Here is a 72,089-nt window from a genome sequence, read left to right as displayed (position 1 = left end):
AGCAGCCGGTTCCTTTTAGCAAGCCACAGAATGAAAGACATCTTAAGGGGGATTGCTGGGTTCCATATAACAGAACACCAACTAACAGTAGGCTTGACACCTCTAATGTATTCATAGACTTTGCCAACAAGCAATTGTTCATTGGTGCTCCAAGATTGAATCCTCTTTTTGGCCTCTTCCGTACTTAGCTCTTTGGAGATAATAAAGTCCCTTATTTGAATGATTTTCTTTATCAAAACTGAATCTGATGAAGAAGTATTGTAATTCCACACATCGCTCCCTTTGAAATAGTAATGGTGAACCCACCGAACCCATAAAGAATCTTTCTTACAATGAAAGTCCCACAGGATACGGGAAAGAAGCGCAAGGTTCCAGTCCTTGAGATTAAAAAGGCCTAAGCCCCCTTCTTTTTTCAGAGAACAAACTACTGACTAAGTAACCAAGGGCTTGTTTTTGCCAATATCCACTTTGCCCCACAGAAAATTACGGCACGAAGCATTGATTCGATCCATAACAGATTGCGGCAAAGGAAAAATCCCCATCCAGAAATTCACAATTCCTTGAATAACTGCTCTGATCAACTCTAACTTACCTGCATAAGATAAAGACTTCTTGCTCCATCCCTGAATCAGGCCAGTAATCTTGGAAAGCAAGGGAGCATAATGACATACATTTAATCTAGATGATAAAAGGGGAACACCCAAGTAAGCTGTTGAATATGAGAAAGCTCATGAGGCCTAATACCGGCTGAGTATATGGAAGATTTATCAGAGCTGATGGAAAGCCCTGAAACCCTACAGAAGTGCTGAAGCTTGGCAAACATAGTTGACACGGAAGGGATATCTCCTCTAGATAGAAGCATAACATCATATGCAAAAGCCAAATGAGATAGTTGAATACCTGCACAGTTGGGATGAAATTTAAAATTGGCATCATCCTTGAGGCTGCTCATATCTCTGGAAAAGTGCTCCAAACAGAGCACAAACAGATAAGGGGAGAGAGGATTCCCTTGTCTAAGACCCCGCTATCCTTTGAAGTGACCATAAATGAATCCATTGACTGCCACACTAAAGGAAGTGGAAGAAACACATTCCATGATCAAAGTACAGAACTGGGCTGGGAAGCCAATGGACTTAAGCATCCAATCCAAGAATTCCCAGGAAATGGAATCATAAGCTTTATGCAAGTCAATTTTCAGGAGGCATCTCGGAGAGGATCTTTTCCGGGCATATTTGCGCAAAATCTCTTGAACTAGGAAGATGTTGTCCATCATCTTTCTGTTCTTAATGAAAGCAGTTTGAGTTTCCCCAATAATAGTCTCAAGCACTGGGGCTATGCAGTTGGCCAGAATTTTAGACACAATCTTGTATAACAAATTACAGCAAGATATGGGTCTAAAATGGTTAACCTGGGAGGCCTGATCATGCTTAGGAATAAGCGCAATAATAGCATGGTTGAGCTACTTTAGAAGTTTTCCAGTTGTAAAGAATTCATTAACCGCTGCAAAGATATCATCATCAATGATATTCCAAGCCTTCTTGAAGAATAAAACATTGAAACCATCTGGCCCAGGAGCTTTATTGTTATCCATCACAAAAATAACGTTCCAAACCTCTTGCTTAGAAGTAGGACAAAGTAAGGCCGCAAAGCAATCGGTGGGAACCTTAGGACCCCTGTTGCAGATCGAAATGGAAGGAATTTGGGTCAGCTCATGAGCACTAAACAAATTCCTAAAGTGATTCACAAAAGCAAGGGCAATTTCATCTTGGGAGGAAGTGTTATGCCCATCCTCTAGCTTTATGGCAGTAATAAACTGGTTGTGTCTGTTGCGCTTGATTAAAGCATGAAAGAATTTGGAGCATTTATCAGCCTGCAGGAGATATTTATTTTTGATGAGCTGAGCAAATTTCATAGACTCCGCTTTTCTAAGCATAATGGTCTGCCCTCTAGTGCGGTTTGCCAGAGCAAGAAGGGAAGGATCCTGAGGATTTTGCTTTAGAGAATTAAGCACACTGTTATATTCAGCCTCAGCTACCTCCACTCGGTTGGAGATGTTGCTGAACTCCTGCTTAAAAAGATTCTTCAAGGGAGCTTTAAGAGCTTTCAATTTCTTACAGACCTTGAACATGCTACAGCCATGAATATTTTGCTTCCAGCCATCTGCAACAATTCTTAAGAAATTTGGATGATCCACAATAGCATTATTGAATTTAAATGGAGAATTACCTCTAGGCACTACCAACTCAGTGGTGACAACTAGAGGAGTATGGTCTGAAATAGAAATAAACTCCATAACTTCACAAGCAGAATTTCCAAAGGAATTGAACCAGGCCTGGTTACATAAAGCTCTGTCCAGTTTGCTCCACACCCTGCCATTAGTCCATGTGTACAAGGGGCCATGAGTGTTGATGCTCCCCAACCCCAGGTCAGAATAGCAATCAACAAAATCTTGCAACTCATAAGCATTGGGCTCAACTCCATTGAAACGGTCGGTGGGAGACATAATGGAGTTGAAGTCACCAAGGAGGAGCCAAGGACAACTCATATTAGCATTGATACTATTCAGATTTATCCAAAGAGATCTTCTTGCCATAATGGAGTGAAGACCATAGATGAATGAAACATGAAAGCGCTTGGCAGTGGTTTTACAATCAATAGCACAGTGAATCAATTGGGCATTTGACTCCAAAACAGAAAGATGAATCTTATCCTGCTTCCAGAGGATAAGAATTCTGCCAGCATTATGAGAAGCAAAGTTATGGGTGAAGTGCCAGTCACCAAACTTTCTTCTCATGATTTACTCAACTGAAGCCTTATTCAACTTAGTTTCCAACACAACCATGACGTTAATTTCCTTGCAGCGAAGGAAGCTCTGCATCGCATGATGCTTCAGAGGCAAATTAAAGCCTCTGATATTCCAAGAGGCAATGATCATGGATTCGGACGGGAGGAAGCCTCCTCGACCCTAGTTACAACTTTATGATTTCTTCCTCTTTGGACATCAGCTTGCATATCCTCAATACGGTTTGTCTTTATAAGTTGCACTTTTTTACCTTTTTCTGGTGTTTAGTTTTCACCTGAACAAACCCCTCTTCTATAGGATCATCCAACTCAGTGTTCCCTGTTTCTTTGAGGTCAGAAGAATTCTGAAGGACAGGAACATGATTTGCAACCAGAACATATTTTCTGTGAGGAGGGACAGACAGATTAGTCTAGACATTCTTTGGATTATCAGAGGGGCCTACTGTATTGGTATGTGGGGGCATTGTTGAATCACCCACTTGTGGTTGATCCAAGATGGGGCAGGCTGTGATGAGAACATGCTTATTTGCAGTGACAGTTTTACAATTAGTGAGGCGGTGCCCAATCATCTTGCAGTGAGTGCAAAAAGAAGGTCTATTTTCATACTCAATCTTTTGCGCAAAAGTCTTCCCTGTAGGAAGTCTAAATCGCACTTCATCGATGAGCTCCAAAGAAGCATCAACCTCAACTAAAGCTCTAGCAAAAGAAATAGACCCCTTAGAAGTAGTAAGATGGTCAGATCGAATGGGCGAACCAATCTTGGACAGGATTTTCCCTACGGCTTGAGGATTCCAAAGCTCTAGAGGTAGATTTCTGAGTTTAACCCAGACAAGGATCTTGCTGAGCTCCTCATTGCCAAAGTCAAAGAATGTTGGCATAACCTTCAGCAGTAGGGGTCTTTGAAATATGAAGTAAGGGCTTGCAGAGAGGACTTGGTTCAGATCATCCTCAGACTCAAATTTAAACACCAGCCAACCACTTTCATGAGCTGAGTATGAAAACTTGACTCCCCATTTTTGGCAACAATCCAGTAGAGCTTTCTTTCCTGGGAATCGACCAGCCACATAGCCAATAAGGCTATGTCCCCAAGCCTCTTCCAGGGGTTGCAAATCAGTTTCTTCCAACAGCACTTCATCATCAGAGGGTGGAGGGGAGAACTTCATTCCAAAACCTTTGGAAGGGCTTCTGTTATCTTTGAAAAGATTAACCCAAGGAGTGGGAGCCTTATTGTCGTCTAGCTGCGGTGATGACTTAGAGCCACAGGAGTGAGATGAATCATCATCAGTGGTTGAATCATTGTCCCCTAAGGTGCAAGAAACCTATGGGGAAGATTCAGATTCAGCATTGCATTCTGACAAATTATCAAACACTTGGTGTGCGACATCATCAGTTTTTGCAGAACTTGTCCCTGCCTTTTTTACAAGCACCTTGCCTACAAGATTATCCTGTGAAGCAGTATAAGCATTCTGATTTGCTTGGACAACATCCAAGCAACCAGCCAGACCAGAAGTAGCAGATGTTTGGGATTTACGTGAACCTGAGGTAGTACCCTTCACCATAATTTGCTTTGTAGCTAAGTGCGATTGACGACCCTTGTTCTTCCCCATCAACAGCAGTTCCAACTGGCAACTATTTCATAGCCCAAGATGAGAAAAAGTGATACGGCACGCGATTGGGAAAAACAAGGAAAAAATTTAGAGACCGAGGTAGTTAGAACTCCCTAGGATCGAAGAAGGAACCCCAGCGTTTGTAGAGAGCAAAGATCCACTCCGTCGGTGGCCAAGCCACTGGGCAACACCCAAGGACGGAAGGAACCTAGATTATGCTTTCTTTTCCACAGAGAAAAGTTTTTTTGCACCAAGCAAATATCTTTTTTATAATGTTGATTTTGTCCTCTCAAACTTTCTTCCATTTAATCAATGCTTCAATCCATTGACCCATGGTTTGATCTTTTACTTTCGTTACTCTGCATGAATTACACATGTTTTTTATTGCTTATTTTCATGTCTTGGATTCAACTTCTTAGGTGTTATATTATATGCATCTTCTCTTATGTTATTTTGATTATCCTAATTTAGAACTCTTAAATCCAATTACTACTACATTGCAGCAACACCCCAATTTAGGGCTGCAGACAATTAAATTGGTCAATATACATGTTTTTTAAATGCTAACTCCACTTTTTTTTTCATTGCACTGCAGTTGAGATTCCCTGCTATCAGACAGCCATTAATATTGCAATTTAAAGCTACGTTCCATTGTGACAAAGTAAAATCAAATGCTTCCTTTCCATACTTTTTCCTTTCCTGCTTTTCATATTGTCTTTCCTTTTTAAAACAGTTTTATTTTTTCCTTGCAGGACGCCATAGAAATACCAGGTTTTTATCAACAGCAATGAGAACCAAATTTTCCAGAAATCGTTGAGTTTAAATATGATGGGGCCACCTATGAAATTCAGGCAACACAAGGGCAAACTTTTCTTTGCTGATGGCCTAACAACATTGAGGACAGAATTGCAGATTTATGAATAAGTAATCATAAATTTCCTAGCCTGTGACCACCACTCAAAATTTGACCTCCACTTCACTCCACCATCACACCAGCAGACATGCAAAAGATGCCACGCGTCAAGGAAACATATCTGGACCTTTGAAATCACTCAATCAATGCTAGGGGCACCATATCCACTGGTAAAATATTCATATCCATTTATATCTTCTAGACAAATATTAATTTCAATGCCTAACTCTTTTTTTCCCTATAGCAACTTCCACCCTCTGTCACACAATGTCTAATCCACTGTGGTGACCACATGACAATCCTGAGAAGATTCGGACCTCCACTACAATGGAATGTAATCGTGCTTGACAAGGGGATTGGTGATATGTATATCACTCAGCCTTGGTATAAATTCCTTCAAGAAGGTGATTTTAGCCATGGAGATGAACTGTCATTCTACTATAGGCGTGCCGAAAAAATCTGGGAAGTTGTTATTAGACGCGCAATAGATTGGGACGACAACGACATAGATTAGGTTTTACAATTGTTATTCAACCTATTTTGTTATTTTGGAAAAAAATGTTAGTTATCTTTGTTTCCAACATCTTTATGTTTATCTTCTATCAATTTGCCAATCAATCTACTCTACTATATAGAACTCTTTAATATGAATGTTAGTCCCTTTGTCTTTTTACAATATCTTTCTTTTTATTTTTCCATCGAAAATCATTTAGCGAAAGACCCGTGCGTATGCACTGGTTACCGACTAGTCTATATATAAAAGGAAATCACTGGCATAAACTTCTCGCCACTCTCTCATTTTCTCCGTTCTCACCTTCCCTCAATCCATAGTAAGTTTCTGGTGCTTTTCTCCTTCTCCTTCTTTTTCAATCTTTCTTCCTTCTATTTTTTCTTTTTCACTGATTTTCTTTTCTCCATCCATAGTAAGTTTCTGTGTTTGTTGTAGGTGCTGATAAAAAAGAAAATCATTTTTCTTTTCTCCGTCCATAGTAAGATTTTATATTGCTTTTAATGTGGTTGTTTTGTTTGTTTTCTTTCTGCAAGTTGCGTTTTATACTCTCTCTCCCTCTTTTTTTTTTTTTTTTGCAAAATGGGTTGTAAGTTATGTGTTTGGTGAAATGCCTAAATGAAGTTTTAGTTTGTAATCTTAAAAATCCATGTGTGTGCTGGTTTTGGGATATGATACCAATTTGCACCATAATGATTATGACCACAGGCCCAAGGGTATGGGAAGGAAGCCTCAAGGGTGGGAGGACTATGTCCATTAGGTTGTTAGGATCAGAATCCTTTGTAATGATGAGATCGTGTATTCTGTTAGAATGGAATTACAATTTCTGTTGAGGGAATATGTCAGTAGTACAGGTGTCCAATAGTGTGGTGTTGTTAGGAGCACTGTGTCATTTGTGTCTAAGGCTGAGGTCTATATTGCCTAAATAAGCTTGAACGATTTTGAAATGAGGACACGAAAATTTGCCTTGAGAATTTTGTTTTCTCCCTTTGTTTCTGGAGGTTCCCTTCCTGACCTCATATTACAGGAAGTACCCTTTGTCCTTTACTGAGCACCCTATCAGGATACCTCTCTATTCATGATTTCTAATTTATCTATATTCACAGTATTAGAGAAATTTCGATGAAGGAGAAAAAAAACAAAGAGAGTAATTAGGTCAAACCAAAGTCAGCCAATAAAATCATTTTTCTTTTAGGAATTGTTAAATGTCATGCGGTTACATTGTTGAAAATAACTTTTGTAGAACCAAATGATGCAAAAAATTAAGTGATGAGATTTTATATTACTTTTAATGCGGTTGTTTTGTTTGTTTTCTTTTCGCAAGTTGCATTTTCTACTCTCTCTTTTTTTTTTTGCAAAATGGGTTGTAAGTTGTGTTTGGTGAAATGCATAAATGAAGTTTTAGTTTGTGATCTTAAAAATCCATGTGTGTGCTGGTTTTGGGATACCTCTCTGTTCATGATTTCTAATTTATCTATATTCACTTTATTAGAGAAATTTTGATGAAAAACAAAGAAAGTAATTAGGCCAAACCAAAGTCAGCCAAGAAAATCATTTTTCTTTTAGGAAGCATTAAATGTCATGCGGTTACATTGTTAAAAATAATTTTTGTAGAACCAAATGCCAGGACTCACAGCACCCTCTGATTACTCCCACGACCCCCCACGCCACCCTTCGGCAAATTTACTTTACAGGGTTTCTTTTAGAAACTATTTACGGAATGGGGTCTCATTTATAACAAATTACAGAGGGGGTTTGTTTCTTACGTGGGTGCCGCCATTGACACTAGCGGGAAACTTGAACCGCTAGTGCCAATAGCGGGATAGTGGGTACCGCCAGTCGCAGCAGCGGGACAGGCAAGGGGTACCGCCATTCCTTCTGGCGGGATAGGGTGAGAAAACGTGTACGTAGTGTACCGCCATTTCTCTTGGCGGGACATGCCTACGTGGGCAGTCCCGCCTTTGGAGCTGGCGGGATAGGGGCATATGATTCTCTCTCCTATTACGTTATTATGTTTGCAAATTGGAAAATCAACCACCAAAGTTAAGCTAATTTATTAGTTCTTGTTAGTCTTTGTTTTCCCAAAATGTGGAAGCAGGAAAAGGCAAATGACGAAAAAGGTGAGGCTCATTATCTTTTTTCATGGTTTAGCTTTTTATTTAGAAGACTGAAAACATTTTTGTGGGAATCAAACTAAAAAATTATTCTGTTCAAACATAGAAGATGGAAAACAGAAAAAATGTACTCTTTCATGCACAAATTAAACAATTTTTTTCTCAATTTTTTTATCTTTTTTGTTTTAAATTGTTTTATAATTTTAAACACATTTTTTATTCTTCTTTCTATACAACTATACAAGAAGAGAATAATACTAATTTTCTTATCTTTTATTTCTTTCTTATCATACAATTTGAAAAAAAAATCATTTATATATTTTCTATTCCTTTTCCTTCCTTATTTTTCTCTTCTTACACTTTTTTTCCATAAATCAAACATACAGTTTTCTATATAATAATAATAATTTTAAACCACTCCACGACAGGTTTGATGGGACTGAAGCTTGGAGAGTGATGCTGAATGATGAGACTCAAGCCTGATCTGATGCAGTTAGGGTTCACATGCACTGAAATTTTTTTTATGCAGGGCTAGGGAGGAGAATAGGGCACTGTTTGCATAGGGAAATCAGAAATCACATGCATGCATGGCAGCTTAGAGAGCTAGGCATCTAGGAGGTGACCATACAGAGTTACTTTAATAATGGTGTATAAATTTGCGTACGTAGCTTTTTGCTAAAAAATTTCTTTAAATAGAGCAAACTTCAATCATACTTTGCACTTACATAAATTTGAGACTGAAGAGAGTATTGTGAAAGAGGAAGAAAGAGTTTTGAAGTTTGATTCTATAGTAAGGATGTTTTATATTTATTTAATTAAAGTTTTCTTTCATTTTGTTTATTTATGATGTACAAATTTTTTATTTTGAAGTAACAAATATTATGGTTTGAATGAAATTTGAAGCTCAAATTTAAGTGTATTAATTTTGTAAATTACATTTTAAATTTAAAAAATATTAGTAGTAATTATTTGTAAGCCTTTTTGTTAATGGTTTTTGCGTCTAAAGTATTGTTTGACATATAATTTAATTTAAGATAAAAAATAATTACATGCTATTTCTTATGTATTTTGTGGTGTGTTCTGAGTACGAAGTTTTATTTTACTTGTAATAAAATTTAGTATAAGTTAACAAAAAGAAATTGTAATTTTAATTATAAAAACAATAAGGAAAATATTACCAATTTTAAAAGTCCCGTCATTTAAATTTACTAACATGGGAATAACAATTTTTCGTTACTATATTTATTAGTAATTTATTGATTTTTAATAATCTTAAAAGAAGTTTACATGGATTTTTAGATTATTTTATACTAGATCAGTTCTAATACTTGTCAAGTTTTCGAAAAATAATAGGTGAATATTTTATCTCTCCAAGCAATCACTAGTGCAGAAAATTAAAAAATATAGTTGAATTAATTCTTTAACAGTCACTAATTTTGTATCTCTTTGTTTTTATCACATATATCATATTAGTTATTATACTTGAATTGTATATATTTCTTTTATCTCCTTGTCTCACTAAGTTTCAATTTAGTTGTTCACCAAGTATTTTTTGCCTTACATATACGTGCATGTAATTTAATTAATTAACCATTGAGACTATTAAGTGGAGATGGAGGAAAAATTACGCCCTTATTTGTCTGTCTCCTCCACTCCTATATATAGACAATATACTTTCCTACTAATTTTCTCATATGTATATATATGATATATCCTTCATTACCGAATATATGTCATTTGAGTTAAGTAAAGTAAGTTGTTCTCGTTAATTAGTACTGAAAAACAACTTCAAAGATACAAATATTGGGGCGCCTAGGCGTGTTGGCCATGTGCCGTCTTAAATTTTTTTAAGTGTAATCCTTTCATTTATAACCCTTCCATTTTGTGTCTGTCTGGAATTTTTTTGAAGTTGAGGAATTTTCCATAAATTATTTAATTAGAGTACTTTTTTTTAGAATAAAGTATGAATGTGTAGTTTAAGTTTAATAGAGGAAGCAAATAAATATTTTATATTTAATTGAAGTAATGATTTTATTTGTTAGACTAATATTTGAAGCTAAAGTTTAAGTGAATTAATTTTTTTAATTAGAATTTTTATTATAAAATTAGTATGAGTAATTATTTATTTTAAAACTACTATTGTTATGATTAATTATTTTTAATTTTGATGATGTAGGTATATCATGAATTCAATTATTACAGTGTTGTATTTCAACGGAAGAGTATATGAAGATAATGATGGTGTAATATTTGAAGGCAGTAAAAAGGCCATTCAGATTAAACGCGGAATTAGTTTCAATGCTTTGAAAAAAAAAATTGGAGATAAGGTAAAGTTAGAAAATAATGAAATTATTTCTACTATAAGTTGTAGATTTTTAGTTTCAGGAAAATGTGTTGCGTTGCAAATTTGTGATGACGAAGATGTTGAAACTATGATCGAAAGTTTTCAACAACAACAACAAATGTCAGTTCTGGAATTGTACGTAGAAAAGGATGTTGCATGTGGTTCGATGTTTCATGCTGCAAATTCTGTTATGTCATGTGGACGTAATGTATCTCATCATGAGTCGGAACTACCAAGAAATATAAGCAATTTACATGATGATGAAGATGATGATGATGATGATTACCTTGCATCTAACTCATACGTTGAAGAGTCTTTCGATGAAGATGATAGTGATGATGGAATATCTGATACAGACGATGAAGTCACTGACATCGTTGAACCAGTTTCAATTGTTCACCCAAGCGAAGGTAAATGTTTGTGAAATACAAAATTAGTTGAATACATCTATCTTTTTATGAGAACTGTATTTAATGGTAACTAAATAGGAGTAGTTTGTTGACATGATTTTTTTTTTAATTATTAGGTGTACCACAAATTCAAAATCCATTTTGGAATGATGCTATGCATTATAATAATATCAATTGGAGTCATCCGGACGAGGAGGACATTTGTGGTCTGGACATGCTAACGACTTTTAATGTTGGACAAGAATTATATGTTGGCATGGATTTTGACAATAAAGATGCGGTCAAAAATGCACTGAAACAATATGTGATGAAGGTGCATCAAACTTTTAAGGTTGTTGAAACGAAATCACACAAATATATCGTTTGTTGCCCCAACAACACCGAAGAGTCTCCTTGCCCTTTTTATATGAGGGCAATTTTATCCAAAAAAACTGATGCATGGAAAGTGACACAATGGGGTGGACCGCACACATGTCTAAATATGACTATGACACAAGACCATGAGAAGCTTGATTCAAATTTAATTGCGACTTGCGTAGTAGGTACGTTTTTTATGTTCATATTATCCTACTTTTGTGTTATTTGTTATTTTAATTTGTAATTTGATTTTATTATTTGAATTACAGGCATGATCAGAGAAGATCCATCAATAAAAATTTCTTTGATTCAAGAAAGGATAAATAGTGAATTTTCCTATAAGGTTTCATACAGAAAAGCATGGATGGCCAAACAAAAGGCGATTGCAATTGAATATGGCGATTGGGAAGAGTCGTATGCGAAAATCTCGTCATGGCTAACACACATGCAAAATCATTCTCCTGGCTCTTACTTTCAAATACTACATGACGATTTTATTGTTGGTAATAGGGTAAGTCAATCATACAAGTTGACGAGTATTTTGGACATTTGGTCAATGCAAAGAGGCTTTTAAGTACTGTAAGCCAATCATACAAGTTGACGGCACACATTTATACGGCAAATACCGTGGGACCCTGTTAATGGCCACATCGCAAGATGGAAATGGTGGTGTTCTTCCTCTAGCATTCGTCGGGCGAGACGCTAACAGCATGGTCATGGTTTTTGGCCCACTTGCGTGAACACGTCACAGATAAGAATGGAATTTGTCTAATATCTGATCGTCACGCGAGTATAAAGTCTGCTGTCGCTAACGAACATCTTGGTTGGCAACCTCCCCACGGTTATCATGTGTACTGCGTGCGACACATAGCCAGCAATTTCAATCGCAAATTCAGCAACGCGAAACAAAAAGAGATGTTCAAGAAATTGGGTAAGGTTTATTTTATACATTAATTTAATTTGAGTTTGATGTCTACGTACAACTTTTGATGATAACAAATTTGATGCAGCGTACACTCCTTGCAAGCATGTGTGTGATCAAAACTTAGAAAAATTTCGTCAACTGAGTCCAGCCATAGCAAGATGGATTGATCGCATTTCAAAGGAAAAATGGAGCATGGCTTACGATACATCTGGACGACGATATGGTCACATGACAACCAACCTATCAGAATGTGTGAATAAGGTGTTGAAAGATTGTCGCAACATTCCAATAACAGCGTTGGTCAAGTCAACATATAGTAGGTGCCGAAAGTACTTTGTTGATCGTGGTCGCCAAGCCCAAAGACAATTAAGAGAAGGCCAAGTTTATTGTTCTAAGCTTGTTACAGAACTTAGGAAAAATCAAGAACAAGCTTGTTCGCACATCGTTCGCGTGTATGATATCCACTCGACAAGGTTTGAAGTAGAGGAGACCTTCAATCCTATAACGCAACGTGGCGGACAAAAATGGGCAGTTAACTTGAATGGCCATTATTGTCAATGCGGAAGGTATTCTGCGCTTCACTATCCATGTTCACACATTATTGCAGCTTGTGGTTACGTGAGCATGAACTACTACCAATATATAGATGTTGTTTACACCAATGAACACATCTTAAAAGCATACTCTGCACAGTGGTGGCCTCTTGGGAATGAAGCGGCAATTCCTCCTTCTGATGAGGCATGGACACTAATCCCTGACCCAACTACAATTCGTGCGAAAGGTCGGCCAAAATCAACAAGGATAAGGAATGAGATGGATTGGGTCGAACCATCTGACCACCGACAAAAATGTAGTAGATGTGGAGCTGAAGGGCACAATAGGCGCTGATGTCCAATGCAATCTGACCGTGGGAGTAATTCATTTAATTAATTTATGTATGTTACATGAGTGACTTGTATTGCTTTAGGTTTTGTTCAATGTATTTACTTGTTGGTATTCAATGAAATCGTTAGTTACTTTTTGTTGAATGTGTGCTTCTAATGAAATAAAATTACATTTAGAAGTTGAAATAAATGGAGTGGATCAATCGAGGTTGAGTGACATTGGTGTTGATCGTTAGTTAGAAACGTTAATGTCTAAGTATTTTGTCTACCTTAGTTTTTTTTAACTATCTACAATGACAAACTATGGACTTAGTCATTATGGTTTAGTGTCTAAGTATTTTGGTTTAGTGTTTAGGGTCTAAGCCTTAGGTTTTAGTGTTTAGAACTATGGGATTAGGGTTTACGCTTTATGTTTTAAGTGTTAGGGTTTAGTTTTTTTTATTTTAAGGGTTAGGGTTTAGTTTTTTTATTTTAGGGGTAGGGGTAGGGCTTAGTTTTTTATTTGAAGGGTTAGGCGTAGTTCCTATTTTTTTAGGGGTTAGGGGTTAGTTCTTATTTGTTAGGGGTTAGGGCTAAGTTTTTTAGGGGTTAGGGTTTAGTTCTTATTTTTTATTTTAGGGTTAGTGCTTATTTTTTAGGGGTTAGTGTTAAGTTCTTTTTATTTTAGGGTTTAGGGTTACTGCTTTTTATTTTAGTGGTTAGGGCTAACTTTTTTATAAGTATTAGGGTTTAGTTCTTAATTTTGAGGGGTTAGGGTTGTGTGCTTATTTTGTAGGGGTTAGGGCTAAGTTTTTTAGTTGAAGTGTTAGGGTTTAGTTCTTAATTTTGAGGGGTTAGGGTTGTGTGCTTATTTTGCAGGGGTTAGGGCTAAGTTTTTAGTTGAAGTGTTAGGGTTTAGTTCTTAATTTTGAGGGGTTAGGGTTTAGTTCTTAATTATTAGGGGTTAGGGTTGAGTGCTTATTTTGTAGTGGTTAGGGCTAAGTTTTTTATTTTAGGGTTTAGGGGTAATTTTTTTATTTTAGGGGTTAGGGTTAAGTTTTTTATTTGAAGGGTTAGGGTTAGTTCTTATTTGTTAGGGGTTGGAGCTATGTTTTTTTTATTTTAGGGGTTAGGGTTAAGTTTTTTATTTGAAGGGTTAGGGTTAGTTCTTATTTTTTACGGGTTAGGGTTTAGTTCTTATTTGTTAGGGGTTGGGGCTATGTTTTTTTTAATTTTAGGGTTAGGGTTAATTTTTTTATTGAGGGTTTAGGGTTAGGTTTTTTATTTTAAGGGTTAGGGTTTAGTTCTTATTTTTTAGGGAAATAAAATTACATTTAGAAGTTGAAATAAAATTACTTTTTTTTGAATGTGTACTTCTAATGAAATAAAATTACATTTAGAAGTTGAAATAAAATTACTTTTTTTTAAGGGTAAGGGTTTAGTTCTTATTTGTTAGGGTTAGGCTTAGTTTTTTTATTTTAGGGTTAGGGTTTAGTTATGAAAATTTTAGGGTTAGGGCTAATTTTTAGGGGTTAGGGTTAGGTTTTTTTATTTTAGGGTTTAGGGTTTAGTTCTTATTTTTTAGGGTTAGGCTTAGTTTTTTTATTTTAGGGTTAGGGTTTAGTTATGAAAATTTTAGGGTTAGGGCTAATTTTGAGGGGTTAGGGTTAGGTTTTTTATTTTAGGGTTTAGGGTTTAGTTCTGAACATTTTTGGCTTAGGTCTAATGTTTAGGGGTTAGGGTTAGGTTTTTCTATCTTACGGTTAGGGTTTAATTCTGAACATTTTAGTGTTAGGGCTAATTTTTAAGGGTTAGGGTTAGGTTTTTCTATTTTAGGGTTAGGGTTTATGGCTAAACATTTTAGGGTCAAGGCTAATTGTTAGTGGTTAGGGTTAGGTTTTTTATTTTAGGATTAGGGTTTAGTTCAGAACAGTTTAGGGCGAAGTGCTTATATTTTACAGGTTAGGGTTAGTGTTTCTATTTTAAGGGTTATGGGTTACTTTTTATGTTTTATGGGTTAGGGTTTAGTTCACATTGAAGTTCATCGTTACTTAGAAACATTAGTTTTTTCCTTTTGGCTACCTTTGTTATTTGGTTTAGGGTTCATTGATTATTATAGTTTGATACGCGACATAAATTCTATCCATAAGTAAGCCTTAATAAACTGAATATCATACATTACGCCATGAATGTCAAATTACAAATATACAACAAAGCCTTAATAAACGGAGACATGCAAATCATTCATTTTGGTGTCCGTGATGCCGTGAGGATGTGCCACATGGTCGATCCTATCTTCGTGCTTGGCGATCAGGATTTCTTCTGCCCCGATGCCTCCCCGCTTCTTCTTCGTCAGCCTCCGCAGAAAATGCGTGACGCAAATCAACACCGAATAAGTCACCCGTATTAGGTATTTGTTCCGGTACATTCCATTGTGTTCTTAACGGGGCATTAGGTGTTGGAATTGGGCCATGATATTGTTGTGAAGGGGTCATTGTGGGCCATGAAAAATGAGCTTGTGTTTCCGCAAAACCACCGAACGATTGCTGGCTTGCAGAAGTATCAGTGTGATGATCCTGAAAAGGATACTGATACATCTGTGTCGGATACTCAGCAAATGTTTGTGGCGTGTAATACATTCCATGGCCACGCTCCGCCATTTGTTGGGAATATTCTTCCGCTTCAACAGTGTCCCTTCTTCTGTCTATCCCCTGAGTTTCAATACTTGACTGAAGCATGTGAAACTGTTGTGCGGGAAATTGACGCTCTGATGCGGGACCATGTGACACTGGCTCAGTGACTCTCTCTTGCTCTTCGGATAAAATTGTAATTTTTTCCACATAAGGCACGAGATCATCAATTGTCCATGTATTCCTCCCTTGAGGAGACACCATGTATTGTAATGTCTCCGCAACTTCAGCCTGCATTTATAAGGGTAAGAAAATTAATGGCCATCATTAAATAAAAGTTCAAGTTAAAATTTGAAACAAATTAAAAAATACCAATGTAGCCGTCTTTGCATTTTCTGGGTCAACAAACATCTTTGTCTTTCGCCTATACCAGACCATGTAGTCCGAGTTAAAACTCAATAAGCCTTCTTGTCGGGGATAAGCGTCGACCCTAAATGCATGGCGATTATTCCACTGCTGGATCATTGGGGCGAACAATTGCCCCCAATTTTCGTCATGTTTCCCTTTTAATGTTATGCCATGAATGTTTAAGGGTTGTGAAGGAGACTCTGGAACTGGTTGTTGCATCCCAAATTGTCTCAACACTCTGTCCGGTTGGTGCCACTCAATAACTTGGAAACAAATTAGTGGCACCACCGCGTACCACGCGAGACTTCCGACTAAACAAACGGGAGGCAACAATGATATAACGGTTGATGGGTAAGGCTCCCACACAAACAAACTGCATATAACAACATAGTTGTGAACATTGTAGTAAAATAAGACATAATTTTGTATTTTACAAATACAGTAGCATGGTTCTTACCTCATGACGTTTCATAATATCCAACTTGCGACGAAAAACTTTCACATCATCATTGCCGATATGTTGGTTTCCACGTCGCAGCCACCTACAAAGAATAAAATTTAATATACCCTAAAACCATTTATTCTATTGAAATGAAAGACGCTGTTAAAAATGACTGACCTGTGCCCTAGTGGTATATTTTCTATTTGGGAAGGAGTCCTCTTTGGAGTCAAGGTTGGACATCGTTCCCATGCCCACAATTGTAGTAAGATGCACATACCTCCGATTGATTTAGTTTTATAATTGGTGGCACTGCACATCTCTCTGTATAGAAAACCAAGTACATCAGCTCCCCATGCATATCTGCTACATTCTTCAAAGTCACGTAAAAATTGAAGGTACCTTAGCGAAACTCTGTTACTGGTTTTGTCAACGAACAAGACACCTCCAATAAATCTCAGTATCCATGCACGGGCAAACCTTCGTACTTGTTCTTCGTCGTCGTCATTATTAATTTGATCAAAATGGTGAGCCAACCAACTTAATTTAATCACACTACCTTTAATTTCACCTTCTTGTGGTCTGACTCCCAATAATTCCTCACATAAATAAGCCCAATCAAGATTTGTTGGACCGATTAATGGTAAACCATCCACACTTATACCTAACAACACAGAGACGTCTTGTAGAGTGATAGTACACTCTCCGCATCTCATGTGAAACGTATGTGTTTCCGGCCTCCATCTTTCTATCAGAGCACTAATTAGTGAGACATTTATTTTTAAGTATCCCATCTTGATAATCCACCCGAAACCAGATTGTTGAAGAAAAGGAAAAATTTGTTCTGGAATTTGTTCTTCCCCTTGATACGTGGGGACAACTCGTCTGATATGTAATTTTCTTTCTTCTTCCCCATTCCAAACATGTTCTGAAACATGCTTAGGTTGCATCCATAATACATCAGTATCGATGGGGCCAGATTTAATGTTAATATGTGATGAAGATGATGATGAAGATGTCATTGCTACTGCAAAATAAAATATAATACATGTGAAGAAAACTTTAATTTATTAGTAAACTTTAAATATATAACAATAAATTTGTAAAAAATCAAACTGGGCAATTTTTAATATATTCTATACATAAATTAAAATACATGTGAAGAAAACTTTAATTTATTAGTAATTTTTTTTCTACAATTAACAAATAAATAATTGAATAAAATATGGACTAACAAATTATTTATAATACAAACAAATATTGAAATGCAAAAAATCATTTCAATAATATATATACAAAAATAATAATAATGTACAATGTATCATATATTTAATCACTTAAATTTTCTAAAACAAATAATATTAACGTACAAATTAAAACTAACAAATAATATATATATCATTCTAACTAAAAAATAATTAACTCAAATAATATTAAATTATCAACTCATTTATTTAAAATACAAAATTATAATACTAAAAAGATAAATTTACGTGTGTCAAGTGTCTAATATTACAATTATTTATTTAAGTGTCAAATATTTAATATTACAAAAACTATACCTAAAGCTAATATTAACTTGTGTCTAATACTAAAAAATCTAATATTACGTATGTGTATCATGCATGTATATATATTTATTAGACTAAACTATCATCCGTCTAAATATATACCTAATACTACAAAACTAATATGACATGTATAAAATTTAAGAATATACACAACAACTAAATATATATACACGTAATATTTTTATACTAACTAAACAAATATATAATATTCTTTTCAATTATACTTACTCATACAATTTTTTTACGAGAGATTAAGTTATAAAATAATTTCTTATTTAAAACTCATAAGAATAATTAGTTTTTCAACCCCCTGCAAAATACATCATATATTTTAATTCTACGAATAATTAAGAATACAATTAATTTAGATTATATACAACATATGTAGTATACAAATAAAATAAATTTAGAAAAATAATTGAAACAAGTTGATAAGAAAGAATAATTATTTTAGAAAACTTTATATTTCTTGAGTTAGAATATATTTTATTTTACAGATATTTCTAGAATTCATAATAAAATTCTCATTCTTTGATAAAAAAAAATTAATAATAATATTCTATGCTATGCTGTAATTACTACTAATACTAAAATATTATATACAATAACCAAATAACATCTAACAATATATACAATAACAATAACTAAATAAAATTTTAATTCTAACTAACCAAATAATATTTTCATACTAACTAACCTAACCAAATAATATTTTCATACTAACTAACCTAACATTGAAATATTTATTAATAAGTAAAAAATAATAACACAATAGCTACTCATACGAACTAATTTAAACTTAGAACTTTTGTTAATAATAACTAACCTACTATTTACATACTAACTAACTTAGAATATTTGTTAATACTAATACTAACTAACTTAAACTTATAATATATATTAACATATTTACTTTGAAAATACATACCAGGAATTTAAGGGCACTTAAAGGGCACTTGAAGGATGAAAGCACAAAACAGCACAGCAAGCACAACACAAACACAATAATCTCTCAAACTCAAGAAGAAAGAAAGAGAAAGCAAAGTAAGCTGTGTAAGCGTAAAGAATGAGTTCAACATTTTTTTTATAGCTGAAAAATTAAACACCAACGTTCAATTTTTTTTAACGTTCACATGCTATATAGTATAGCCTTTTCAGAACTGAAAACTAAACATTGCAGGGTGCAGACCGTGAAAGCCATCAACGTAAACCCTAGGTGCAGGCTTAGGCTTTTCAGAACTGAAATAAAGCTTGAACACGTGAACCATGGGTGCAAAGCTTGAACACGTGAACGTGCAGTCTCATCAAGCCTATCCCGCAGAAGCCAGTGGCGGCATCCCTCTCTCCCCCGTCCCGCAACAGCCACTGGCGGTACCCCCTCTCTCCTCCTATCCCGCAGAAGCTACTGGCGGTACCCACTCTCTCCCCCTATCCCGCCATTGCTGTTGGCGGTACCCCTCTCCCCCTCTCTCCTAGTCAGCCTATTCAAGCTTCCCGCCAGTGTTAATGGCGGCACCCACGTAAGAAACTGACCCCCTCTGTAATTTGTTATAAATGAGACCCCATTCCGTAAATAGTTTCTAAAAGAAACCCTGTAAAATAAATTTGCCGAACCCTTCTCTTCTCATCAATGCCAAGGCAACCCCAACTATCCCTTCCTCTCTCCTTTACCCCAAAACGCTAATTACTGTAATTAATTACCACTTCATTGTTTTTTGTTTCATTTTTTCTCAGGAACCTTTCAATGCGGAGCCACCGCGTGCTGCGTTGGTTGCCTCTTATGTCACCCCTTCCGATTTCTTCTACAACAGGAACCACGGCCCTATCCCCATTGTTGAAGACATCAACAGGTCCCTTTCTTTCTTTCTCTTTAACCTTCTTTGCTGTGCTTTAAAACCTTGTGGGTTTAAGTTTGACTCGTTTTGCGATGCGTTTGCTTGCTTGGAACAGATACTCCGTGACCGTGTCTGGTTTGGTGGAGCGTCCCAAACAGCTCTTCATGAAAGATATCTGGTTAGTGCGTTCGTGCGTCTTTGGAATTCAATTGCCACAATTGGTACTCTTGCACAGTGAATGTCAGAATTCCTTTTAGGATTCGCCATGATTCAAAGGTGAAGGTAGAGTCGATTGTCAAGTTAGTCCTTGAATGATGTGAATTGTGCCTGAGGTTTGTGATTGGTGATCAAGGTTTTAAATTGCCGTCATGGTCGTGGTCGTGGTTTCCTACTTTCCTTATATGGTGGGAAATTACATACAAATGTGGCTGATGCAGCCACAATTGCAGTTGTATTGTGGTTGCAGAAACTTCAAAAACTTTGACATTGTCGCCATAATTGTGGTAGCGATTGGAAGTTCAATAATTTTTTTGTGCAGCCTAATCTAATGTATTCATATTTTATTCGGAAGTTCCTAGATGAAACTAATTTTACCTTTTTTTTTATAGAGAAAAAGTATTATTATGTGCTTACTCTATTTCAAATCCTGTGAGCAGTCATTAGCATTTATTAGGCAATATCCCGGCAATATAATATACTGGTATTTTATTTCTTTTTTATTTTTTCGAAAGGTCTATTTTCTTTTATTAATTTCATTGAATATTAGTTTGAATAGCAGAAAAAGGAGAATTTTTTTTTAAAACCTTGTTCATGACTAAATGCATATTTAGAGACCACAGGTGTAATTTCAACTTCCGAGGACTAGCGTGACATTGACTTTATCTTTCAAGCATGGTTGTTAGAGTTTTATGGTTCACAATACGGTTTGAATGCAATTTGGCTGGCAACCATGTAATGAAGGTTTTTGAATTGTGTGGTACATGGATGAATTCATGTGTTTCCTCGTCACCAATATGAATCACACAATTAAGCAATTTGAAGCTTTTTTTTTTTAATTTTTACTTTGGTTTCACCAGCCATATCTTATAAAAGAAATTGAAAAGTTATGTGAGCTTAAATTGTTAAATGAAAAGGAATGAAAGTAGTAGTGTTGAACACAGTTTGATTATTGAAATGCTCTATTTCATTCTTCTTAAACAAAGGTTTCATGCTATCACTCCTGCATTCTGTGCTCTATTTGGCTGTTCTATTTTTTCTGTTTTCAGTCTTCAGAAATAGAGGCTTCTTTTTCACGGGGCTTGTATATTCATTTTCTAGTTATAATTATTACTTTCATGATATATTCCAAGCTGTTTTTCATTGTGTCTATAAAATTTATGATTCGATACGATTTATGTTTCAAAATTCAAAAATTAGCAGGACAGGTGATGATTTTAATTATGATTCAATAGCCTTTATTCAAGACTTATTTGACTATTTACTTGGTGGAAGTTGGATAAGTCAAAGTGATAGTGGCCTCTCATTTATCCAAGAGTTAATAACAACACAATCTGTTCTGAAAAAAAGAATTCTGGATTTAGTATTTTTGTTGTTATGCAAGAACGTGACCATGTTATTTGATGACAGGATGCTTCCAAAATATTCTGTCACTGCCACGTTGCAGGTGTGTGTTCTTTTGCAGAACTTGGATTGAATTGGAGCCATGTCTATTTTGGTTCTTTTGTTGTTGATGGGATGGTTGCATCCTGCAATGTATATCTCAGTGTGCAGGTAATCGAAGGACTGCTATGAGCAAGATCAAAACAGTAAAGGGAGTTGGCTGGGATGTTTCTGCTATTGGAAATGGTTAGTATTGTCAACTTTGTTGGATTAGTGAGATGAAAATTGATGTGATCAAGGAATGAAGAAGCTTGAGTTATTTATGTTTCACCTTGAGTCTCGATGGACTTTTTCTGTTTGGGAAGGAAGTCTAAGTTCTGGTATGAGAAGGGGGGAGGGGATGCCAACATGTAAGTAAATCAAAGTGTGCTAGGATTGAATCTCTGGATTAAGTATTTCACAAAGCAACTACGATGTCCCTTGAGTGCTTAGCTACAAACTAAATTTTTTAATATAATAAGTCTTGTGTGCTAATCACTGTTTCATTATATTTGCCTTTCTCAGCTATTTGGGGTGGTGCCAAATTGTCTGATGTTCTAGAACTTGTTGGAATTCCAAAGTTGACTAGTGTCACTCGATTTGGTGGAAGACATGTGGAATTTATAAGCGTTGATAAGTGCAAGGTGATGACTATGGCTTGTATGTTTACTCTATAGACACCTTGAATTCATTTTGATTACTTGTACCATTCAATTGAAAATGTTCTGTTGATTCCTTTCAATATTAAAAAAACTTATAGGAGGAAAATGGGGGTCCATACAAGGCTTCAATACCACTCAGTCAGGCCACAAATCCTGAAGCAGATGTTCTACTAGCTTATGAAATGAATGGTGAAGTAAGTGAATCTGACTTTTTGTATGCTATCTTCTTGCAGTACTAAAGTTTTCAAGTTTTTTGTTTCTGAGATTTATTACTTTCTATAAGAAACAAATATAAAAAATATTCTCTATGATTCATGCCACACAGTAGGTTTCTCATATTTTTATAGAAGAGCTGCAGGTTTCATTGTTTAATTTGTCAATAAGAATGATATGAAATGTATTATAATCCAAAACAGTAACACCTATTTATTCCAATAAGTCAAGCACTAGTGAAATACATCTAATATAAATCAAGTATCTTTTTTACCTGAGATTGATAATTTTTGGGGAATAAAAATCGAGTAATTTTTTTTTTGTTTATATAAAATAAATATAGGACACTAAAAATAAAGAAAAATATATTATTCTTTATTTAGATAATGTCCAAATTTTTTATCCCTAAAACCCCATAAATAGCTTGAACTGTATAGTAACAACAATCAATTTTAGCTTGAATGGCTTGTAGAGGAACCCTACCTTCTCTGATCCACTCAACAAGTGCAATTTCTTTTCCATCGATATGTCCTGCATATACCCTATAAATTCAACTTTAGCTTGAATGGTTTGACGAGGAACCCTACCTTTTTCTCTTTTCCTACATTTTCACCCATACCCTATAAATTCTCAGTAGGATAAATAAGATTAGCTATCAAATAAAATACTCAGTTAAAAAACATCTCTTCAGGGGTAAAGTGATGAACATCTAGGGAGATGCATGAGTAGTAGTGATCGTAGGCTAGCTTTGTTGATCAAACCATAAGCATCTTTAATCTTTGTCCTTTGTAAAACTTATCCATTGTACTTTCAGTGGGAAATTACAACTGGATTTTTCTTTTTGGTTTTGATTGGTGAATTATGATATTATATTAGTTAGTGTTTTCAGCTCAGTTAATAACCCATTCCCTTTCATTAGCCTCTTAACAGGGATCATGGGTATCCATTACGTGTGGTTGTTCCTAGTGTCATTGGGGCCCGGTCTGTTAAATGGCTGGAAGATATCAATATCATTGCAGAAGAATGCCAGGTCTAATATATATGATGTAAAATGGTATTGACATTTTAAAAATTTCCTTTCAAAGTGGCCTATAACTTCACATTATCATGTATAAGGGTTTATTCATGCAAAAGGACTACAAAATGTTTCCACCATCAGTGAATTGGGATAATATTGATTGGTCAACCCGGAGACCGCAAATGGATTTCCCAGTTCAGGTATGCTGATTATTTTACTCTTTCTGCTTTACCTAACTTAATTTTTAACAAACAAAAACCTATCAATTAGTATTTTTAAAGCAAGTTTTGTACATTTAATGTATTACAAGCTGAGAATCAGGCCATGATGAACCAAGCAGAACAAGTTTGTGTTTTTTTATGCAAACCTTTTGTAACTAAAACTTATTACTTTTCGTGGCAGTGTGTTATATGTTCTCTAGAAGACGTGAGCACAGTAAAGCCTGGGAAGGTTAGTTTATTTAATCACGCTTATAATGAGCTATTCATGCATGAATGTCTGTGGGGAGCATTATTTCTCTGCTTTTAATTTACATGAATGTGTTTTTATAATCAGAAATTCCAAAACATGCCAATTTTGCTTTGTTTTTTCTTATCTTGATCTCATTTACATGGCATGCACATTGGGAACTTTGACTAAGCTTTTCAAGTGCTCAGTTATCATCACTGTATGTGGCATTTGCTCCAAAATATATTGATGTTCGCTAATCTATTTCCAGTTCTAAGAAAATTATTTTTGTTTTCCTCAAAAGTAATTTCAAACAATATTTTAAATTTGTTTCCTGAAAAAGAAAACGCATCCTTTCTCAGTAGAAATGAATTTTCAATACACACCTGTCCACCTGAACTCAAATTTTGGCATATGTTCCTTTTGATGATTTTTACCTCTTTCTTTTTCCTTACATATTTTGTCCATTTGGTCATTAACTCAAATCTTAATTCTTGCATTTCGTTGTCCAAACTGGCGAAACAGCAGGATCAGGAACGTTTTGCCGTCCAAACTGGCGAAACAGCGTGATCAGGAACGTTTCACCGTCCAAACTGGCGAAACAGGGTGCAGCATAGGGGCAGGTTGCAGGCGTAGCGTGCAGTGGGTAGGGGCCAGCTTTTGCTTGTTTCGTTGAAGGTGGGAGGGAAATTAATCCTCCATTTAAATTTTGGCCCCCCACCCTCTCCCCCTCCCCTTTATATAACACCCTTCCGTGGTGGTGGGGAAACGCTGGTGGTAGTGGCAAAACGCTTCTATCTACACATTGTTGGTACCGGTAATATGTATTTTTTGTGTTGTTATTTAATTTTTTTTGTTATTATAGAGGTGTATGATATATTTATTTTGCATTATTATGTATGATAAATTTATTAATTTTTATAATATAATTATTTTTAAAAATTATATTTAGATTACTTTTAATTGATTACTAATGTAAAAAAATAGACGATCTTTATAATAATACATGGAAATTAAACTCTTAAAAAATTAAAATTTTCCTAATCTTATTGTTACCATGCAGATTATCAAGGACTTTTCTATTAGTAATATAAATCATGTCAAAATTTCCTTTTTTTTCCTCGTTCGTTACATGCAGATGGCCATGAAGGCTTTTCTATCTATATTACCAATGACCAAATAACTAACGAGAAAGTCCACTATAAATATTGAAAGTGGCATTGATGAAATCATGAAAAGGCTTTCATGCAATTCTTTGTCACTTATTGTATTATATTTTATTTTGCAGTATTAATGGTATTTTCATCATCTTCATCAAATATAAAAATTAAATCTAGTCCAGTTGACGATGACGTGTTATGGGATGCTTATTTCACAACATATTTGAAATGAGGAAGAAGATAAAAAAAATTATACATTAGACGAGTTGTCCTAACATATCAAGGTCAAGAACAAATACCAGAAGAAATTGTTCCTCTACTTCGGCAATTTGGTTTTTACTGGATTATGAAAATGAGATCTTTAAAAATAAATGCAACATTAATTAGCGTCTTCATAGATGCCCAAAACACATATTTTTCACATGAAATGTGGAGAGTGCACTATTACTCTTCAAGATGTATCTGTTTTATTAGGTCTCTGTATGAATGGATTACCATCAATTGGTCCAACAAACCTTGATTGGGCTGATTTATATGAAGAATTGTTAGGGGTCAGATCAGAAGAATGTGAACTTCAAGGTGCAGCTTGATTAAATTAAGTTGTCTGACTCAGTATTTTTCAGAATTAAATAACCATGACGGCAACTTACAACAAGTTGAAAGGTTTACACGTGCATGGATCCTAAGATTCATCGGAGGTGTCTTATTTGTTGACAAATACAGTAGCAAAGTTTTTCTAAGGTACCTGCATTTTTTACAAGACTTTAGAGAGTGTAGGACGTATACATGGGGGCACATGTTATCGTACTTGGTTATTTATATAGAGGGATGTGCAGGGTCACCGATTATAAAATTAAATCAATTGGAGGTATGTGCGTCTTAATACAAATGTAGGCATGAGAGTGAGGTACAAATTTGGCTCCAAAGAAGATTCTTCCACTAATAAAAAATAAACCAGTTGGACACAGGTTAGTCGTTTAAAAAATTAGATTTCATTTCAAAATTATTAATAATGTAACTTATATTAATTTATCATTTTTTTTAGGTGACTACGACGAGGAAATCAACATATCGGCAATGATGATTTGAAACTTTTTTGTCGCAAATTAGATATTATGAAACAACATGAGATAATAACATTTAAATGTCATATTTTGCTGAAAATAAACAACATTGGAATTATATGCAATTTGTGTAGGAGCCATACACAACAAATCAATGTTACCTCCAATTTGTTTAGTTGAAACTGTAGCGTAGTGTACGGTGGTGCCACTAATTTGTATCCAAGTTATTGAGTGGCATCAACCTGATAGAGTGTTGAGACAATTTGGAATGCAACAACCAATTCCATGGTGTCCTTCGCAACCCTTTAATATTCATAGCATAACATTGAAACAAAAACATGATGAAAATTGGGAGTAACTGTTAGGCCCAATGATCAATCAAGGGAACAATCGAGATGACTTTAGGGTCGACGGTTATCTTCAACAAGAAGGCCTATTGAGTTTTAACTCCTACTATAAGGTGTGATATAGGCGAAAAACGAAGATATTTGTTGATCCTAAAAATGCAAACATAACTACATTAGTATTTTTTTATTTTTTTATGAATATTTAAGTTCAAATTATTTATGGAATTTTAGTCCATTAATTTAAACACCTAATAATTGCACGCTGAAGTTGTAGAGACATTACAGTACATGGTGTCTCCACAAGGGAGAAATACATGGACAGTGAATGATCTAGTACCGTATGTGGAGAAAATAATCATTTTATCTTGAAAGAAAGAGAGAATCACTGAACCTATGTTACATGTTCCAGCAACAAAACATGAATGTCTAGCACAAGAGTTTAATATTCTCCAATCAAGTGTTAAAACTCAAGGCATAGCCAGACGAAGGGAGACTGATGAAGCGGAACCATATTTGTATCCACAGCTGGTAGAGCGTGTCCATGGAATGTATTACACACCACCAACATTTTTTCAGTATCCGACATAGGTATCCATTCAAAGGTCATCAAAGTGATATTTCTGCAAGCGAACATTCATTAGGTGGTGCTGCGGAGACATATCTCAATTTTTCATGGCCTACTATGATCCCTTCACAACAACATGATGCTTTAATTCCAACACCTAATACCCCATTAGGTACTCAATGGAATGTGCCCGGAGCAATACATGGATGAATGATTAGGTGTTGATTTACGTCACCAATTTTCTGCTGAGGCTGACCAAGTTGAAGAGGGGAGACATCGTGGCAGAATAAATCCTGATAGACAAGCACGAAGATGGGAACGCCCATGTGATACATCCTCACATCATCACGGACATCATGACGATTGATTTTCAATTTACTATTTAAATATTTTATTATATGTTTTTAATTTAAATTTTAGACTTCTATTATCGTTTATGTTATGAATATTTAGTAGTGGATGCAGATTATGTCGCACACAAAAATATAATAATAAATAATTAAAAAAACAAACTGATCATGGATAGTTACCATTTCATTGAAGTAGACAAACAAAATACATAAATCAATTAATTTAACAACTTTCACTTTCAGATTGCATTGGACATCGATGTCTGTTGTGTCCTTCTCTTTTACATTTACTATATTTTTGTCGGTGCTCAGATGGTTTGAGTCAATCCATCTCATTCCTTATCCTTGTTGATTTTGACTGACCTTTCGCACGAATTATACTTGGATCAAGAATAAGTGTCCATGAGTCATCAGAAGGAGGAATTGTCGCTTCATTCCTAAGAGACCACCATTGTGTGGAGTAAGCTTTTAAGATGTGGTCATTTCTGTAAATTAAATTTGAATCAAGCTTGTCATGATCTTGTGTCACACTCATATTCAGACATGTGTATGGTACACCCCATTGTGTCACTTTCCATGAATCAATTTTTTTTAGATAAAATTGCCCTCATATAAGAAGGGCAAGGACACTCTGCGCTTTTATTCGGGCAACAAACGATATATTTGTGCGATTTGATTTCGAGAACTTTAAAACTTTGATACACCTTCATAACATATTGTTTCAGTGCATTTTTTATCGCATCTTTACTAATAAAATTCATACTAATATATAATTCTTGCCCAACATTAAAACTCGATGACATCTCCAAACCGCAAATGTCCTCCTCATCAGGATGACTCCAATTGATATTGTTATAATGCAAAACATCATTCCAAAATGGATTTTGAATTCCTTCTACACCTAATAGTTAAAAAAAATAAAATTCAGGTCAATATCACCAAAATATTTATTTACCATTAAATATAATTGTTATAAAGTGATTAATGTATTCAACTATTTTTTAATTTAATTAAATATACCTTCTTTTGGTTGAACAATTGTAACCGGTTCAATCATGTGGGTGATTTTATCATCTGTATCAGATATACCATCAACACTATCATGTTCATCTAAAGACTTTTCAACGTATAAATTAGACACAAGATAATCATCATCATCATCTAAATTGCTTACATTTCTTGGCAGTTTCGACTCATTATTTCTACATGATCTAATAGAATTTGCAAAATGAAATGTAGAACCACTAATAGCATCCTTTTCTATGTACAATTCTATAACTGACATTTGTTCTTGTTCTTGAAAACTTTCGATCATAATTTCAACATCTTCGTCATCACAAATTTGCAACGCAACATATTTTCCTGAAACAAAAATTCTACAACTTGTTGTTATGATTAATTATTTAAATATTTTTTTGTAGGTATATTTTGGTATATGATAAATTCGGTTATAACAGTCTTATATTTCAATGGAAGGGTATATGAAGAGAATGATGGTATAATATTTGAATATAGTAAAAAAAGCGGTTCAGATTAAACGTGAAATAAGTTTTATTGCTTTAAAAATACCTTCTCTTGGTTGAACAATTGTAACTGGTTCAATCATGTGGGTGACTTCATCATCTGTATCAGATATACCATCAACACTATCATCTTCATCTAAAGACTCTTCAACGTATGAATTAGACACAAGATAATCATCATCATCTAAATTGCTTACATTTCTTGGCAATTTCGACTCATTATTAGATAAATTGTTTCCACATGATCAAATAGAATTTGCAGAATGAAACGTAGAACCACCAGTAACATCCTTTTCTATGTACAATTCTATAATTGACATTTGTTCTTGTTGTTGAAAACTTTCGATCATAGTTTCAACATCTTCGTCATCACAAATTTGCAACGCAACATATTTTCCTGAAACAAAAAATCTACAACTTTACCTTATCTCCAATTTTTTTTAAAGCAATAAAACTTATTTCACGTTTAATCTGAACCGCTTTTTTTACTATATTCAAATATTACACCATCATTCTCTTCATATACCCTTCCATTGAAATATAAGACTGTTATAACCGAATTTATCATATACCAAAATATACCTACAAAAAAATATTTAAATAATTAATCATAACAACAAGTTGTAGATTTTTAGTTTTAGGAAAATATGTTGCGTTGCAAATTTGTGATGACGAAGATGTTGAAACTATGATCGAAAGTTTTCAACAACAAGAACAAATGTCAATTATTGAATTGTACATAGAAAAGGATGTTACTGGTGGTTCTACGTTTCATTCTGCAAATTCTATTTGATATAGAAATTCTTGGTGGGATATAGACATTCTTACTTTCTCCATTTTCACTACCTTGGACTATATATACATTAATTACTCTTGTTTGTTTCCTTTTAATCCTAAACCGTTGTTTTATTTCTTCTCCACTTCATTTTTGTTTTGGTTCAGAGGGATCACCCCTCTAATTGAGTCGGGCACATCTTGTGGCATCTCTATTTAATAATTAATATCTTTGTCTAATTTGCAGGTAGATTCTACTGCAAATGTCCAACTTGAAAAGGTTGAAGACATTTGGAACCTTAGAGGGATTTTAAACACTTCATGGCATCGGGTGAAAGTTCAGGCAAGTCACTCAAACTTGTAAAAGTAACACCAATTTCCCAATCGAGCCCTTATGAACCTCCCCTCCCCCCAACAATGAGTTTAGTGGTTTTTGAAGCTTCTCTTAATGAACTATGAACACTGAAAACACTGAACAGGCATCACAATCAATTGTTTAAAAGTCTTTATACAAATAAGCTATAAGTTAGGGGTTATAAGTAATCCTTACTCGGATTTCTCAGAGTTTTGCATGGAACATTTGTACCTTCATTTCTTCAAGGAAATAATTTGAGATCATGAGCATGATGCGTTTAGCACTTTGAATTTCACTAATCTTATCATTTTCCTCGCACCTTCAGCTTTGTTGCATCTAGGCATTTTTTTTGGTATTGTGTGCTAAGAGGAAACACAAAAACGGGGAAATTACATCCTTAAGAAAGGCGTAGTAGCCAAAGTGTTAGCAACAAGACACAGATTAGCAGAGAAGCACCCACCAAGGACAAGCCCAAGAGAAATGTCAAGAAGCCAGCCCACTTTCAGGATTACATTTGAATTACACAGAATATTCTTGCTGAGTAGATAATAGGATGATTGCTATTGTAATTCTGTTATAGGAAATTGGTTTGAGACAATAACCAATTCTGGTACATTTCCATTTTCGAGTTAGTTACAGGGTAGCTGGATAATTACTGAATATTCAGCTTTATTATAAAAAATTCCATGTTATAAATACAACATCAGAAATAAAATCAGCAAGAAGAATGTTTACCATTAGCTTGTAGCTCGTAGTTGACAGTAAAACGCATAACAGTCTGGTCCGACCTGCCTCCATGCCGGAACATAACACCCGCCAGACCTCCCTCGAACGTCTCGAGGAGGCCGTCCTCAAGCTCACCCAACACCAGGCCACCCTCTCTTAAGCCAACATAGACCTCAATCAAAAACTTGATTCCGTCCTCGACCGTCTTGCCGCCCTCACCACAACCCCACCCTCACCCAAAACTCCCCCGTTACCACCTCCTTTCCACCATTCGCGACCACACATGAAGCTGGAAGTACCCCGCTTCGATGGGAAGGATCCTCTCGGCTGGATCTTTAAAATTACCCAATTCTTCGACTACCAGGGCGTCTCCGATGCCGAGCGTTTGACCGTGGCCTCCTTTTACATGGAGGGCCCTGCCCTCTGTTGGTTTCAATGGATGTCGAGGAACGGTTTCCTCACATCCTGGCAGGCAATGCTACAAGCATTGGAGACACGCTTCGCCCCGTCGTACTACGACGACCCCTATGGAGCGCTTTTCAAAATTCAGCAACGCGGCACCGTGAACGAATATCTCTCGGAGTTCGAGAGACTCGCCAACCGCGTCGTCGGACTCGCACCACCCCTGTCGCTCAGCTGTTTCATTTCGGGTTTGAACCCCGAATTGCATCGCGAAGTTCAAGCACTGCAACCTATGTGCCTTCCCCAGGCAATGGCCTTGGCCAAGCTCCAAGAAGATAAACTTCTGGACCGCCGCCGTAACCATCGCCACAATTTCCCGGTTTCCCCTACCCCTCACCACCCCAACAACCCCCCACCTTCATCCTCAACCTCAGCCACAAACAAACCCCCCATTCGACGCCTCACCCCTGAGGAAATGGCCCTGAAAAGAGATAAGGGGCTTTGCTACCACTGCGATGAGAAATGGTCTCTGGGGCATCGTTGCAACCCCCGCATTCATCTTTTCATCGCAGCCGAAGACCCCGACACACCCTTCACCTCAGAGCCACCAGATTCCCCTCCGTCATGATGACCCCTCTCCCCTGCTGAGTTTGAACGCCTTATCTGGCATGCCTGCACCGGAAACCTTTCGTGTTTACGGCACCGTTCGTCGCCATCAACTTACAATCCTCGTGGACGGTGGCAGTACGCACAATTTTGTGCAATTACGCGTGGCGAAGTTCCTTGGTCTCCCCTCGACTCCGATGACCCCCCTCCCCGTTATGGTGGGCGACGGTGGCGTCATCCATTGTGACTGCCGCTACCCTCAGGTCTCCATCACCATTCAGGGGCACCAATTCACCACTGATCTTTTCGGGTTACCCTTAAGTGGGGCTGACCTAGTACTTGGGGTCCAGTGGTTACGGGCCTTGGGCCCTGTTACTACTGATTACACCGCCCTTTCAATGTCTTTTACACATTTGGGCCTCCCCATCAAACTCTTTGCAGACGTCCTGGTTACACCCCCACCAGCATCGGCCCACCAGCTTCGCAAGATGCTTCGGACACAGGCCGTCGCGGCCCTGTTTTAGCTAGGTCCTGCTTCTTCCTCCCCAATCACTAATTCCCCCACCTTACTTCTAGCCACAGAACCACCACCCCCTGCCCTTACCCCTCTTCTGACCAAATTCCGCCACCTCTTCCAGGAGCCATCCCAATTACCCCCAGCCCGACCCATTTCCCACCATATTCACCTCACTCCAGATGCCAAACCAGTCACCGTTAAGCCTTATCGTTACCCACATAGCCAAAAAACCGAACTCGAGAAGCAAGTCCAGACTATGCTAGATTCCAGTTTGATTCGACTGAGCCATAGCCCCTTCTCATCCCCCGTCCTCCTCATTAAAAAAAAGGATGGCAGCTGGCGCTGTTGTATCGATTATCGCGCCCTTAACTCCATAACCATCAAGCACAGTTTTCCCATGCCCACCATTGACGAGCTTCTTGACGAGCTTGGTGCGGCCTCGTGTTTCTCCAAGTTGGACTTGCGCCAGGGATTTCACCAAATCCGTAGGGCAGAGGAGGACATCCACAAAACCGCCTTCCGCACTCATTCCGGCCACTATGAATACTGCGTTATGCCCTTCGGGCTGTGTAACGCCCCGGCAACGTTCCAAGCAACCATGAATGAAATGCTCAAACCCTTTTTACGCAAGTTCGTTGCGGTGTTTTTTGATGACATATTGGTCTACAGCTCATCTTGGGACGATCATCTTCTTCATCTCGAGGCTGTCTTCTCCGCCCTGGCCCGTGATTCCTTCTACCTCCGCGAGTCCAAATGCGTCTTTGCTAAGCCCCGACTTCAGTATTTGGGCCACATTCTCTCTTCCAAAGGAGTTTCCCCAGATCCTTCCAAAATTTCGGCTATCCTCGATTGGCCAACCCCCACTACTACCACTGCTCTCCGTGGTTTCCTTGGTCTGACCAGCTTCTATCGCCGTTTCATCCGAGGTTATGCCCCATTGGCCGCCCCACTGAACGCATTACTCCGTAAAGACAGCTTCCTTTGGACTGAAGATTCCCAACGCGCCTTCGACACACTCAAACAGGTAATGACCTCGGCCCCCGTTCTTATCCCGCCGGATTTCACGATTCCGTTTTGCTTAGAAACAGATGCTTCTGGAGTCGCCGTCGGCGCGGTTCTATCCCAACATGCTCATCCAATCACGTTTTTTAGCAAGACTCTCTGCCCCAGGCTGCAACGTTCCTCTACCTATGTCCGGGAACTCCATGCCATCACCTCCGTCGTCCGTAAATGGCGTCACTACCTCCTCGGCCATCCTTTCACTATTATTACTGACCATCAGAGCCTGAAGGACCTGATGAATCAAGTAATCCAGACTCCCGAACAACAGCAGTATCTGGTTAAGACCATCCAATACCGGGCTGGCTCCGACAATGCAGCAGCAGATGCTCTTTCTCGAGTCACCCCCGCCGGCCAATGCCTGATTCTCTCGATTCCCCTTCTCGATTGTATGGCTGATATCCACCATTCAATGCAGCAATCCCCAGCTTACCACGAATTACTTGCCACACTCCACCAACAACCAGAGGCCCACCCTGACTATTCCATCACTTCCGGCCAAATTCACTTTCGCGGCAAGCTTTGGCTGCCCCCCGACAACCCATTCATCCCCATGCTCCTTGAAGAATTCCACTCCACCCCACTGGGTGGACACATGGGCGAAAAGAAAACGCTGTGCCGCCTCCGTGACTCCTTCTACTAGGATCACATGCACCGTGATGTCCACCGCTTTGTTTCTCAGTGCAGGATTTGCCAGCAAATTAAATACAAGGCCCGTAAACCCGCTGGCCTGCTCCAACCTCTGCCAATTCCCTCTGTCCTGTGGGAAGATTTGTCGCCTGATTTCATCACCGGCCTCCCGCCGTCACACGGCTTCACCGCCATCCTAGTGGTCGTCGACCGCTATTCCAAGGGTACCCACCTCGGCGCACTTCCCCCAAAGTACTCTGCTCACAAGGTTGCATGTCTCTTCTTCGACATTGTCTGCAAATTGCACGGTTTTCCCCACAGTTTGGTCTCCGACCGAGACCCGATCTTTCTCAGTTCATTCTGGCGCGAATTATTTCGCATTAGTGGCACCAAACTCCGGTATAGCACCGCGTACCACCCTGAATCTGACGGCCAGACGGAGGTCCTTAATCGAACTCTGGAGCAGTACCTCTGTTCGTTCGTTAATGACAAGCCTGCCCTCTGGCACGCCTTCCTTCTGGCACGCCTTCCTTCCTTTGGCCGAATGGAGCTATAACACTTCCACTCACTTCGGTACCGGCCTCTCCCCGTACGAGATCACGTACGGCAAGCCACCCCCAGCCTTTCCACCATATACAACAGGCACCTCGCCGGTGGAAGCTGCAGACTCCATCTTGTCCACCCGACAAGCTCTACACACTAAGTTACAAAGTCGTCTATTGAAAGCGCAGATGGCAATGAAGAACCATGCTGACCGCCACCGTCGGGATGTCCATCTCCAGCCAGGTGACTTGGTCTATGTCCGCCTCAAACCATATCGGCAACTCTCCATGCGCCCCCACTACTCCAAGCTTGCCAAGAGGTTCTATGGTCCTTATCCGATCACAGAATGTGTCGGGCCTATGGCCTATCGCCTACAACTCCCAGCGGATTCCAAAATCCACCCTATTTTCCATGTGTCCCTCTTAAAACCCCATCACGGCCCGCCTCCGCCTGTGGATGACCCCGTTCCACCTACACAGGTCGATCATCACCCACTCGTCGAGCCCCTCTCCTTCCTTGATTGGAAATTCGACACCACCAAGGACCCACCTTCGCACTCGGTCCTGGTTCAATGGCGTGGCCTCGCGCCGAAGGACACTTCGTGGAAGGACTGGGACGCTCTTCGATCAGTTTACAACCTCGGGGACGAGGTTGTGTTTCCAAGGGAGGTTGTTGTTAGCAACAAGACACAGATTAGCAGAGAAGCACCCACCAAGGACAGGCCCAAGAGAAATATCAAGAAGCCAGCCCACTTTCAGGATTACATTTGAATTACACAGAATATTCTTGCTGAGTAGATAATAGGATGATTGCTATTGTAATTCTGTTATAGGAAATTGGTTTGAGACAATAACCAATTATGGTACATTTCCATTTTCGAGTTAGTTACAGGGTAGCTGGATAATTACTGAATATTCAGCTTTATTATAAAAAATTCCATGTTATAAATACAGCATCAGAAATAAAATCAGCAAGAAGAATGTTTACCATTAGCTTGTAGCTCGTAGTTGACAGTAAAATGCATAACAGTAGCCAAAGCTCAACCATATCATGGAATTTTTTTGGTATTGTATGCTAAGAGGAAACACAAAAACGGGGAAATTACATCCTTAAGAAAGGCGTAGTAGCCAAAGCTCAACCATATCATGAGGGGGAACGTCAACAATAACTAGAAAAACATTGCCATGAAGGCCTCTCTTAGATAGGAAATCCGCACATTGGTTCCCTTCTCTTAGGGAGGGACAAAACTCCAAGCTCCATTCTTTCCGTTGGAAATCCTTGATATTAGCAATTAACGTGGCATATGCATGGCAAGGTTGAAGGGGCTGTTGAATAAGCTTCATAGCAAGGGCCGAATTAGTCACACAAATTATATTGGAGTAGTGCATGTCCCAAGCTATTTTGGGCCCCTGAAGAAGACCCATGAACTCGGCTTTTAAGATATCAACATCACCCAAACGCCCATAGAATCCTTGAATCCAACAACCATTAGAGTACCTAAGCAAGCCACCAAAACCAGCACGACCAGAATCAACCACACAACTACCATTAGAATGGATGGTAATTTGATTTCCATTCGCTTGGATGTACTAGACCCACAGTTATTGCCTCCAACTACCTTACTCCACACCATACGAAGGCTGATCCAGCACAAAAAATATTGATGCACAATAGTAATGCGGCCCAACTGCTGAACTTGAGAGTGAACCCTGGATAACCAATTGGTATGATTCCTCCTCAGAGTAGCAATATTGATGCACAATAGCCTCCACACATGCAAAACATTCTGACACTCACAAAAAAATATGATGAAGATCCTTAATATCCGCCCCACAAATCGGACTTGTAGACGTCACCGCAATATGCCTTCTCACCATGAAGGCTTTACTTGGTAGGGCATCATGCCCAAGCTGCAAAATAAAGAACTTGACGTTCTACAGCAGTGAACCCTTCCAAATCCAATTCCAACTTCCCTTAACCATGCGACCAAACTTATCTAGCAGCCATGCATACCTTGATTTGGCCGGATAAGTGCATGAGAGATGCATCTAGGCATTTGATTTAGTATCCTAGTAAAATTTAAACTTCCTCAATTTTTTTCTTACAATATTGACTCATTACGACACGCGCTCGAGTGAAAAATTACAAAAGATGAGTTGAATAACCTTAAAGCATAGGAAGAATACATTTTTAATTAATGCTTGAAAGGCATGTGCAACAAGTCAACAACTCGAATAAATATAGGCATTAAAGAACTCACATAGAAATAAGTCATGAAGAAGGAACCTCTAAGAATGACTACCTGCTAAGTCTAATATACACCAAAGATCATTTTTTTAATGAAGGTTTTAAATGTAAAAACATTTGTTCCTTTATATTGTAGTCTTTGCAATAAAAAAAACATTTCTAAAAAGGATTGATGCAAATGGTAAAATGAGCATGTAAATGCAAATATCACAAGAAATGAGGTTGAATTGTGAATTTTACTAAACTTAAAACCTTTTTCGAAAATAATAAAGTTATCGTATGATAAAAAAAACTAAGCAAACAGATATCAGATCTTTGCAAGGCAAATCATACGATAGTTTCAGATCTTATAAAACAAAGTTTTTCGAAAGCAAAGATCCAATTCAGACCTTGAGTTAGTTTAAAGAGCAGAAGAGAAAATAAATAGAATAAGGCACAAGAAATTTATACTAGTTCGTCTCAACCACCGAGACTACGTCTAACTCTTGGCAACACACCAAGTTCCACTAACTTCAACAAGTTATAAGTATCTATCACTGTCACTTTTGGCTCCTTGAATCAAGCTATACACCAAGCTTGTTACAACCAATATTCTTTATCCTACCAAGTCACTATGGGCTCTAACATAAATTAGAAGATGTTTTTGTTTGATTGCACAATGACTAAACTTGATAGTCTTACAGACAGATATACACTTTCAACACTTAGTCTTTTCTCTCAAGATAATCAAAGTGTTTTGAGAATTTTTCTAAATTTTACAAAAATTTACACAAAGAACTTATACAAAAAGAGTTTAATAATGAGCTCTTTCAATTCGTTCTTCATGTTTTCAAAGCTTCTAGTATTTATAGGCATCCTTCAATCAAGTATTTGTTGTCTCTAAACAAACATATTTCCTCTCTTAAACTTGTGTTTGAAGAATGTGGTTGTCGGGACATTAAATGCACATACTTTTTCATGTTGAGAAAACCACTCTTCATCGCTGGAGTGTTTATCACAACAATAGGAAACCATTTCCTTTTGCATCAGAGTAGGTTTGTGCATCAAAACTCTTTTTTTGATGCCAATTGAGGAATTTCAGAGTTTGACTTCATTTATTCTTCGTAGGATTTGATAGATCCTAGGAGAATGTCTCTGCAAAATAGATCTCAGACACATAGTATTAAATGAAGTCTTAAATACCATCTTTAATGTCGTATCAAGTATTGATTTTATCTTACTATCATCTGAAACATCAAATGCATGTAAAACATGTCTTGATAGCGCATAAAATACAACTTTTAATCTTTGTATTTATTTACATGTAATAAAAATAATTTATGATCCTGATTCGTCTTAAGACACAAATGTCTTTTGACTTAACAGAACCTTTTACCACTTAGTTTATAAACCATCCTGTAATATTGTGGATAAATATGTATGAATGGTGAAAAAAATATGTGAAATGCTTAGACAACTTTGTTGAAAAGGAGATTGAAATATTTGGAGGCTCAACAATAACATCTAATGTATTAAAAATATTGGACAAACATGATTTTGCTGATATGATCAATAACATTGATCACATGCAGTGAGAATTGAGAAATTGTCCATTGACATCACAAAACTAGTGAATATCATACATTCTTTGGCATTGCGAGTTCAAATAACAATTAAAATTTTATATTTTTAACTGTTTCATAAGAGCACAAACTCTTAAGTACAATTTACATTAAATGAGATCATATCAAATATGGTTTACTTTTGATAGATGATATTTTTTCTAGAATGAGATACATTTATGAAAACCATTTCATTTTTGTGAGCGAACAAAAATAGTTTGTTATGGAATTAATCCTTAGCTCTAGGTTATATATCTTTTACAAAATTTAATAAATTGTTATTAATTTAATTTTTCTATATTTTCATACATTTTTAGAGAAATTATTTAATTTAAAAGTACTTTTAAAAATCAAAATAGAAACATATTAACTTTGAATATAGATGAATAATAAAATATCAAAATAAATTGTTATTAAGAATATTTTTAAAAATAAATATTCATAGAATATTATACTATTCATACGATAAATAAATAAAAATCATAAATATAAACTCACTGTACCATTCATAAAACAATGTATTACCTTAAAATAAATAAAAAGACGATAAACTTCAAAACAACATCTTACCTCAAGTTAAACAATGATTACTTTTTTGAGAATGAGGTGTGCTTATATTAGGGTTTCTATATTAGTAGTTTAATTACATCCTTAGGTGGGGTGGGGAAATTGCATTAGGGACAATTATATCTTTTCATCCCAAAATTCAAAAGTTGGTAGTGCCAATAGTGGTTCTTCCACCACAATGGGTATTTTTTGTTTGAAAATTACTATAATTGGTATATTTTAAAAAGACTTAATTGCAAAATTTGTTCCCTTATTTTGTCTACTACACTAAATCGGTTTTCCTGATTTTTAATTCACTATTCGAGTCCTCCTGTAATTCAAAATACACTATCTTAATCTCATTTTAACTGTTGATCGTTAAATTTTAAACATTGAAACTAGAAATTTGACCAATATTTTCTTAAAAAATAAGAACTTAAAAAAATGCTTAAGGACTAGAACCATGATCTTTGAAGTAAGAAGCACACTCTTTTACCACTAAAAATTTGGTGCAAAATATAGTATTAATAAAAGTTTTATGTGAAAATAGTTCAAAATTCAAATTTTATTATTTTTTAATTTATTATATTTTATAATCTTACATATTATCTTTTAAAATATAATATATAAGCTTAAATTCTAATTTCACATAAGTTACAACATGTATATTTATATAATTTTTTTATATTATATTTTTCTTTTAAAATAATACTTGTGATTTAGTGATAATATATTTTTTTTATCTATATTAAGATATTTATTTTATTTATTATAATATAGATAAAATAATAATGTTAATAAATTACATACATAAATATTTTAAAAAATAGAAAACACTATCATTTTATTTAATTATTTATCTTTACTATATAATTTAATTCTTTAATTTTTTTACCTGATTAAATAAAGTTAAATATAAATAAAAAATACTATTATCATAAATAATAAGAATATCTTAACATAAGCAAAAAGGTACTGTGGTTAAATCACATATATAAATATTAAAAAAATAATAAAATATTTTCATTTTATGAAATCATAATTTATATAAAAAAATATACATTAAACATAAAATTTATATTATATATTTACTTCATAAAATAAGTTTTAAATAGTGATAAAAATATATAAGATTATAAAAATATAATAATAAAAATTAAGGATTTCAGTTTTTTAAAAAGAAAAAAAATTAGAAATCGTGCCTTTGCATATGATTTCAATCAGAAAAAAAAATAAAAAAAACTGAAATCGTGCCCCTGCATACGATTTCAATCAGAAAAAAACTGAAATCCTATTTTTGCATATGATTTCAGTGCTTACAAACTTTTTTTAAAATAAATTAAAAGTAAAATTATACTTTGATATATGATTTCTTTATATAATAATTTTAAAAAAATCGTATATTAAACTACAATTTATCCATTTTGATAAATTTTTTAAAAATACCATTACCGTAATTTATCCTGGGGACATGCTAGGTGCACCCAGCAATATTGCTGGTGCACCCAGCAATTTATTGAATGGACCATTTTGTCCTTCATTTAAAAATTTAAAAAGTTGCTCCTCCTCCGAAAGAACCACTTTCATTCTTCTTCGTGCAGCTTCTTTTCTTCTTCCCCACGAGCCTCGTGCCTCTTCTTCTCCGCGAGCCCGGCTGCTTCTTCTCGTTGGATCAGATGTGATTTTCCTTCGAGGTAGGTGTCCCTCAGCCATATCAGGGACATCCTTAGTCATGTAAGGAACGGAGTAATTCAAAAAGTATTTTTAAAACATTTTTTTTTCCAAAACAAGTCTTTCAAAGGGAAAAAAGGCTCACATTCATTTTCTTCTACATCATATTCAAACTTGTCCAAATAAATAATAAAGTAATCTTGACTCAAACAAGGTTGTATAAACTTCATACAATTAATATAGAACTTATATCCTAATGTCACATCCTATCAGAGCGTTGTGTTCCCGTGTCCTCTAACATGAGGTTCTTCATAGTCATCCACCTATTTATCTGCTCCCCGAACACAAGTTCAAGATCATCACAGGATCCAAACATAACAACACACAAGGAGTGAGTTATCACATTCCTAACTAATAGAGAAACAAGACAATTAAATATACATATTATATAAATGAGATACCACTTGCTTAAACATAACTCATGTAATTTCACCACTTTGTCATTCAAAATTCACTTTTCAATCATCAATCACATTACACAAGAATCCCACACTCCGATCAAGATATAATAACACATTACCTTCATAATAAACAATTAGCAAGCGTATGCAACAATTATGCTAAGACTCAATCCTATATGCAATGTGGTACCATGTCAGTGAAAAATCACCCTGTGGCGCTTAGGAGTACATAACAAGACACACCACACAATAGGTTTGTCAGGTCACTCTTACTAAGTAAGATCATAGGGAGACCAATCAGGGTCACGATGTTTTGCCAGAATGCTCCAACCATATGGGATCAGCATAGGTTTAAAGGAGCACTCAAACTCAGTGACCCTCAAGGCCTACACTCCGAAGAGTCCGTCAGGGCCTCTCCCTCCTGATTCAGGTCCAACCCCTAAAATAATTTTGCATACAGACACTGCTCATGAATTATACAATACCCACGACCTCACACTCGTGTTTTAAACACGTTCAACACAATTGCGCTATGATTTAACACTGGTTCCTAAATAGGAAACTTACATTTTCTCTTTAACATTGCGCATCAACGTTTTTCTCAAGATAACACTGGTCGAGTTATTGTACAATTCATAGCTTACAACACAAGTAATTTCACATCAAGTGTTAACTACACACTTATCCACAACTAAAACTCATTCACAATTTCACATCTCATGGTATCACAATCCACCATCACATGTTTACACGTATCTCACAAATTAACACATGTTCAACTTTACACTTATACTCAATCTCAATAACAATATTATAATCTCAAAGCAACATGTTATTCCACAATTTATCACATATTCCATTTATAAACACTGCTCATGAATTACACAATACCACGACCTCACAGTCATGTTTCAAACACGTTTAACACATTGCGCTACAATTTAACACTGGTTCCTAACTAGGAACCTACACTTTCTCTTTAACACTACGCATAAACATTGGTCGGGTTATCGTATAATTCATAGCTCACAATATAATTAATGTAACATCAAGTGTTAAACACATCCACTTATTCACAATCAAATATCATGCCCACACTTTAACATCTCATAACATCACATCAACCATCTCATAACATCCCTAATGATATTCATAAGGTACAACATACACATGTTCATCAAATTTAACCATAATATTCTCAAACTCCAACACTTAATAATTTTTTGAATCATACTATAACAACTCTACAATATTATTTACCTAAATTATTAATATAAATAAATATATAACTACTTCTATATATATAAACTAGCATACATCATATTGGATCACAAATTTCAAAGTAAGCTTTCAATGCACAAATTCTAAATACTTATATGAACACTTTGGTCAATTTCAATTATGATATTAATTTTTAAATTATATAAAAAAACCTAAAAAGCAAGAAAAGAAAATACAAAATCAATATCTCACTCTAAATTTCTCCTTACTTTATTTCATCAATTCATGTTAATTAGAAAAATGCTCGATTTATAGGGTTCACACTCGACACAACAGCATATCAATTTCACAACAATTGGTTTGTCAAACATATATAATTCACACTTATAATTATAAGGATAGAATAAGAAATGATGGAAACATCCAAAAACTCATTCCAATTGATACTCTAAGGATCCCTACACATGTTATCACTAATCCCCAATTGTGAATAACTCATCCCTTACCTCTAAGCGGACTCACGTGTCTTTCGATAGCGATAGCGGCATCTCTAGCGGTTCCCTAAAATTCCTCCAGTTTTTCCTCCGACTGCTCCGATAGAATTTCCAAAAGTCAGAGAAACGGAGAAGGGATTGAAGCCTTCATTTGGACTATCTTCATGTGATTCCTTTTTCTCCCTCCACGAACATTATCTCGCAAATCCCAACGGTCAAAGCGTGCGCACTTGAATTTAGAACAACATATCCAAATTTCACGACATTCCAACGGTTAACAAAACCGAGATCGTAGTTTTACCAAGACAGCTCTAGGTTTCTGCGGGAAAGAAAAAGGCTTCAATGCGAAGGATATTTCTCTCAGCTCAATCATAATATCAAAATTCCCAACGGTGAGAATTCTCAGAATTGTGTTGCGAACATGATGTTTAAATTTAACGACGATCCAACGGCGAATGAGTCCAGGATCATCATTCTTCTGAGACAAGTTTAGTGGCCTGCGGGAAAAAGAGAGGGTTTTGGGAGAAGAGAGAAAAAAACAAAATTGATAGGCAGAGAAGACTGAGGAGTGAGTCTGAAAACTGACCTAGCATGTTGCTATTTATAGCTAGGGGTATTCACGACCTATTATTTACTCTATTTATTTATTTTTATTATTTTATAAAAAAAGAAACTCTATTTTATTCTTCATCAAATTAATAATAAAATACTCTTTTTATTTTCTTTCAAACCATTATTTTATTATAACTATTTTTCTTTATTTATTTAATTATAAAACATCATTATTCTCTAAAATTTAATTTACGAAAAAAATGGGATGTTACACATGAGATGACTGCAGACGTACATGGTGCTGAGGGGTCACATGCTGATGATGCTGAGGGATTTCCAGGTGGGCCACGTGACCCATCAGTGCTGACATCATTTGCGGACCATGTTGCACATGCCATTTGGAGTGGACAGGTATTTTAATTTGTTAATTATTTGTCATTGTTGATTTGCTTGTCATTAATTTTTTTTATAATTTTATAATTTGTACTTCAAATCAGGAACGTCCTGAGTTGAAGTTGGTGTCGCACGGGAGGAAGGTGACATTAATTGGGAGACCAGTGTCTGAGATTGAAGGATTGGTTGGTGCCACAAGATTAAGTCCATTGATCGGGTGTTCAGTTGTAACCGGCGATCCTGGACTTATATCCGCATTTGTGGAGAGGTGGCACAGCGAGATCAACTCCTTCCACCTTCCAGTAGTAGAGTTGACGATCACACTGGATGATGTGTCGCCACTCCTCCATTTGTCTATCAGTGGCGCGTTCTATAGCTTTCATGCTCTTTCTGTGGACGAGGCGATATTTTTGTTGACCGAGTTGCTTAAGGTGTCTGTTGAGGAGGCTAGAGCCGAGACAGCACGATCACGTGGGGCATACGTACGGCTGGGATGGGTTCGAGACATCTATGAGATGAGATGTGAGGCCCGGTGGTGGATTGTGGCAGCTCGTGCTTATCTGCTGCACTTGGTTGGTTGCACTTTTTTTGCTAACAAGAGTGCAACATATGTTCATGTGGTGCACCTAGAGGCTTTTCGCAACCTGGGTCAGAGTGGTGGTTATGCCTGGGGAGTTACCGCGCTGGTTCATATGTATGACCAGTTAGATGAAGCTTCTAGGACCACTACACGACAGATTACGGGGTACCTGACTTTATTACAGGTAAATTTTGTGTTTTTAAATATGTTACGTTGGATTATGATTTAAACATGTTTTTATGTTATGTTAACCTCATTTTTTTTGTATTGTTGGATCTATAAGCACTTTCCTAGTGTGCATCAGTGTGTCACAGATGATGCATACCAGCAGACGTCCCCACATGCTTACCGGTAGTTGACGTCGAAGGCGCATATGAAGGGAATTACAGGAGCACCATATTGGGCATGTTGTGATGCTTTGACAGTCACATATGTGTGCTGGTTGCCTTACAATGAGCATCGAGGGGTTAGGGGCTTTGAGCTGATTTCATCATTCCAGGGTCAGCTGAGATGGGGTCCTATGGTGGTCACAGCTCGATTGGAGAGGGTGCTACGGCAGTTTGGTTACATTCAGAGCATCCCTTCGTCGCCTGTTAGCGCTTCATTGTCATATGATGATATAGATGACAGGTGGATGCATTTCGCGGACCACGTACTAGCTGTGGGTGAGCTTTGTGTAGTGCCTGAGCAGGTATCTGCGGATTACATGGAGTGGTTTTTTCGGATATCTCACCCATTCATGATACTGACCCAGGCAGGTGACCAGCCCAAACATGCACCTACCGCAGACCATGAGGAGTACATGCAGCCGCCCATCCCACAGGTTCCAGTGGCATTTGACCCCCCTCCACATGCAATGGTAAGATTATTTGTGCGTTTAATGTTTGATGAGTTGTTATTTATTTTAAATTTTATAATAAATGTTTTTAATGACTGTCACAGGATGATTACGACGGCTATGAGGCGATCGCAGAGAGGTTGGAGCGTGTGCTTAGCCTTAGGATGGTCATTGCAGGCACAGAGTTACATGATATTATGCAGGATTGCCTCACGATCGCCAAAGGGGGTGCCAATGCAGATGGAAGTGTCAAGGCTCGACAGAGACGGCGTACAGAGCATTGATTATTGTTTTTATGTTTTGTTTTGTAGTTGACATAATTTTTTGTATTTGTTACACATTTTAGTTTAATATAGTTGACTTGTTTTGCACAATTTATTATTTTATGATATTAACTGACGCATCGATTCCGATTCCAATCCTGGTCCTTAAGCGAAGTTTTGGACTATTTTGAATTTTTTATAAAAACAGTGAAGCTAAAATCATGATTTTCGTTCGTAAGAATGACATTAAAATTATTTTTTTTAAAAGAGGCAGAAAAAATAGAAATCAGACCCTTTTTTTATGTTTAAGTACCCATGTTTGGGGTTTTTTTTGGAGGGTGTGCGACTGGCGTAAGACATTGGAGGGGCGCTATTTCTCATTTTTGGACGTCAAGGAACCCAAAAAAATTATTGTTGTTCCCTGGTTCCATCAAATAACACCTAAAAAAAGAGGCAGAAAATCCAAAAAAATAGGAATCAGACCATTTTTACATGTTTTAAGTACCCATGTTTTGGGTTTTTTTTAAGGGTGTGCGAGTGGCGTAAGACATTGGAGGGGTGCTATTTCTCATGTTTGGACGTCAAAGGACCCAAAAACATTATTTCCGTTCCCTGGTTCCATCAAATAACACCAAAAAAATAGGAATCGGACCCTTTTTACATGTTTAAGTACCCATGTTTGGGGTTTTTTTTTTTAAGGGTGTGCGAGTGGCGTAAGACATTGGAGGGGCGCTATTTCTCATGTTTGGACGTCAAAAAACCCAAAAAAATTATTGTCGTTCCCTGGTTCCATCAAATAACACCTAAAAAAAGAGACAGAAAATCCAAAAAAATAGAAATCAGACCCTTTTTTTATGTTTAAGTACCCATGTTTGGAGTTTTTTTTGGAGGGTGTGCGAGTGGCATAAGACATTGGAGGGGCGCTATTTCTCATTTTTGGACGTCAAGGAACCCAAAAAAATTATTGTTGTTCCCTGGTTCCATCAAATAATACCTAAAAAAAGAGGCAGAAAATCCAAAAAAATAGGAATCAGACCATTTTTACATGTTTAAGTACCCATGTTTTGGGTTTTTTTCGAAGGGTGTGTGAGTGGCGTAAGACATTGGAGGGGCGCTATTTCTCATGTTTGGACGTCAAACAACCCAAAAAAATTATTGCCGTTCCCTGGTTCCATCAAATAACACCTAAAAAAAGAGACAGAAAATCCAAAAAAATAGGAATCGGACCCTTTTTACATGTTTAAGTACCCATGTTTGGGGGTTTTTTTTTTGAAGGGTGTGCGAGTGGCGTAAGACATTGGAGGGGCGCTATTTCTCATGTTTGGACGTCAAAAAACCCAAAAAAATTATTGTCGTTCTCTGGTTCGATCAAATAACACCTAAAAAAAGAGGCAGAAAATCCAAAAAAATAGGAATCGGACCCTTCTAAGTATGTGTAAGGTCTGAAGGTCAAACAATTAAAATAAATTATCTTTGGACCATTGAAATAACATATTAAACTTTATTATGGGATTTAAACACGCCGTAAACAGGTAAAGGTTACATCAACAAAAAAGCAAAAAAACAAACATTGCATTCAGTCGTTTAGCGATGTCGCAGTCACCTCGTCTTCGAATTTCACAACATATTTAGTAAAGACAACTAAAATTTCTATTGGTCCATATTTTTTCCAGTAGTTAGATTGTATTAACACCTTCAGCAGTTCTTCATTGGTCTTCAGCTCATTAATTTCATATTTTATAAGCTTATATGAATACTCAAAGCGACCTGGTTGGCGAAAAAACAATCGTCTTACCGTTGGTGATTCGTGAATTCCAAGAGGGGAAATCCCTTTAGGTGCAACTTGCTTTATTAAATCCTTTAGTTCATCGATGGTACATGTTGAAGGAATTTGAAATTTCTTAGGATTTTTTCCTATGAACGCGCATCCAACAAATTTGTTCTGCAGTGGCATGTTCCATTTCCCGTTGTAATACAGGATCGTGTCATGAGTATGGGGCATAGTGAGTTGAAATAAGTTTATTACTCCATCTGGTGTTCTTCCAATGGTGCATAATAACTCAATCGGACCAACACACGAAAATTGATCATTACACATTAACATTGTGTTGACATCATCATCATTTATCAATTTCATACACTGAAAGCGAATTTGGTTACCTGTATGGGTGAATGGTTTTCGGTAGTGAATTTCATCCAAAAATTGTTTGTCGGATAGCTGAAGGGTATTGTGTATTCTGATTTTTCGGCTTGCAAAATCACAGTTGTTTGGTACTTGAATGGGCACCGGAGTCGAAGTTTGGAAGTAAACCCCAGTATCATTGTGAATAATCGATCCATGTGGAAAAATGAAACCCAACCTTGAGTTGACAATCGTCTGACTGCTAGTTTATGCTAAAAATGACATACTTTGTGTATCAATTGGGAGATTATGTGAAAGCAAGATAATGTGTGATTTATTAGTCGTGTCTCATATATATACTTGGTTGTCACCGACAGATTGCTTCACTTTTTTTACAAAAAAATAGACACGCGTGAACATGTTTCGTGTTTATGTTTCCTTCAGAATGTGTAGTCAAGTCAGTCAATGTGGTGTCGCGCTCAAACTTTAATACGTATGCATGTCATTATGTGTTGTCAATTATGACAATGATGTAACGTACACGCGTAAATGATTTTTGTTGGACCAATTATTTTTTTGCTTAATGAAACGAGTACTTAATAATATTAATTGGTTATTAATGGCTTACAACAAATTATATTGCATAATGAATACAATTACATAAACAATGCATGTTTAGTCTTCATTTAGGTTGAAATAGTGTCTTTTGAATGACATCAAGCTTATGTATTGCTGCATTCTACTAATATATGGAGTTGTCCACTGCTTTGCCTGAGAATAACAATTGCTTGACCACAACAACGTTGGAGGAGGTAAGGGATAATGGCCTTTCAAATAAACTTGTTGTACATGAACAAAGATTATATCATGCGGTGACCGACTCAAATGAACCAGGCAAGTCATTGCATAATTGTTATACTAACTATATGCAATGTACCTGAACAAAATGATTTCCAAATACGTGACTGACACATATCATGCGATGCCCAGAAGAATCAGGTGGTGGTTGACTTCTAAGAGGAAAAAACTTCATGCTTTGTTGTCGGGACAACGATACAAGGATTACGTTATACCATGATGCAATCACATATCCCATCTCCGTTATATCCATCCACTTGTCCACACTAACCTGAATCAAGCAAACATACACATGTAAGTAATTTAAAGTTTTTTATTAAAAAAATAACCTAAAAACATACCTTGGAAAACCCATCAACAAGTAGGGACAGCTTTAATTGTTCAAATCTCTCTGTGCCACCGAAGAGGTTCATGTACTCATGCGACCACTTGCCAAGTTCTTTAATCAATTCGTTACGCACTAACGGCCATGAATCTTCCCCCATACCTAATAAAGTGGCAATGGACCGATATCCACAGTTACCGTCCGCTTTCACATCCACAACGTCACGAATGAAACCTTGAATGAATGGCGAAAATTGATCAAACATCGGGATGATCGTTGTTGGCTGAGGCGGTTCAGAACATGATGCACTACGTTTGACTGAAGAGTTGCTGCTTTGAACAGAATGAAAAGCATCAACATACTCCCAGTAAGACGGATCACGCTTTGTGGATCTTTGACTTCTTTTCATCGGTTTCTTCGGTGCACCTTTAGTGTTGACCTTTGACGGAGGAGGGCACATAGAGTTATGATCAGGGTATGCAATTTCTCGAAGTTTACTCTTCAGAGTTACTTTGCCAGACACATCAAGTTCCTCAAACCTTTTAGATATGGTCTCAATCTCTTCCTTGATGCTGACTTCCGCCTCACATAACCCTTGGTCTGAAAAGCAAAGTCTCCTCCAGAAAATATGGACTGACTCCACTGGGATGCTGCCAGCAGTATACCTAGAAAGCTCACATGCACAAGGAAGACCGTGCGTGCTTCTCATCACACAACCACAGGAAGAGGGATTGTTGCCGAGATAACATAGACGGTCAACCTCAGAAGCAATCTCATTTAAAGCGTCCCTTGAAACCATCCCAAGAAGCCTCTTGTATAAGGTTTTTTTAAATACATGCTCAACCACATGCGTACTGGTTTCAAAGGATGCTTTAATTTCAACGTGTTGCAGCGTGATCATGTTGTTCATGGCATCCCAAACACTACACAGGTCTCCAAGGCTATTTTGTAGTACTCTTTTTAGAGCCCAATAAGCTGATTCAACCCTACATTTAAAATACACAACAAACATGAAAAATATACAACAATTAAATACCATTTATTAATAATCCTTACTAACAAATAAAATCAGTTCTTAATACCTGTTTGTTGTTGTGTTGCCTAGGTGCATGACCTTATTCGTCCATGTTGTAATAAATTTTTTCTTGTGGGGGATAATCCATTTGTCGTTAACATAGTCAACGAACTGTGAATGTATGTATACATGATTTTGATGATGTCAAAGAAGAATCTAACAAGGCTGCTTCAAATGATAAGCATTTGCTTCAAGAATAATTCAAGATTGCTTCAACAAACAAAGCCTTGTTTCAAGATTCACTAAAGACCAAGTCTTGCCTTAAAACAAAGTGCTTTCAAGACATGCAAGACTCTGGTAATCGATTACCAGAAGACATGGTTGAGAAATAGCTGTTGAAAAAGATTTTGAATTTGAATTTTCAACATGTAATCGATTACCATATGTCTGTAATCGATTACCAGCAACGGAACTTTGGAAATTCAAATTCAAAAGTCATAACCCTTCAAATTATAATTGTGTAATCGATTACACAAACATTGTAATCGATTACCAGTGGAGAGTTTTCAGAAAATCTGCCAACAGTCACATCTTTTCATTGCATTTGTGAATGACCATCAAAGGCCTATAAATAGGTGACTTGGGCACAAATTAAAGAGAGAGTTTTTTTGATCAAAATTTTTTATCCTCTCAAAAGATCGAGAGAGTTTTTTGCTTGGCCAAAATGTTTTATCCTCTCAAAAGATAGAGAGAGTTTTGCTGGTCCTAAATGTCTTATCCTCTCAAAAGACAATGAGAGAGATTCCAAAAGAACTTCATTGTCAAATGCTCTCTCAAAAGAAATCCTTGACCAAACACTTGCAAAATCTATAAGGATTCTTACATGATCTTCATTGTAATATTCTTCTCTTGAAGAGAGAATTCTTCTTCCATTCTTCTTATTCAATGAGATTGGTTAAGAGACTGTGAGTCTCTTGTTGTAAAGCATCTGAACACAAGGGATGGGTTGTCCCTGTGTGGTTCAGACTTTGTAATGGATTTTACAAAGATAGTGGAAAACTCAAGTGGCTTGCTTGAGTACTAGATGTAGGCACAAGGGTGTGGCTGAACCAGTATAAAACTGTGTTTGCATTCTCTTTTCCCTTATCTTATTTATTTTGTTGCAATCAATTGTGTCTTGCATGTTTAAAGAACATTGTTAAATTGATTGTTGTTACTTTTTCTGCATTCTAAGCCTATCCCTCTTAAGATTATTGAGGCCACAAGGTCCAACACGAACATCGGCCAAGGCGAACAAGCAATTTGAAACTTCTGAAGTGACTCAGCGAACTGGTGTTTAGACGGACAATCAACCAAAGTACCCCAGTTATCCATTACATAGTCCCAGGCATTTTTTTGACCGATTAAAGATTTGCACTTCGCCTTCACATTCTTATCGATATGAAACCTGCACAACAAATTTGTACACTCTGGGAACATAGTTTTCACTGCATTCATTAGTGCTAGGTCTCTGTCAGTGACAATAACAACAGGGAGGCGATCGTTTCTTAAAAATAGACTTCGAAATCATTCCAAAGCCCATACAATATTATTAACAAGCTCAACCTCCATATATGCAAACCCAGCAGAGAATGTCATCATCGTTGGTGTCACCCCAACAAAGTCAAGTAGTGGGAGTCTGTACCTGTTTGTTGTGTAGGTACTGTCTATAAAAAACACCAGATGACATGCATTGCATAACTTTACTACATTTGAGTGACACCAAAATAGATCACGCACCACAACTTCATCCTTCAATCTATGCAAATGAATGTATTGATCACGTTCGAGAAGCTTCATCAGATGTTGCATTTCGGTATCAGCTCCTTTTATTGAAGAACGATATGCACTTCTTGCATTGTAAATTTGCTTTATCGTGGTGCAACTATTGGCATTGTGTTCCTTCAACGTTAGCAAGATGTTTTTTGGTTTCACCATCGACTTTGTCATATCAGCAATAATTTTCTTTTCATCCTTAGTCAATCGCCCAGCGTATGGATGTCCAACTAAGGACTTGACCAATTCATGATTGTGAATCCCACATATCAACTTCACCATCCAACCTTCCCCTCCATGCACTGGTTTCCCACGAAGCCTGAAGGGACAACCACATTTCCTACTCCCAGTGTCTTTTCTAACGAATTCTTTATTCCTACACTTGTACATACCACTCCTTTCACACCCAATTAAGACAAATGAACTTCTTTCTCTACTATCGATATTTGTGTCAGACCTCATAATCACTACAACAAATCCATTTTCATGGCAATTGTTCGAGCCCACTGCAAAACATCATCTCGAGTACCAAATACCTACAACGCAACCCCAACATTTTAATTTTTATACAAAACATCAATTCAACCAAATGACTCAAACTAATTAACATGATTACCTGAGACGTATTAAAAGCATTTGAACAATCAACATGTGGTTCATTCACACCACATTCTTCTTCATTATCATAATCACAATCCATATGAACTTCTTGTGACATCGTATAGTCATACGTCCATTGATCTTCGTCCATCTTAAGGACATATGCATCATACACAAGTACATTCAAATTATCATATAACCACATCCAAAAATTGACTACATATTAACTAACAAACATATTAACAACTAATACAAATACATTCAAAATTTATAACTACATTATTTACTTAAACTAAACTTAACACTATAATAAACAACTAATAAAACATTTTTCTACTACAACAAAATACAATTATTTTACCTAAATCATTTAATATTATACCAAAATCATTATACCTAATTAAACCAATTATCCACAATTTAAAATACAGATATTATAAATTATAATATTCATATATATATATATTAAAACAAAATTAAAAAAAAATTAAAAACTAACATTTCGGAAGAAGTTCTTCCGAAAGTTGATCTGTCAACTTCCAAAAGAAGTTGTTCTGGAAGAAACTTTCGGAACCACTTCTTCCAGAATTGCACATATTAACTTCCGGAAGAACAACACTGAAATTTCGGAAGAAGTTGTTTCGGAAATTTCTTCCGAAAGTTGCCACATCAACTTCCAGAAGAAGTACTTCCGGAAATTCATAGTTCTGATTCCGGAACAACTTCTTCCGGAATAAGTTGTTCCAGAATTTCACAACTGTTCTTTCGGAACAACTTCCTCTGGTAGTTCAATGTTCTTCCGGAAAAAGTTTTTACCATTTTACTGTTCATCTTCTCTAAAAATCTACCCAGAAAACGCAAAAAAAACCGATAAATGCGTACCTCCGACGAAATAGGAACAACAACGACTAATATACAAACGGGACCACCAATATTTAAGCTTCACGGAACAGCTACTTCACGGGACCACCAAATCTTCAAATACGGAACAACTACTTCACGGGACCACCAAATCTTCAAAAACTTTTTACGGAAAAGGATAGCAATACCAAGAACACCGGGATGAAGGTGAAACCAAAAAGGTGTTAAACGGAAAAGTAGCGCAGTAAATTTAAAGAAACCAACATAGGGACAAAATCGTCATTAAATATGCATTAAATATTATTTTATTTTTAGTTATTATTATAAAATTAAATTTATTTTTACTTCACGTTATTATAAAATTAAAATTATTTTTTTATTATATATTAAGTTTTGTAATACAAGTTATCATAATAAATATTTTATATTTTTTATAAAATATACGAATTAATTAATTTTTATGATTCAAATTATACTAAATTGTCACACAATTTATTATTTAAATTTACATGCACGTAAAAAAGGAATTACAAATATTAGTCATAATTATATTTACTAATAATTTATGTATAATAATATTTATTTACTTTATAACGTAATTTATTTATTAGAAATGAAATTATTAGAAAAATATTGCATTTAAAAAAAATCATTTACAAAATCACTTCCGGAAGAACCTTCTTCAGGAAGAAGAAGGTGGTCTTCCGGAAGAACCTACTTCCGGAAGAAGAAGGTGGTCTTTCGGAAGAACCTACTTCCGGAAAAAATTCCGGGAGTTCTTCTGGAAGCTCACTTTCTTCTTCCGGGAGTTTTCCAGAAAGACGTCTTTCGGAATTTTTTCTGGAAGTAGGTTCTTCTAAAATAAGGAATCGCAGAAGGATAATTTCGCCCATTCACTGTTTGCTGGGTGTCCCAGCAATATTGCTAGGTGCACGTAGCATTTCCCATTTGACAATAGTAGTGCCCAACAAAAGCCCATAGCCCAGTGACCCCACTGCCCCGAACTTGTGTTGGTGCCCTATGCTACTTTTCACTGCACTGCTTATTCGTTCTTCTCTCTGTCGACCTAACTTGAAGAATCCAAACAGGTAAGAAACTTCGCAAAAATCTCATCTTTTTCCCAACCCATTTTCGTTTTCGCTTTGACAGTGCCAGCAATCTGCATTTCAAAGCTTATAAAAAACGTTTATTTATGCTTAGGGTGGTGGTGGGCATGACCCTATCTTTGTTGTGAATTTTTACTGTTATTATTATTTTATGGTTTGGAAATAACAGGTGTGTTGTGGAAGATGAGTGGTGCCGTTAGGGCTGCATTGAAATCCACCACTAGTGTTTGTGCACTTGTGCAGAGAAGCCATGGCCTCCTCCCAATGAGGTGCTTCTCCACTGAGGCAGAACAGCCACCTCTGAATTCAACGCCCCGCCCTCCTCCGTTCTTTGAGACTGACCATTCAGGTACCACCTTTTATTTCTCCCATTTCTGTTGGTCTTCAAGTTGCATTAGCTTTTATGAAATATCATTTGCGTTATTTGTGCTGCTGCTGCTGCTACTACTATTAGAGTATTATTATTGTGATTATTATTTGGAGAATGAGATTCCTTGTTTCTATGAGGGTACCAGTACCTTTAGGATATGTTTGGGAATGAGGTTTTGGAAGAGAAGGGAGGGAAGATAAATTCTTTTTTTTTTCATTTTCTTTTTTGGTAGAGATCATATGTATCCTCTACGGAACAATCTTGCATGAGTCAGGTGAGACTATGGGTGGCAAAGCTCACTCTTCAAATATTTAACTTAGCTTGATACGCAATATACTATTTTTAAATTAAGAGAGTTATATAATGTTTGTAAAATTAAATAAAAGATCAACATATTAAGTGTATGTTAATCTATTGGTTTTGGAGGAGAAAAGGAGTATTTTATTTTTGAATTAAGAGAGTTGTATAATGTTTGTAAAAATAAACTAAAGATTAGCATAATAAGTACATGTTAATCTCTTGTAAGAAAAAGTATATGTTAATCTATATTATTTTATTTCTTTAGTTTTAATTTTAACTTTTAAAAAATTATCAAATTAGAGAATGTTTATTAGAAATGAAAAATCTGTTTTTCCCTTGCTTCCCCTCCAAAACATTACTCCCAAACATAGTATGTTAGGACAGAGGAATTTTGGAGGAAAAGCAAAAGGTGAGCTAATTTTTCATTTTTAAGTAAAAGTAACTTTTTTCAAATTAGGAATGCAATGTTAGATCATCTTGTAACCTTCTAATCACTATGTATATATTTCTATGAAGTTTATATTGGATCCTGGATAAAGCTCATGTTCTCTAATTGTCAATTTCAAATAAGTTGTTGAATATTTATCAAATAAGTGGGATGCCAGGCAAAATCCTCCTCCTTCATATCATCATCATTTTCACTGTTGGTGTTTTAAGTTTTTGCTAATTCCCATGTCTATTCGTGTATATTGCTAAAAATTAAAGCCCAAATAGTTTACTGATTTGAGAATTTGAAAATAATAAATGCATGAAATTATAGGAATTTGGCATACAGGATTAATGCTAGTGACAATACATGTCTTCTTGCATTTGGCCAACTAAAATACATTTGGATTTTGAAAATGTGTTAATGGACATTTCTAAATCATTCACTTCTATCCATGTAATTTAAATAATACCTTTTAACACTTTACAGTTCTTTTATTAGTTTGAGTCATTTCCATCCAAGATAATGACTGTTTTCGTTTCTCTTTCTTTCATTAGGTTTGACATATGGTAATCTGCTCGGCGTTCGTAAACATGCACTGAAAACAGATATCATCAACTTTCTTGAAGGTTGTAATTTGACTCTGGAGGATGTTAAAATGGATTACGACCGCAGCTATTCCCTAGTTTCAACGTAATGTATTCCATCTTTTGTGTTGCTTTTGGGGAATTGTGAAGGCTTTAGTATTTCTCAGCATAGAAATATAATCAGTTGAATTTCTTGCCTATCACAGTGAATTCCATTTTCTTTTTGTTGACTTTCAAAGATGTTTGGGAGAACGAAAGGGGGAAATCAATTTCAATATTTACTTATTTGTTACATGTCATGGTCTTAGATATTGGAGTTAGGGCTTAACTCAAACTACAAAACTGAGTTGTAAGGTGAGGATTGTCATAGATATATAAGCTCTATTTAAGTCATCTCTTGTTGATGTGAAATTAAACACTACTTTGACGCTGCAATTAAGGAGGGCTAGGGATAACCACAATTAAGGTGGCTTTCCATCATATGAAATGTTTAAATTTTGTTATACTTGTCCTGTGATCGGAGTCCATGTATATCTCATTAAAGATAAGTGGAAATAATCCTATTTGCATAGGTAGAATCACAATACAAGAAAAGCAAAGGGATAGAGAGTAGCCTTTTGAGGGTCTGCTTGCTATCCTTCTCAATCCTCATCCAATTATTGCCTTCCTCTTTCCTTCCCTCTCCAACTTTTTATTCTAATTGATTTCCTCTCTTTTTCTTCCTCAATTGCCATTTGCCACATCAGCATGCTGTTATAGTCTCAGCTCTTTTGCATGACTCTCCCCATGTAATCTAGCATAGCTAATGCCCTGAAAGTGCATTATCATTGTATTTGAGTAAATGTGTCTCATCCAGTGTTGTCAAATGGTGGCAATGGCGGTGCCATGGCGGTTTGGCATGGCGAAAATTTGAAAAAACGCCCCTAAATAGTGGTGACGTGGCGGGTTTCGTATGGCGGTGCCATGGCGGTCATGGCGGAAAATAATGGGTTTTTTTGCTTTTCTTTTTGCGCGGTAGGAGTTGGGCTGACCCGACCCAACCCTACCCGATATTATGTTCGAAAGCGCAGCCCTCCCATGCAGCACAGCACAGAATGCAGCCCTCCCACGCGACCAAGAGCAACACCCCGCACCCAGCTGCAACCCCACACGCAGAATGCAGCCCAGCAGCGACGACCCCGCGTTCCCCCCGCACGACCCAGCAGCGACAAGCATCGGCGCACGACCCCACGGCGGCGACGAGCACCGGCAGGCGACCCCGCGAAGGCGACGTCGCACCGACCCTGCACCTGCATGAACGGCGGCGAACGTTGTGGCGCAAGTTTAGTGGTGCACTAGCTTTTTTTTTTGTTTAATTTTGTTTTTGCTGTTTGACACCCGTATTTTATGTCTGCAGCTTTTTTTTCGTTTTTCTATTTGACACCCTCTTTTTATTTTTTACAATCCCATTTTTATTTTTATTTCTACTTGGTTATTGTATGAACTCATGAAACTTTTTTAGTTTATTTGAATGCAATCCATTTTTTTTTTCAATTTCAATGAGTTTATATATATGTATATTTTTTTTTTGTCCACCATGACATTTACCATTTTTTGCTACGCCATCCGCCATATTTTTATGGCGGATTTCTGGCTTTCCGTCATGAACCGCCATCCGCCATTAACAACATTGGTCTCATCTTTGACTGTATACCTAAAGATATCATTTATATTAAAGTTTTGGGTATTATCAGGTTGTTGCAGTTCCCTAGTCGTGATTCCTTTGACAATGCTGTAAGAGTGATTTTAAGGAAGGGTCGCTTGTACAAATTGGACAGGGTATGCTGCTCTCTCTCTCTATATATATGTGTGTATGTTGCAGAAAACTACTAATTTTTATATTTATTTTTAATTGGCAAATGTTTTGATTTTTTGTTCTTTTTCATTGATATCAGGTTAACCGTCACATATGGGACCAAGTAAAACCATATGATGGAAAAACTGTCAGTACAGATTCTTACCTATCTTCGCTTATCTTGTTTTCACAAGAGTATTATATTAGTAATTATTCTTTGATGGTTTGTCTTATGTTTGAAATAACCAAATATTGAAATTTTAAGAAGCCTATTAATCAAAGCCTAGGTTTCAAAAGTTTTTGTCTATCAAATTTATTACAACACATTTAGAAATTTATATCAATATGGAACTAATTGTGTTTAAAAAGTTTATATGTAGAACTATTTAGAAAATTGTGATCGAGTAAAATAGGGATCATGATGTAATACAGTTTTTCCCCAGAACTGAAAGATTTTTTTATAGCTTGATTTATAAATAGTGATCACACTAATTTGGAGGTAAAAATCTTACAAATTTTAATCTATTACGAAGACCTACTTATATTCCTTTAATTCTTAAGATGTGGAGTATTTTTTTTTTATTAATTATTATTCCCTCTAGAACTTTGAATCATTTTGCTGACTTATATAATTAAGGAATGTTTATTGTGCACATTTTACAAAAATTCTTTGAAATTAAAATACCAAGGATAACAAAAAGAATCTGAGAAAGTAATTTTGTTGAATGGGGAACAACAGGAAAATCAGAATAATTCTTGAATGTCTAAAAATCTGAAACATGTACCATCTAAACCAAAAATAATTCCTCTTCAGATTTGATAGTTGTCAATGTTATAGTCAGATCAAGCTATTTAAGGCATTGCATTCTTATGCATTCTCGTGTTATTGTACTTGACTGCATCATATAGATAAAACATGTCATTTTAGAATTTCACTGTTTTGGAATGCCTTGCAGCTTTTAGAAAATTCTTTGCTAATACAAGTGTCTGGTAATTGCTATCTATGATATGCCACAAGGATTGTGTGGCAAGAGCTCTTCGAAGGTTCTAATTTTAAATTCATAACCTTCCAAGTCTTAGTACATTTGTCAGAACAACGTAGTAGTATGAGGTTACAACATCAAATTGTTTCAGTTTATTTATGCGGGTGACTTATTGAATGCATTATATATAAATCAACAGATTAATTAGATTTTCAGTATGGAAGGACTAAGATTGTGGTGTGAATCCCATGAAAGACTTTATTTGTGTTATGCTTCTATTTACCACTGATGCATCTAACAGTGTGTGATTTTGTCAGATCTTAATTCAAGGAATGCCTCGAGCAGGTACATATGAAGATATAGGGCGCATCCTGTCCGGTTTCGAATTTGATTCCTCCTCCGTTAATGTGTTTTTAAGGTTAACATCAAGTATACTTTAAATATATTTTGTATTTGATTTTAAGATTAAATATAGTTTTAGTCCTTGTAAAATAAGATAATTTTTGGTTTTAGTCTCAATAAAATCATTTTCTTTTGGTCTCTCATCTATGAAAATGTGTCATGTGTGGTCCCTATTTCCATATACGTGTCACCAAAAGGAGAAGAATTTTTGTGAAGGACAAGGATCACGCATTTTCATAAACGAGGGACCAAAATGAGATAATTTTATTTTGAGGGTCTCAAAGCAAACATTTCTATATTATAAGGACTGAAATCATGTTTAACCCAAGGCGACATTTGTTTCAAGGTATAAAATTGTATTCCAAGGAATCTCATCTCCAAGTATATTATGCCTAAGAATTATTCCCATGAACATCTTTGACATTAATAATTTCAGAGAAAAAAATAAAATTTATTTAATTAAAAAATAATGATGAAAATAGAAATGTGGAAGAATGAAGTGGAGATAGGTAATTACTAATTATTGTAAAAAATAACTTCTATTCTCATTAGAATACGAATTGCCCATCATCTCTCTAATTGCCCATCGTCTTTCACTGGGAATAAGAAGTAAAAAAAATATGAATCATTTATATTCTTGGGAATCAACCATTTCACGGAATGTTTTTTCAAAATTTGTACCAAATATGAGGAATGTTGTATTTTCATGTACACTTTCCCACGGATTTTTTTCTTTTTGGTGAATGGATGATTTATTAAAGCCTGGAAACCTCTAGGAAAGGCAATACAAGCTACATCTGCTCGGAGAATTTTTCTTGATACCTTGAAATAAACTTCTTGATTTTATGATTGTCTCAAAATGTTGGTTCTTTCTTGTTTTCAGGCCCGGAGGTGTGGCGGGTGCAGATCCCATTAAACTGGCCACAGTACGTTTCAATTCAAGGACTCAAGCAATGAATGCATACATAGCAAAAAATGGAACGTTTTGCCAAAACAATCGCATTTGGATACAAGTTATCCAGTAATACACGCCCCTTACTGGCGCTAGTGTTACAGTACTGCTTTGGTAGAGTGTAGAGTAGTTAAAGTTACTTTTTTCCTTGGTGATTTGAAATTTCATAATGTCTTCGGTTTAAAGTGATGCAAGGAAATGGCTACCTTGAATAAAAACATAGTTGATTGGTAATTGATAGAGTTTGGTTTTTCTTCGTATTGAAATGTTTTTTATATTAACGATGGAGTCAAGGTTTTTCAATGACTTGAAAACGTGTTGTTGATTATATGATAATTTGAGTTTACAAATTCTATATATCAATGTATCTTGGTATGAGAAACATGCTACATTTGGCTTTTTTTACCAAAAGGGTTATATTTTTTCATTATTCGGGAGTAAGTTTTAAAAAATGACCTAAAAGGGAATAAGTTGTAATAGGTGTTATGACTTTTGAGTTAGAAATTGTAACGCTTGTTATGACTTTTTATTTTAGGACTTCAAAGTTGTAAGGATTTTGTTTTTGGTTTTATAAAGTTGTAAAACCTTTGTTTTTTTTGTTTATGACTTTAAGTCATAAATAACTTTTTTTAAAAATGTTTAAGTTATTTTTTTTTCAAATTTATAATTTTTTTACGGTTTATTTTTTTCTTATTTTTTTAAATTTTTAAAAAATTATTTAAATGTATAATAAATAACATTAATTTGACTTAATAGTATATTTTTTATGGTTTTATTTTATATGTTATTAATTTATTTCAATATTTTATTATTTAAAATATGTTATATACTTTTAATATTATCTTATTTAAATGTTTTTGTTTATTTAAAATTTAGATGATCTATTAATAGAAATACATAATAAAATTAAAAACAACATAATTAATACATTAATATAAAATACGCAATACAAATATGAAAGAAAAACATAAGAAGTAAAAGTTATATTAGTCATGTACTTATTTGTATAGATAGTTAGTACATTATGTTCTTCACTTCTACATAAGGAGCATTTTTTAGACCTATTTGGAATTAGTTTGTTCATCTCACTATATATTCGAATAGTGATCGGTCTGTCTGATGTCTGTCGTCGTTTCGAAGGATCAAACATAAAATGTGAACCTAAATATTGAGGCCATGTGTCTTCACTTCTAAGGGAATGAAAGTGATGTTGATAAACTTTGAAAATGTTTTTCAACTTGTATACAGGGTCAACAAAGTCATCATAATTTGAATTGCAAAAAGCGCACGCTGCAATTGCATGTGAGCAAGGTAATCGAAGTGCTTGAAATTGTCCACAATAACACAATCATTCATTTAATTTGACAGTGCATGCCATTGCTCATCGACCAAGCCGCGTATTTGCAATTTCTTGAACCTCAAACTCCCTTATTTCTCTAACATACATGCGAACATAATGCGAGCAACTTTGCCTCAAATCGTGGTTTTCTCATCTCATATCCTATGCCAAAAGATAAAACAATGAGTAATAAATATAGTGAAGATGTAATAAAGCAAGAATATGATGCATGAAATAAGAAGAAACATACCCATATTGATGACTTGTTTTTTTAAGTCAACATTTTAAAACTGTTTGTTAAAATTTGATGCAATGTGGTGAATGCAATACATAAGCGAAACATCCGGTCCATTCCACCCAACGCATTTTGATTGTAAAACTGCTAGCAAACCGGTTCCCTTGTCTGATATAATACACAAATTTGGTTGTGGTGTAACATATCTCCGCAAATAATACAAGAACCACATCTAAGCTTCTTTAGTCTCTAAAGCAAGGTTGTGGTCCCCGATACAACATTAAGGAATAATGAGAACTCTAACAGGTTAAAACCTAAAGCAAGGTTGTGGTCCTCGATACACCAAATCAGAAATTGTATTCTTTTCTCTCCATCTGGCGAGAAACCTAAGGTACTAAAAGGAAAATGATGATTTGGTTGAGGAAGAATACAAAACCAACAGTTCCTCAGACTCATCAATTCCGTTGTTTATCATGGATCCAAGTATTTTTCACAACCCCTCTTGATAATCTAACTTAATGTGTTTCCGATGATTATTGGTATTTTATTAAGATCCCTAAAATATCATATAATTGGTATCAGAGCCACCATTACTGTTAGATTATTGGGAATTAAAGTTATTTGGTTTGTGTTATACCTGTATTTTTTCGTTACATGAACCCTAATTTTATTTTGGGATTTTATCTTTGCAATTATAGTTATGATTGTAAGTTTGGATTTTTTTTTTCTTTTCGATCACGATATAATAATCATCATATGCATGTTCATGTTTTGTGTTCGGATTTCATGAGAACAACTTTTTTTTCTCGCTTCAAAATAATCATCCATTTTTGTTTATCGTTCACATGTTTGTTTTTTTTTTTTATGGCTGTTGGTTTTGTTTCCATATGCATGCCATGAATCCATGCCATACATGTCATGACATGATATACATGTGATACATAATCTTTGGCTTTATTATATCATCATAAGAAAACCCCTGTTGCATATCGTTAAATGCAATTTGGCTTTTGCATTTTATTTTTGTTTTCCTTGTTTCTATTTGTGAATTATGTGTGTTAATGGTGATTCCCATTATGTTTTGGTGTAAATTCAGAAATTACAAACCCTCAAAATTATTCCTTTTTTTTATGTTCTGTAATTTTAATTGAGTTGATTGAAATAATATATTGTCAAAGCAATCTTTATTGCGTAAATTAATTTAATTAAAATTGCATAGATATTAGTATAAAATTATTTATGCGAATTGTGCTTAACCCAAAGGAAGACACAATTTGGCCAAATAAGTTTGTATCTGTAATGATAAATGTGTGACAATTATAAGATATTTTCATGTGAATTATAGTCCGTCCAAAGAAAGACTGTTTTGAAATAATTTATTATCAATATTTGATCATTGCGTTGAGAGTACCAATTACAAATTAATTTCTCTGTCCAAAGACTGTGAATTAATGTTGTGCTGGGTATCTTGTGATGGGTTTGTTATGTGAACTATTTTGCACATGTCTTGTTATATATATATATATATATATATATATATATATATATATATATATATATATATATATATATATATATATATATATATATATATATATAACTTATTGGCTTATTTGTGAGCATGTAATTATTTTATTATTCAGTTTCTGTTGCTAGTGCTGCTCAAGTGAATAGTATTCCCATGGCTGAATGAGACAAATTTTAAGGTCTAGAAGGAAGCTGTAGAAATTGTTCTCGGCGGTATGGATTTGGATTTGGCACTGAGAACTGAACGATCACTTCCACTACGGAAGCCTCCAATGAGGTAAAAATTGAGAAATGGGATCGTTCCAATCGAATGTGTATTTTGATCATGAAGCGCTCTATTTCAGAAGCGTTTCAGGGCTCTATTTCTAAGGGTGAAAATGTAAAAAAATTTATTGATGAAATTGAATAGTACTTTGCCAAAAATGAGAAGGCAGAGATGAGTAACCTTTTGGCTAAACTCATCTCCATGAAGTATAAGGGCAAAAGTAATATAAGAGAGTACATAATGAAAATGTCTAACTTGACATCTAAACTGAAAGCATTTAAGTTAGAGCTTGGTGAAGACCTGCTTGTGCATTTAGTTTTGATCTCACTTTCTGTACACTTTGGGCAATTCAAAGTGAGTTATAACATTCAAAAGGACAAATGGTCCTTTAATGAACTTATATCTCACTGTGTGCAAGAGGAAGAGAGGCTGCAGAGATACAGATCTGAAAGTGCTCATTTAAGCTCCACCCTCTCAGAATAAGAAAAGAAAGAAAACTAAGGGTGCTGCTGAAGGGTCTTCTCAACAAAAGAAACCAAAAAAGGATGAGGAATTTACCTACTACTTTTGCAAGAAGTCTGGACACATGAAGAAAGAGTGTCCCAAGTATGCCACATAGCATGTAAAGAAAGGTAAATCTCTTACTCTTGTTTGTTCTAAAGTTAATTTAGCTTTTGTACGTAAAGATACTTGGTGGGTAGATTCTGGTGCTACTACTGACATAAGTGTAACCATGCAGGGTTGCCTGTGGAGACGACTGCCAAGTGATGATGAAAGATTCATATTTGTTGGCAATGGCAAAAAGGTTGCGGTGGAGGCAATAGGAACTTTTAGATTGCAGATAAAGAATAGATTTTATTTGGATTTGGTTGAGACTTTTGTTGTACCGTCTTTTAGATGGAATTTAATTTCTATTTCTAGTTTGGACAAATTTGGTTTTTCTTGTTCATTTGGAAATAATAAAGTTAGTCTCTACCAAAATTCGAATTTGATTGGTTCTGGTTCATTAATTGATAATCTATATATGTTGGATGTTAATTGTTCCTATAATGAAATACTGCAAACAAATTCACGTGGTACAAAAAGGAAATTAAAAGAGAATTCAGCCACTTTATGACACAAATGCTTAGGTCATATCTCTAAACAGATAATTCAGAGACTTGTGTCGGATGAAATTATTGAACCTTAAGATTTATCAGACTTTGAAGTCTGTGTTGAATGCATAAAGGGAAAACGAACAAACATAAGGAAATTAGGCGCCAAAAGAGCTAAATACATCTTAGAACTAGTACATATGGATATTTGTGGTCCTTTTCCAACACCTTCTTGGAATGGGCAACAATACTTTATCTCGTTCATATATGACTACTCTAAATACGGTAACCTTTATTTGATACATGAGAAGTCTTAATCCCTAGACGTTTTTAAGAGTTTCAAGGCTGAAGTTGAACTTCAACTTGGAAAGAAAATTAAGGTTATCAAATTTGACCATGGTGGTGAGTACTATGGTAGATATGATGGATCAGGAGAACAACATCCAAGACCTTTTACACTTTTTCTCAAAGAGTGTGGAATTGTTCCACAATACACTATGCCAGGAAAATCTAGCATGAATGGTGTTGCAGAATGACGAAACTGAACTCTTAAGGATATGGTGAGAAGTATGGTTAGTTATTCTTTTTTGCCAAAGTCACTTTGGGAAGAAGCCTTAAAGACCGTAGCTTACATCCTTAATAGGGTGCCAAGTAAAGTAGTTAATAAAACCCCTTATGAACTTTGGACTGGCAAAAGGCCAAGCATTATGCATTTGCATATTTGAGGTTGTTCGGCTGAGGCATGACCTTATAGGCCACATGAAAGAAAGCTGGATTCAAGAACAATTAACTGTTATTTTGTTGGCTATGTTGAATGCTCTCGGGGCTATAAGTTTTATGATTCCACTTTAAGATCAATATTTGAAACGGGAAATGCAAGATTTCTTGAGGAATTTGAGTTTGGGAAGGAAAAGAACATAAGGAAAGTTGTCTTTGAGGAAGAACCTGTTATTGACAGTGCTCAAGTCCTCATACCTATTGTTGTTCAAGAAACAACTCCAATAATAGAAAACAATGTTCAAGAACCTGTTATTGACAGTGCTCAAGTCCTCATACCTATTGTTGTTCGAGAACAAGACAATGATGGGGTTCTTCCTTAAATACCTATACAAAAACCTTAACAACCTCAAGAAGTGTCATTAAGGAGATCTGATAGAGAGAGGAGAAGTACAATCCCTGATGATTATATTATCTTTCTCCAAGAACATGAGGATGACATTGGTTTAATAGAGGATGATCCGATTAAATTTTGTCAAGCCATGCGTAGTTCTAACTCTCAAAACTGGATCAATGCCATGAAGGATGAGATGAAATCTATGCAAGACAATGACGTTTGGGATCTCCTCAAATTGCCTAAAAGTGTGAAACCTATTGGTTGCAAATAGATATTTAAAAGCAAAAGGGATTCAAAGGGAAATGTCGAGAGATATAAGGCTCGTCTAGTCACTAAAGGATTTACCCAAAAAGAAGGCATTGACTATAAAGAAACCTTTTTCTCCAGTATCTTCAAAGGATTCTTTTAGAACAATAATGACACTGGTAGCTCACTGTGATTTAGAGCTACATCAGATGGATGTTAAGACTGTTTTTCTAAATGGTGACATTGAAGAAACAATTCATATGATGCAACCAGAAAACTTTGTATTAAGTGACTCAAAGTCTATGGTTTGCAAACTAAATAAATCCATCTATGGTTTGAAACAAGCTTTCCGTCAATAGTATTACAAGTTCCATCAAGTCATTACCTCATATGGTTTTGCGGAAAATGCAGTTGATGATTGTGTATACCACAAGTTTAGCGGGAGTAAATACTCATTCTTGGTGTTATATGTCGATGATATACTGCTTGCTAGCAACGATATAAGCTTCTTACAAGAGACTAAGAAATTTATGACGAAAAATTTTGAGATGAAAGATCTTGGGGAAGCCTCTTTTGTATTAGGAATCAAGATACTAAGAGATCGCTCTCAAGGTATCCTAAGGTTGTCACAAGAGAGTTATATCGACAAGGTCCTAGATAGATTCAGCATGAAAGATAGTAAACCAGGAGATACCCCGATAGCTAAAGGAGACAAATTTAGTCTCAAACAATGCCCCAATAATGACCTTGAAAGAATAGAGATGCAAAAGATTCCTTATGCATCAACAGTAGGAAGTCTAATGTACACTCAAGTTTGCACTCGTCCCGATATAGCATTTGTAGTAGGAGTTCTGGGTAGATATTTGAGAAATCCTGGAATGCAGCATTGGAAAGCAGCAAAACGTGTGATGCGTTACCTAAAGAGAACAAAAGGATACATGCTCACTTATCAGAAGCCTGAGAATTTGGAGATCATTGGGTACTCAGACTCTGATTTTGTTGGATGTCAAGATAGTAAACGCTCCACATATGGATACATATTTATGCTGGCTGGAGGAGCTATCTCTCGGAAGTCTGCTAAACAGACTCTCATAGCTTCTTCGACCATGGCTGCGAAGTTCATTGTTTGTTTTGAGCCATCCAACCATGGGATATGGCTGAGAAATTTTGTCACTGGTTTGCATGTGGTCGATGGCATTGAAAGACCATTAAAGATTTATTGTGACAATAACTCAACTATGCTAGCCAACCCACTTACGAAAAGTTTGGTACCTAAAGTTTTTCATGAGCACACTGCTCATATGGGATTGATTCCTCATAGTACCTTAGTTTAGTGGGAGTCCCATTTATGTTCCATATATGCCATATGTTTTTCAGATATTTGTATAGATTGATTTTCTATAAAATAAAGTTGAAGGTAATCATTTCATTTTGAGCTTGTTTTGTTTGCAATATTTATATTGTGTTTGGATTGATCTCTATAAAGAATAAAGTTTGGACTAGTTGGAAATGAACATGAATGAGATCACATTGCATGTTATTTTCATGCCGCTTATCCATATTTGATCTATGTCATCAAGTATACGTGACATTGGTGATCATTATGGCTCAAACACATTGGATTGTGAGAAAAACTGCAATGGTTCTGTGTTACTATATAAGATGGACCAGATTGTTTAAGGAAAGTCTAAAAGTAAATAACATACGGTTATGGGCCTAAAGACTTTTGTAATATAAACGATTAAGGTTAATATGAAGCTCAAGTGGATGATTGTTAGGAATTTTATAATTCCTAATTAATTAATTAGTGTGGGCTACATATTATATTTATCATTTATATTAGTTATTTACATTTATGGGCTTAATAAAACTGATCTAATTTGGTGAGTGTTCTTTTTCCCATATGGTTCCTTTTCCTCCAATCTTCAACAAATATATTCAAGGGAAATGAAACACCGGAAAGCGCATCGAGTCTTCAAGTATTTAAAATCAAAACGGAGTGATCCGAGTATCGAACTCAGGGAACTTGCTTATTAGATAGAGTTTTATTCAGAAGTAAGGCATTGTTGGAACAACATTGATGATCGATGGTTAAAAAAATAAATAAACTTCTTCTATGGTAAAAACAGTAAATGCAAGTAAGTAAAAGTTGACAACAATAGGTAAAAAACGTTGGGTCTTTCTAACAAACAAGTTGATGCATATGAGGATATTTCTCTAATCAATCATGTTCTTGTGTTCTATGCTGTAGCCTAAAGTACTAAACCTCGATCCCTCGTAAGTTTAGACTAATTTAACCTAAGCTTTGTCCGCAGATCCCTCTTGTAAGACTAGGCTTAACTTAAACAGCATTATCGTAACAACATATTCAGAAAACCAAAACTCCAACAATCCATCCCTGGTAATGTGGTTATTCAATCCTGCTTCTATCAAGTTCTAAGGCAACAATACATTTCCCAATGCTAAAGTCACCTAACTGTACACACAAATGGGTGATTAGACCAAAAGCATGCATAAATTAAGCATTGAAAGAAGCATTGAACACATAAAACACAATTAATTAGATATTAAAGTAATTACATCAGTTATTCCTTAGAAATCCCCAACAAGGGTGTTTAGCTAGCCATTACAGAAAAACCTTAACACAAATGAGATTGAGAGTACAGAATAATTGTTCCTTACACAAGAAGGGGGATCCCTACTCCTCTTCTCAACACCTCACAATCACTCTACAACTCACTAATCTCTCTCTGATTGAAGAACCCTAGGCTTCTCTGCAAAGCTGCTCCTCTCACTGCCTCCAGAGCTTCTATCTCAAAATTAGCACTATGGTGTACTTGCTCTGGAATTCTATATTGCTTGCTAAAATTGTGTACCCTAATTCTGCACAAGACAAACTTTAAATAGGCTCTGAATCTGCGATGTTGAGCTTAGCGCCACCCTCGCACTTAGCGCGAGTTAGTGGATTTGAGCTTAACGCCAGTCATGCGCTGAGCCTGACTAAAGACAACCATCGTGCTTAGCGAGCAGATCTCGCACTTAGCGCACGGCCTTGATATTTATGCTCTGCCAGATTCTTCTGTCGCCCTTAGCGTTGGATGCGCGCTGAGCCCAAATGGTGAGCTGAGCGCAACTGCTACTTATAGCACTTCAAGACTTAGCATCTTTTAACCTGAAATTGAACAAATTTCATCATTAAATCAAATGGAGAATATTCTAGAGACAACTATAACAATAAAACAAGATTTATTTACAAATCCCTACAAAATAACTATAAATTAGGGAAACTATACAAGTTTTGGAAAATGTTTTCTATACAAAAGTTAGTCATATAAGACAACTAACAGTGAGCCTATTGGACTATCATCAGAAATTAATATGGGCTTGATAAGCGGAAACCAATTTGGCCCGTTAGGGAATAATGAGCACTCTAACAGGTTAAAACCTAAAGCAAGGTTGTGGTTCCCGATACACCAAATCAGAAATTGTATTCTCTTCTCCCCATCTGATGAGAAACCTAAGGTCCCAAAAGGAAAACGGCGATTTGGTTAAGGAAGAACACAAAACCAACAGTTCCTCAGACTCATAAATTCTGCTGCTTATCATGGATCCAGGTATTTTTCACAACCTCTCTTGATAATCTAACGTATTGTATTTCTGGTGATTATTGGTCTTTTATTAAGATCCCTAAAATATCATACAACACTCCCTCTCCTTTGATAAGGATTTGAGTACTCTTGATTTTCTTAAAGTTGGCTACTGATAGTTTCAAAATATGAAGATGACTCACTTTGATTGCTTGGTTCACCATGTTTATGAAAATTGTGTTGTTGCTCGTCATCACTGAAGTTGCTAACATTATCTCTTATTATGGGTTATTGGCTAGTCATCGGTAAAAAAAAGTAATTTATTAGTGAAATGACATCAATTTTGTGTATCTATCGAATAAAAAACCTTTTTAAAAACTGTTAAAAAAAAAACGAAAGTGTAGAAAAAGTTTCTAACTTTGTGTATGTAACACTAAAAAAAATATACTAGTAACACTAACACGTCGAAATGAGAGAATCAATTGGTTGTTTAGATGCAACAGATGCAAAATTATGTAAATGTTAATTATAAGTGTCAACTACACCTCCTTTTATAAATTACATCGAAGTGAACAATGTTTTAAAACAGCGAATACTAACTAATGCATCCACTATCAATAAAAATAATAATAGCTACCATAAAATAATAAATTCTTTAACTAATTTAATATTCTAAAAATTAATTAATGTAAATAAACCCTAAATTAATAATAACTAAACACTAATATAGTAAAACATAAAATAGTAACTAAACAAAATTAATTTAACATGTATAATAATTTATCTAACTAAACCCTAAATTAATAATAATTGAACACTAATATACTAAAACATAAAATAGTAACTAAACAAAATTAATTTAACATGTATAATAATTTACCTAACTAAACCCTAAATTAATAATAACTAAACACTAATATACTAAAACATAATTAATTCAACAAGTGTAAACCAAACTTACCATGCAGTCAACGTAAAATATATTGATATATATAAAATGATTTAAAATGAATAGTGAAGTCGCGTGATCTTCCACGACTTCATTAATTCACACGCGCCCTCCATTTTTGTTGATGCTTCAATCTTCACCATTCATCCGAATAGTGAAGTCACAGGAAGGAGCATGACTTCGAAGTCGTTTGTTTCTTCTCGACTTCAACAAGCTTCAATTTGCAGCTGTTTGGTTTACCATTTCGCGTGTTTTCATTGCAGAATGCAGTGATCTTTTCGCCCGTTTAATGCAACAACATTAGTTATTAGCATGTAGTTAAAGTGCTGCAAAATGCTGAATAAAACTGCACCATTTTGATTTTACATGAAGCTTGTTTGATGTAGTGTGTTGTTCAGTCAATGCGCAGCAATGAAAAAGCCGAAAACAATAGTGTTTAGCACTCATGAAGCTACCACATGGTTTCCATTTATGATTGTCGTGAAGCTAGCAATGAAAAAGCTAGGACTGAAAAAGCCCAAAACTACAGTATTTTAATGTTTGCACATGGTAGCTTCAGAAGAGGATGTTGAAAACACTAATATTAAAGCTTTGTATGCTTCAATAAATTGCACCCGTGAAGCTTGCACATGCGTGAATAGTATAAAAGCAAAGTGGTGTTAAGAAGCATGCACATGCTACTCAAAGTTGGTATATCGTGAAGCATGCTTATAGGTACATGAAATGATGTATCAGATTGTGGAATCTTGCCACTCATAGTTCCTATCTCGTGAAACATGCTTATAGGGTCTCTTACATGAAATGATGTATCATATCGTGGAATCTTGTCATAAATAAAGCTAGTCAATAATAACTTATGTTGCCATAAATAAAGCTACTCAATAATAACTTGAATCACGGACCACTCAAACATGCTTTAAGTTGTGTATATTGGACTCCAGCAAGTGTGAAACAATATTATACAAGTTAAGATATCAGAAGGTCATACTTTGGCAAAAAACCATTGTGTCAACCATTACCTTACACCACCCTCCTTTCATTCTTCTCCATTCTTATTTTCATCCTTCTATCCATTTGTTTTGTTCTTCATTGTCAACCAATAACACATGCACAACTCGGACCATTTGATGGCTCCTTGTTGCGCTTACAAGACAACCATATTTCAAATCAAGTGTGGGAAGGCCAAGAGAGTATGATTCGTCCGAGGTATAATTATGTTTGGGCTTTTACCCACTTGGATCGAATAGATAATTGATTCAAAAATCTAATCATTTTAGCTGGTTTCGGTCATGTTATAAATGTCGAAAAAGTTGATATTAACCAACATTTGGTTAGTGTGTTGGTTGAACGTTGGAGAACTGAGACTCACACATTTCATTTTCCACATGGAGAGACAACCATTACTTTACAGGATGTGGCCCTACAGTTGGGCTTGAAGATTGATGGATTGTCGGTAACCGATATCATCATCGGTGATGTACGTGTTGCTTGTCAAGCATTACTAGGGGAAACTCCACTTGATAAGTATGTAAAGGGTAAAATGATTTATCTAAGTTGGTTCCGGCAAAATTTGGAGCAACTTCCCGTTGATGGTGATGATGTTGTCATTGCACAACATGTAAAGCTCATATCATAATGCTCATAGGCGGCTGTTTGATGCCAGATATATCAGATGCAAGAGTTCATTTTATGTATCTCCTTTTATTATCAAATTTAACTGAGGAAAGTCATTACAGTTGGGGTGCAGCAGTATTAGCATCCCTTTTCTGAGCTCTAGATCGGGCTGTGAAGCCGGACCAAATAGAAATCGGTGGATGTTTGTTGTTGCTACAGTCATGGGTGAGGGACCGTGTTAGTCGTCTTATACGACTAACTTCTGTATAGAAAACTTTTACAAAATGTATATAAATCTCCCAATTTATGGTTATTTTTGGTAGGATTGTAAATATTTATAGTTTAGTTTTCATATGTGCTTAGTAAAAGC

At 35.8% G+C, this 72,089-nt stretch overlaps 5 protein-coding genes across 5 annotated transcripts; 4 read left to right on the top strand and 1 right to left on the bottom strand.

The window, feature by feature from the left end:
• Window positions 1-431: 431 nt before the first annotated feature.
• LOC114411129 lies at window positions 432-1,273 on the bottom strand. Its single transcript, XM_028374885.1, has 3 exons — window positions 1,108-1,273; window positions 701-900; window positions 432-623 (listed from the first exon to the last, which is right to left on the bottom strand). The coding sequence occupies exons 1-3, from the start codon at window positions 1,271-1,273 to the stop codon at window positions 432-434; spliced, it is 558 nt and encodes a 185-aa protein (XP_028230686.1).
• A 17,884-nt stretch (window positions 1,274-19,157) lies between these two features.
• On the top strand, window positions 19,158-24,323 carry LOC114411127 (sulfite oxidase-like). Its single transcript, XM_028374884.1, has 11 exons — window positions 19,158-19,262; window positions 19,479-19,741; window positions 19,842-19,904; window positions 21,353-21,389; window positions 21,490-21,571; window positions 21,890-22,008; window positions 22,125-22,220; window positions 23,159-23,269; window positions 23,356-23,457; window positions 23,660-23,707; window positions 24,230-24,323. The coding sequence occupies exons 1-11, from the start codon at window positions 19,158-19,160 to the stop codon at window positions 24,272-24,274; spliced, it is 1,071 nt and encodes a 356-aa protein (XP_028230685.1). The 3' UTR covers window positions 24,275-24,323.
• A 19,703-nt stretch (window positions 24,324-44,026) lies between these two features.
• On the top strand, window positions 44,027-44,446 carry LOC114411126 (protein MAIN-LIKE 1-like). Its single transcript, XM_028374883.1, has 2 exons — window positions 44,027-44,275; window positions 44,396-44,446. Exons 1-2 carry the CDS (start codon window positions 44,027-44,029, stop codon window positions 44,444-44,446), a joined length of 300 nt encoding a protein of 99 aa, XP_028230684.1.
• Window positions 44,447-44,464: 18 nt separating this feature from the next.
• On the top strand, window positions 44,465-45,213 carry LOC114411125. The gene is made up of 2 exons (XM_028374882.1): window positions 44,465-44,950; window positions 45,034-45,213. Exons 1-2 carry the CDS (start codon window positions 44,465-44,467, stop codon window positions 45,211-45,213), a joined length of 666 nt encoding a protein of 221 aa, XP_028230683.1.
• Window positions 45,214-53,770: 8,557 nt separating this feature from the next.
• Window positions 53,771-60,030, top strand: LOC114412313. The gene is made up of 7 exons (XM_028376142.1): window positions 53,771-53,876; window positions 54,064-54,243; window positions 55,549-55,684; window positions 57,312-57,396; window positions 57,513-57,560; window positions 58,713-58,813; window positions 59,681-60,030. The coding sequence occupies exons 2-7, from the start codon at window positions 54,078-54,080 to the stop codon at window positions 59,820-59,822; spliced, it is 678 nt and encodes a 225-aa protein (XP_028231943.1). The 5' UTR covers window positions 53,771-53,876; window positions 54,064-54,077; the 3' UTR covers window positions 59,823-60,030.
• The last annotated feature ends 12,059 nt before the right edge of the window (window positions 60,031-72,089 follow it).

The sequence above is a fragment of the Glycine soja genome, chromosome 5 (assembly GCF_004193775.1).
Source record: "Glycine soja cultivar W05 chromosome 5, ASM419377v2, whole genome shotgun sequence".
NCBI classification, from domain to species: Eukaryota; Viridiplantae; Streptophyta; class Magnoliopsida; order Fabales; family Fabaceae; genus Glycine; species Glycine soja.
Note: the sequence above shows the minus strand (reverse complement) of the source record. Positions and strands in the feature narration are given on the sequence as shown.

What these genes read in the sequence shown, in the direction of transcription:
- LOC114411129 (XM_028374885.1), bottom strand. Translation starts at nt 1,273, where the DNA reads ATGATGGACAACATCTTCCTAGTTCAAGAGATTTTGCGCAAATATGCC. An exon ending in TGGCTTCCCAGCCCAGTTCT is followed by an intron (nt 901 to 1,107) that starts GTACTTTGATCA and finishes CCAACTGTGCAG; the next exon opens with GTATTCAACTATCTCATTTG. An exon ending in ATATTCAACAGCTTACTTGG is followed by an intron (nt 624 to 700) that starts GTGTTCCCCTTT and finishes GGCCTGATTCAG; the next exon opens with GGATGGAGCAAGAAGTCTTT.
- LOC114411127 (XM_028374884.1), top strand. Translation starts at nt 19,158, where the DNA reads ATGGGTGCAAAGCTTGAACACGTGAACGTGCAGTCTCATCAAGCCTAT. An exon ending in TCCCGCAACAGCCACTGGCG is followed by an intron (nt 19,263 to 19,478) that starts GTACCCCCTCTC and finishes AGTTTCTAAAAG; the next exon opens with AAACCCTGTAAAATAAATTT. An exon ending in TCATTGCAGAAGAATGCCAG is followed by an intron (nt 23,270 to 23,355) that starts GTCTAATATATA and finishes ATCATGTATAAG; the next exon opens with GGTTTATTCATGCAAAAGGA.
- LOC114411126 (XM_028374883.1), top strand. Translation starts at nt 44,027, where the DNA reads ATGAGATGTGAGGCCCGGTGGTGGATTGTGGCAGCTCGTGCTTATCTG. An exon ending in GGTACCTGACTTTATTACAG is followed by an intron (nt 44,276 to 44,395) that starts GTAAATTTTGTG and finishes AGTGTGCATCAG; the next exon opens with TGTGTCACAGATGATGCATA.
- LOC114411125 (XM_028374882.1), top strand. Translation starts at nt 44,465, where the DNA reads ATGAAGGGAATTACAGGAGCACCATATTGGGCATGTTGTGATGCTTTG. An exon ending in ACCCCCCTCCACATGCAATG is followed by an intron (nt 44,951 to 45,033) that starts GTAAGATTATTT and finishes TGACTGTCACAG; the next exon opens with GATGATTACGACGGCTATGA.
- LOC114412313 (XM_028376142.1), top strand. Translation starts at nt 54,078, where the DNA reads ATGAGTGGTGCCGTTAGGGCTGCATTGAAATCCACCACTAGTGTTTGT. An exon ending in AGCTATTCCCTAGTTTCAAC is followed by an intron (nt 55,685 to 57,311) that starts GTAATGTATTCC and finishes GGGTATTATCAG; the next exon opens with GTTGTTGCAGTTCCCTAGTC. An exon ending in TCCGTTAATGTGTTTTTAAG is followed by an intron (nt 58,814 to 59,680) that starts GTTAACATCAAG and finishes TCTTGTTTTCAG; the next exon opens with GCCCGGAGGTGTGGCGGGTG.